General features: G+C 51.8%; 2 protein-coding genes across 6 annotated transcripts; both read right to left on the minus strand.

Moving 5' to 3' along the window:
* Positions 1-12,983: 12,983 nt before the first annotated feature.
* On the minus strand, positions 12,984-23,368 carry FBXO22 (F-box protein 22). Of its 4 annotated transcripts, XM_036415585.2 has the most exons (9): positions 23,128-23,367; positions 22,900-23,038; positions 18,695-18,782; positions 17,977-18,072; positions 16,694-16,858; positions 15,461-15,626; positions 13,313-13,658; positions 13,203-13,282; positions 12,984-13,052 (listed from the first exon to the last, which is right to left on the minus strand). In XM_036415585.2, exons 1-8 carry the CDS (start codon positions 23,262-23,264, stop codon positions 13,208-13,210), a joined length of 1,212 nt encoding a protein of 403 aa, XP_036271478.1. In that variant the 5' UTR covers positions 23,265-23,367; the 3' UTR covers positions 12,984-13,052; positions 13,203-13,207. The 4 variants fall into 4 exon arrangements, with proteins under 4 accessions (XP_036271478.1, XP_045429387.1, XP_036271477.1 ...); XM_045573431.1 differs by having other exon boundaries at positions 12,984-13,282; XM_036415584.2 differs by having other exon boundaries at positions 12,984-13,658.
* A 2,220-nt stretch (positions 23,369-25,588) lies between these two features.
* Positions 25,589-57,893, minus strand: UBE2Q2 (ubiquitin conjugating enzyme E2 Q2). Of its 2 annotated transcripts, XM_036415589.2 has the most exons (13): positions 57,546-57,891; positions 50,017-50,118; positions 46,667-46,771; positions 42,737-42,793; positions 41,862-42,002; positions 38,644-38,728; positions 36,813-36,873; positions 34,981-35,071; positions 34,465-34,523; positions 31,966-32,014; positions 30,020-30,115; positions 28,412-28,478; positions 25,589-26,476 (listed from the first exon to the last, which is right to left on the minus strand). In XM_036415589.2, exons 1-13 carry the CDS (start codon positions 57,714-57,716, stop codon positions 26,445-26,447), a joined length of 1,116 nt encoding a protein of 371 aa, XP_036271482.1. In that variant the 5' UTR covers positions 57,717-57,891; the 3' UTR covers positions 25,589-26,444. The 2 variants fall into 2 exon arrangements, 1 of the variants encoding a protein (XP_036271482.1); XR_004984001.2 differs by lacking the exon at positions 34,465-34,523 and having other exon boundaries at positions 26,407-26,476; positions 57,546-57,893.
* Positions 57,894-70,150: the final 12,257 nt, after the last annotated feature.

Raw genomic sequence — 70,150 nt, forward strand, 5'->3', positions numbered from 1 at the left:
ACAGGAAGGACCAGCACCCCTCGTGGCGTCTGCTTCTTCCCAGCGACATCAGGACTCCGCTCGAGCTATCCGATCGCAGACTGGAAATCCCTGGGGCAGAAGGACTCCACACTCACTCCCATAAGCACTGGGGACTGTGCTCTTCCAAAGCCCCGTGTTTGCCAGGAGCTACGCCAGCCGCACGATCGCTCTCCTGCCAACAGAACAGCGTGAGGAAAAGGAGCGCCCGGATGGCCCAAACCCAGTCACAGCGCCCACGGCGGAAAACAGAGCTTACGGATTTACGAGTCTTACGTTCCCTGCCTCACAGCGTTCACCAGCTTATCCCCGGGAGCGGTAACTGCCATGGGGAGTAATTTTCAAATACACGAGCCGTACACCTTTCTCACGACCATCTCAAATACGGGGGCTGAGCATGACAGGATGCAGCCCCATTGGTTCAATGTGCCACTGCCATAACCAGAGCAACCTCTACGTCTATGAGAACTGCTAGGAGAGTGTAGCAAAATCCAGCATCTGGCCTTGACTGGCGAGGCTCAGTGGTTAAGCGTTAATCTATGAACCAGGAGGTCCCAGTTCAACTCCCAGGCAGGGCGCTTGCCCAAGCTGTGGCTTAATCCCCAGGGGCGGGGGGGCATACAGGAGGCAGGTGATAAATGAATTTTTTCATCATTGATATGTCTATCTCCCTCTCCCTCTAAAATCAATACAAATATATATATATATTTATTATTAAATATATTTTATTGATTTTTTACAAAGAGGAAGGGAGAGGGATAGCTAGAAACATTGATGAGAGAGAAACATCGATCAGCTGCCTCCTGTACACCCCCCACTGGGGATGTGCCCGCAACCAAGGTACATGCCCTTGACCGGAATTAAACCTGGGACCCTCCACTCCGCAGACCGACGCTCTGTCACTGAGCCAAACCGGTTCCAGCGGCAGCTGCCCATTTTTCAGTGGCTTGTGGCACCCAGTGCCCTCACAGTCAATAGTGGCACTCCGGACAAACCTGGATCTCACTTCCTCATTGCAAACCAGGATGGCTCCAGCAGGGGACTGAACGGGCGGCTGCTTCATGAGGGCGCTTGGGACCAACATGCTCATGCCAGCAGCAAATACTGAACACTTATGAGCTTCTCTACAAACACTTGCCAAAACTTCGCTGATTCCAAACAGTAAACAGCTTTCAACGCCCCAAAACAGAAAAAACATCTCCAACTATAGGCCCTGGACTTGCAACACGACTCCAAATATATTTTTAAAAGCCAATACCTGCATTATAATATTGCATTTGTAAAAACACATGGACTATACATCCATAGTTGAATGTACACATTCCAAGACTGTCGCATGAATAACTGTATGTATGTCAGAGAGGCAGAGGAGTGCCCACGGGAAGGATGAATTCCTACAATAGCAACCTTGGTCCTTTGATGGCCAGTGAGACCAGAAGATGGCATGCAGGGTAAGACCCATAGGCCGGAGTAGGGTTCGCTAATGAAAAACTAGTGAATGGCTCTACCTGGTGTGTATTCCATTTATAGATTTAAACCTGAAGGGAAACTACTTTCTTACTCTTTGTTTTTAATACTCACCCAAGGATATTTTCCCATTCATTTTCTTTTCTTTTCTTTTTTTTTTTCTTTTTTTTTTAGATTTTCAGTTTTTTTTTTAAATATATTTTATTGATTTTTTACAGAGAGGAAGAGAGAGAGATAGAGAGCTAGAAACGTCAACGAGAGAGAAACATCGACCAGCTGCCTCTTGCACATCCCCTACCGGGGATGTGCCCGCAACCAATATACATGCCCTTGACCGGAATCAAACCTGGGACCTTTCAGTTTGCAGACCGACGCTCTATCACTGAGCCAAACCGGTTTCAGCCCATTCATTTTCTTAAAACTTGTTTTTATTGATCTCAGAGAGGAAAAGAGAAACATCCATGATGAGAGAGAATCATGGATCGACTGCCTCCTGCATGCCCCCCACTGGGGATCAAGCCCACAACCCAGGCATGTGCCCTGACCGGGAATCGAACCGTGACCTCCTGGTTCCTAGGTCAATGCTCAGCCCCTGAGCCATGCCGGCCGGGCTTCCCATTCATTTTTAGAGAGTGGGAGGGAAGGGGAGAGACTCGGAGAGAAACAGCAATGTGGGAGAGACACATGGATTGGTTGCCTGCCACACACACCCCGACCAGGACCCAGGATGGAGCCTGCAACGGACGTCCACGCCCCAATCGCACCCGGGACCTCTCTGTCGCCGGCCAACGCTCTATCAGCCGAGCCAAACCTGCTAAGGCTGCTTTTTCAACATAAACTGCTTGTTTGGGAGAGTCAAACGGAAGCATTCTGGACCCCATTTTTAAAACATATATATTTTTTATTGCTGTCAGAGAGGAAGGGAGAGGGAGAGAGAGTTAGAAACATCGATGAGAGAGAATCATCCATCAGCTGCCTCCTGCACACCCCCCACTGGGGATGTGCCCGCAACCAAGGTCCATGCCCTGGACCGAACCTGGGACCTTTTAGTCCGCAGGCCGATGCTCTATCCACTGAGCCACACCAGTTTCGGCCACATTTTTTTTTTTTTTACAGGCTCAGTGCCGCCTCAAAAATTCCACACGGACCCACTGTACAACAGTTTCTCTTCGCGGGAAGCCACACGAGATGGAAAATCCCAGACGGTGTGCTCATGCATAAGCTCCATCTCAGTGAGGGTGTGGATGGAGCAGCGGCACCAGGGTTAAGGGGCTGACGGTGTCGCCCGAGGCCCCCGCCCCAGCACCCCAGCCGCTCGATACACCGATGCACCAGGAGTCTGCATCCTCCTCCTGGCCCTGACCGTGACCTTGGGCAGGTTCCCTAACCTTTCTCCATCTCAGCTCCCTCCTAGATCACAGGGGGGTCGCAGGGATGACACGAGAGCGTGCAGCATGGCACGCGCACACACGTTCATACACACACACACACACACACACGCACACACGCACGCATCTAAGAAAACGTGGCATAGGGGGACCCGAGAGCACCGCGCTGAGTGATGTAAGTCGGTCAGAGAAAGACACGTATCCCACGATCGCACTCCTACGTGGAGTCCAAGTAACAAAACAGAGGGATGAACGGAATGGATCGAGAGACACGGAACCTCAGAGGGAAGGCGGGGGACCCTGTGTGCATATATGCATGTCCTGGGACACAAACCATAGGGGGTGACAGAGGGAGACCTTGGTGCATATATGCATGCACATGGCACAGACCATAGAGGGGTGATGGCCTGGGGAGGGGGGGTGGTGAGGATTAATTGGGGAGAAAGGAACGGGATTTAGGTAATAATTCTTTTCTTTTAAAAAAAATACACTTTATTGAGTTTTTACAAAGAGGGAGAGAGAGGAAGAGAGAGTTAGAAACATGGAACAGCTGCCTCCTGCACGCCCCCCACTGGGGATGTGCCCGCAACCAAGGTACGTGCCCTTGACCGGAATCGAACCCGGGACCCTTCAGTCCGCAGGCTGATGCTCTATCCACTGAGCCACACCGGTTTCAGCACTTAGATAATATTTCCACAAGAAAAAAAAGGGGGGGAAACTAAATGTGTCCTTGACCCAGTGGTTGAGCGTGACCTACGACCCGGGGGTCAGGGTCCGAGCCTGGGTTGCGGGCTTGCTGCCCAGTAGGGGGCGTGCAGGAGGCAGCCGGTCCTTAATCCTCTCTCACCATAAATGCTTGCTTCTCTCCCCCCCTTCTCTGAAATAAACTGGTTTAAAAAAAAGAAAAAAAGAAATGTATCCTTTGGGGGGGAAATAAAATAGAACGGTGTCCCCTCCGGATGGTAGGTGTTTGCGGGGGTCCCGGCCGCACCCCGCACCCGGGGGGCCACGTCCCGGCGGCGCTCCCGCTCCTCCGCCCGGAGTGTTTGGGGGGAACGTGGACAACCCGCGACTCGGGGGGCGGAGGAGCGGGGGACACGGCACCGCGGGCTCAGGGGGGAGCACAGCGGCGGCGGCGGCTCCGGGCTCCGGGCTCCGGCTGCCAACAGGTGGCGACCCCGCACCGGGCGCAGCGGCCGCGCCGGGGCCGCCGCTCCAGGCCCCGCAGCCGGCGCCCCGGGCCTCGGGCTGCGGCGACACGCGAGGTGCCCGGGAGGCGGGGACGCGCCGGGCGCCGCGGCCGGACCGACCCGGCGGCTGCAGAGACGGACGGGGACGCGGGGCGGCCGGCGGGGCCCCGCTCCGCTGCCTCCAGGCCGGCGGCACGCGCACCGGCCCCGGGGGAAGGTCAGCGGTCAGCCCGGCCCCCGGGTCCCCGGTCTCCCGGCCCCGACCCCCGGCCCCGCGTGAGGAGGCGGCCCGGCCCCGGCCCCGGCCCCGCGTGAGGAGGCGTCCCGGCCCCCCTGCCCCCGGCCCCGCGTGAGGAGGCGGCCCGGCCCCCCTACCCCCGGCCCCGCGTGAGGAGGCGTCCCGGCCCCCCTGCCCCCGGCCCCGCGTGAGGAGGCGTCCCGGCCCCCCTGCCCCCGGCCCCGCGTGAGGAGGCGTCCCGGCCCCCCTGCCCCCGGCCCCGCGTGAGGAGGCGGCCCGGCCCCCCTGCCCCCGGCCCCGCGTGAGGAGGCGGCCCGGCCCCCCGGCCCCGGCCCCGCGTGGGGGGGGCAGCCGCCCCGCCAGCCGCGGGGACACGTACCTGCCGGGCTCCGCGTCGCGCGCCTCTGCAGCGGCGGCCGCCACCGCTCGCGCGCCGGGCTCTCCTCACGCCTCGCGCCGCCCGCCCGCTCTCCGGGGCCCGCGCCTGCGCCGTGGCGCCTGCGCGCTGGCCGCGCGGCCTCCGCACTCCCCCCACCGTGCGGCCCCCCACGCACGCGCCCGCCCCCGGCCTTAGCGCCCCCCCCCCCGCGCACGCGCACGCCCCCTCCCATCGCGCGGCCCTGGCCTCGGCGCCCACCCCCCGCGCACGCGCAAGCCCCCCTCCCGTCGCGCCCCCTCCCCCGCGCACGCGCAAGGCCCCTCTCGTCGCGCGGCCGAGGCGCCGTCCAGAGCCTCGCGGACGCCCGCAGCGCCGGCTGCGGGGACCTGTCAGTTCCTGCGGGGAGTGGAAGAGGGGGGACCACACTGTCTCCGCGTCCTCTCCGGGCCGCCCACCCGCAAGGAGCCTGTGGAGACCTTGTGTCTGCTGATCGCCCCGCGCCCCCACCTCCACGCAGGAGGTGCCGCTGCGTGATACGCAGGAGGGGGTCCCGGCGGCGCGGGGCGGGGACCGCGCACCTGTGCCCAGATGCCCGGGTCCGCGGGTGGCAGGTGCCCCCGAGGCAGCCTCGGGTTCGTGGCAGCTTTTTTCTTTTTTCTTTTATTGATGTCAGAGAGGTAGGGAGAGGGAGAGAGAGAGAAACACCAATGATGAGATAGATTGATGGATCAGCTGCCTCCTGCACGCCCCCTACTGGGGATGGAGCCCACAACCCAGGCATGTGCCCTGACTGCGAATCGAACCGGGGACCCTTCAGTCCGCAGGTCGAAGCTCTATCCGCTGAGCCAACGCAGGCCGGGGCTCCTGGCAGCTTTTGGTGATGTGCAGTCTCCGTGAAGTCACCCTAAAATCATGGCCACTGTCCCCTGGGCTCCTGGCGATTTTTCGTTGAAAAGATTGGAACCCCGTCCCGTTCTCACGCCTCCTCTGAAGCAGGGTTTTCGTTGTTGGGGTTGGGGGATGGCTGTTGTTTTATTCAGGAGGTCTATTGGTTTGGCCCTTTTGGCCTCCCAGGAATATCTGCCTTCCCGGCCTCCTTCAGCTTTTCCAGATTAAAAAAAAACCAAAAAACTGTGGAGGCCCTAACCAGTTTGGTTCAATGGATAGAGCATCGGCTTGGGGACTGAAGGGTCCGGGGTTCGATTCCGGTCAAGGGCATGTACCTTGATTGCGGGCATATCCCCAGTAGGGGGCGTGCAGGAGGCAGCTGGTTGATGTTTCTCTCTCATGGATGTTTCTAATTCTCTATCCCTTTCCCTTCCTCTCTGTAAAAAAAAAAAAAAAAAAAAAAAAAAAAAAAAATCAATAAAATACATTGTTTTAAAAACTGTGGAGTAGGAAGCTTTCAAAACTGAGGCTTGGGTCATACTTCCTTAGACCCAAGAATATCTGTCTGCACCTTGTTGGGCATCTCATTGTATGGAGCTGAGAAATAAGCGCCCCTTCCTCCCATGTTTATTTTTGTTTGTTCTTAATATATTTTATTGATTTTTTTTATAGAGAGGAAGGGAGAGGGACAGAGAGCTAGAAACATCGATGAGAGAGAAACATCGCTCAGCTGCCTCCTGCACATCTCCCACCGGGGATGTGCCCACAACCAAGGTACATGCCCCTGACTGGAATCGAACCCGGAACTCTTCAGTCCGCCGATGCTCTATCCACTGAGCCACACCGGTTTCGGCCCTCCTATGTTTCAATGTTTCATGCCCAAATCCAATGGTAGCATTTCAAAGGGGGATAAAGAGCTCTTGGTGGTGATATTTGTAGAAGCTACCTGAATTGCCAAGGGGATTTTCTTCCAGATTTCTGCAAGAAACGTATACCGGCTCCGCTGGTGTGGCTCCGTGGATAAGCGTCGACCTAGGAACCAGGAGGTCAGGGTTCAAGTCCCCGTCAGGGCACATGGAGGCTCGATTCCCAGTGAGGGGTGTGCAGGAGGCAGCCGATCTATGGTTCTCTCTCATCATGGCGGTTTCTATCTTTCTCTCTCCCTCTTTGAAATCAGTAGAGTATCTATTTTTTAAATAGATACATATTTAAAAAAAAGAAAGAAAGAAATGTGGCCTGGAAAAAGTGGCAGTGGGCCAAGTCAACTGGGGAAGACAGATGGTGCTGGGGAAGGAGGTACAGGTTTCTGACAGGTGGTGGCAACATTTCAACCACACTTGAAAAATTGTAAATAAATAAATAAATAAATAAAGCAAGCGTTGGCATCCCTTGCCCAAATTGTCCACCTACTAGAACGCTGACGATGTGACCAAAACCACTGAAAAGCACCCAGCTACAATGCTGGCTAAAAGAGTGGGACAAGCCCTGGCCAGTGTGGCTCAGTGGATAGAGCGTCAGCCTGTGGATGGAAGGGTCCCAGGTTCGATTCCCGTCAAGTGCACATGCCTGGTTGCAGGCTCGGTCCAATGTGCAGGAGGCAGCCAATGCATGATTTCCTCTCGTTGTTGATGCTTCTGCCTCTCTCTTCCTCTCTGAAATCAATAATAATAAAAAAATATTCTTTAAAAAAAAAAGGGTGGGGCTGAAACCGGTGTGGCTCAGTGGATAGAGCGTCAGCCTGTGGACTGAAAGGTCCCAGGTTCGATACTGGTCAAGGGCAAGTACTTTGGTTACCGGCACATCCCCAGTAGGAGGTGTGCAGGAGGCAGCTGATGGATGTTTCTCTCTCATTGATGTTTCTAACTCTTTGTCCCTCTCTCTTCCTCTCTGTGAAAAATCAATAAAATGTATATTAAAAAAAATAAGAGTGGGACATGTATTTTGAAAGTTGCGGACAGAGAATTTGGAACGCTACTTCTGTTTCCTTAGAATCAATTTTTTGATTCAGGTGCAATGCTACCTATTGTAAGGGGACTTTTGTTCTTTATTGATTAAGGTATTACTTTGTGTCCTTATCCCCTCATTGCCCCCCCATCCCCCCCCACTCATGGCCTCGCACCTCCCCTGGTGTCTGTGTCTATTGGTTAGGCTCATAGGCATGCCTACAAGTCCTTTGGTTGATCTCTCTCCCTGACCCCCACCCTCCCCTGCCTTCCCTCTGAGGTCTGAGCACCTGATCCATGCTTCTCTGTCTCTGGATCTGTTTTTGTTCATCAGGGAACTTTTTCCTGTGATGGCTGTCTATAAGAACCCTAAGACTGGTAAGTAGATGCTAACAGGTGCCTATCAAGTGTGTAAAAAAAATGTAGGTGCAACCATTTTATGTGGTCATGAGAAATCAAAAATATCCCCAACCATGTATAATTTGTCAGCTCTGTGCTGCCCCCTGGTGGCGTCCCTCTTCACAGCACATATCCAAACTAAAAATTTCCCTTCTCTTGGGTGGAAAACAACTTTATAGATATTTTACAGAGAGGAAGGGAGAGGGATAGAGAGCTAGAAACGTCGATGAGAGAGAAACATCGACCAGCTGCCTCTTGCACATCCCCTACTGGGGATGTGCCTGCAACCAACGTACATGCCCTTGACCGGAATCGAACCCGGGACCTTTCAGTCCGCAGATCGCCGCTCTACCACTGAGCCAAACCGGTTTCGGCTGGGTGGGAAACCTAAATCAGACAAGATGCCATTCTTCTTTTCCCCAAACTTGTCCTGCTCTACTTTTCAAACACCCGGGGGAGGATTAGCCCTCGAGGCCGATCAGTTGCAGGGGTGAGAATCTCTCTGCCCAGGGCCATTTAGGTATTTATAACATTACTAGAGGCCCAGTGCACGGATTTGTGCACTGGTGGGGGCATGGCCTGCAGGGATCGACCCACGGTGGGAATGCCACACATCTCGGTCAGCTGAGCAGCTGCTCCCTCTGTGGGAGCGCACTGATCACCAGGGGATAGCTCCTGCATGGACTGGTGGTCAGTGCGCGTCATAGCGACCGGTCAGCTGGTCTTTCTGGTTGTTCTGCCATTTGGTCTCCTGTCCTCTCGCCATCTGTTAGTGTCATCTGTTAGTCTAAAATATATATTTTATTGAGTTTTTACAGAGAGGAAGAGAGAGGGATAGAGAGTTAGAAACATTGATGAGAGAGAAACATCGATCAGCTGCCTCTTGCACGCCCCCACCTGGGGATGTGCCCACAACTGAGGTCCATGCCCTTGACCAGAATCGAACCCTAAGCCCTTCTGTCCACAGGCTGACGCTCTATCCACCAAACCACACCGGTCAGCGCTATTTTAGGGTTTTTATGTAGCAGACCCATGCCCAGACTCTATACTGGAAAATCAAGCCAGTCGTCCGAAAACCCCACTGTTTCCAACCAAGAGGAGCTTATCTGTTTCCAGGAAAATTTGATGGTAACAACACAAACGTCCTGCCCTGCCCCGGCTGCTCCATGCCCGTGTATGCAAATGAACCCACCATTTTTGTTGGGTTCATTTGCATACCCATTCCTGATTGGCTGGTGGGCATCATGAAAGTATGGTCAATTAGCATGTTACTCTTTGAGTGTAGATGACAAGGCTTTTGCGCTCTGGCCTCTGGCTTGCTGAGAAGGCGGGGTGTCTGCCAGGCATCCGGGCTCAGGCACGCTAGGGGGGGGGGGGGCTCTCCTCCTGGGAAGAGGTCAAAGATGATCTCCCACATCGACGAGCAGGTGTCTGTTTCCCAATCTGGGTGGAAAGGCCTGCCTTCCCTTTACTTCCCAGGGTTGCTACGTGCCCAGGAGGACTTCACTCCCACTTGGAAAGGGGCTGAAATACACTGAGCAGCCAGATGGTGATCTCTGAACGCACAATCATCTGTCCACTCAGTGTAGATCCTATAGAATAAAAGGCTAATATGCAAATTGTCCCCTCGACCAGGAGTGAGACGAGACTAGCAGGCAGGCTGGCCAATCACCCATGTCCCCTCCCCCTGACCAGGCTGGCTGGACCCCACCCATGCACAAACTCATGCACCGGGCCTCTAATACATATTATATATGGAGGTGAACATGTCTTTTTTTTAAATTTTATTTTATTGACTTTTACAGAGAGGGAGTTAGAAACATTGATGAGAGAGAAACATCGACCAGCTGCCTCTTGCACACCCCCTACCGGGGATGTGCCCGCAACCAATGTACATGCCCTTGACCAATCGAACCTGGGACCTTCCAGCCCGCAGGCCGACGCTCTTATCCACTGAGCCAAACGTGTTTCGGCTGTAATGACTGCTTTTACTTAAAACCAGCCTTTCACAATCTCGGCACATCCTTTCATTGTAACTTTGGTCAGAGCGACTCCCCTCCCTCTCCACGCGACCTCCGGTGATGACTTTTGTCCTCGGATCCAGGAGTAACCTTGTAGCGTTTAGAGCAACATTGTAGCATTGAAAGCAGCATTGTAGCGCTCAGTGTCGTTTCGTTGCCACGGTGATGAGTTGCCATGGGAACAAGTAGCCTATGGCAACGCTGCTTTCATTATATGTCACATGACCACAGTCCCAGCACCTATCCACAGACCCCGTTCAGCGTGGACTTGCTGGTCATCTAGGGCTTCTGTGGGCTCTGCTTTTTGTTCCATTCCCCACCGAGGCGTATGTCCTACAGAATAAAAGGCTACTATGCAAATCCTTAGCATATTAAGCACCCCGTGGCCACAGGAATCTTCCCTCAGAACCAGCCCCAGCCAAAACCGGTTTGGCTCAGTGGATAGAGCGTCAGTCTGCGGACTGAAAGGTCCGGGGTTCGATTCCGGTCAAGGGCATGTACCTTGGTTGCGGGCACATCCCCAGTAAGGTGTATGCATGAGGCAGCTGGTCGATGTTTCTCTCCCATCGATGTTTCTAGCTCTCTATCCCTCTCCCTTACTCTCTGTAAAAAAATCAATAAAACAGCCGGGACCGGTTTGACTCAATGGATAGAGCGTCAGCTTGGGGACTGAAGGGCCACCGATTCGATTCCAGTCAAGGGCATGTACCTTGGTTTCGGGCACATCCCCAGTAGGGGGTGTGCAAGAGGCAGCAGATTGATGACTCTCTCTCATTGATGTTTCGAACTCTCTCTCTCTCTCCCTTCCACTCTGTACAAAAATCAATAAAATATATTTTTAAAAAAACCAATAAAACATATTTTAAAAAAACACACAAAAAACTTTATAGCCGAATCTGGTGTGGCTCAGTGGATAGAGCGTCAGCCTGCAGACTGAAGGGTCCTGGGTTTGATTCCGGTCAAGGGCATGTACCTTGGTTGTGGGCACATCCCCAGTAGGGGGCGTGCAAGAGGCAACTGATCGAGGACTCTCTCTCATCGACATTTCTAACTCTCTATCCCTCACTCTTCCTCTCTGTAAAAAATCAATAAAATATATTAAAAAAATTTTTTTTCTCTAATTTTCAACTTCCTTTTCCTGTAGTTTATCCCAGAACACAGATTCACACGGTATTTTCTGTATGTGCTATGGAATCACACTCAAGGGCTCAAACTCCGAGGTCCTGTCTCCTTGGTAAAGGGCACCGAAGCTACAGAACTATAAACGTTCACTACTATTCAGAGACTGACAGTTCTGACCAACTTTTCTTTGGAAAAGTTCATCCTCAGGAGGTGAGATGAGCTACCCACCAACCAAAGGAAACTCAGTATTTTTATCGCAAACGTAAGCAGGAAGAGGAAAACCTTTCGAGGTGAAAACGGGGCGGGGGGTGAGAAGAGTGATTGAAAGCACACAGTGGGGCCCTGGCCGGTGTGGCTCAGTGGGTAGAGCGTCGGCCTGCGGACTGAAGGGTCCCTGGTTCGATTCCAGTCAGGGGCATGGACCTTGGTTGCGGGCACATCCCCAATCGGGGGAGTGCAGGAGGCAGCTGATCGATGTTTCTAACTCTCTCCCCCTCTCTGTAAACAATCAATAAAATTTACTAAAAACACACACAAACCAGACTAGCGGGAAAGGCAACAAAGTGTCCATTATTAGTTACATTAATTAGGTGGGATACCCTGCAAATGTACATCATTCTGCAGTGAAGACCTGGAGGGGGAGGTTGGAGGTGGTTGGGGGGGGGGGACCTTCTCCTCTTCGGAGAGTAGCACACTGCCGATTCCCCGTGGCCGTTCATCGCGATGAGCAACTGGAACAGGAAGACAAAGATAGCTCTTTCGTACTGATCATCAGAGGCGTAGACAGTCAGTCCCGTGGTCGCTCCTGAACCATGTGGTCAGACGGGAACGCGGAGAAAAGATTTCTCAGGCCGCCCGCCCGGCTTCCTCCTTCATCCGGGGGAAAAGTGTCTTCGTGTTTCTGCTCAACAACCCGGCGGGCCCAGCACAGGGAGCCACGGACGCCCCTCCATCTGGTCCCGGACCCTTCCTGTGTCCAGGCGGCTATGCATGTGGCTCAATGACATGCATGGCAGCCACGGGGCCTGGGCCAGCGCCACGATCGATGGATCGATCAATGGATCGATGGGCGGGTTTGTGCCCGACGCAGGAGCCCTCCTTCCTCACAGGTTAGAACAGCGGTCGGCAAACCCGCGGCTCACGAGCCACATGCATGCGGCTCTTTGGGCCCCTCGAGTGTGGCTCTTCCACAGAATAGCATGGCCTGGGTGAGTCTATTTTGAAGAAGTGGCATTAGAAGAAGTTTAAGTTTAAAAAACTTGGCTCTCCAAAGAAATTTCAATCTATGTCCTGTTGGTATTTGGCGCTGTGGACGAACGAGTCTGCCGACCACTGGGTTAGAAAATGACCCTGATGCCGAAACCGGTGTGGCTCAGTGGATAGAGCGTCAGCCTGCAGACTGAAGGGTCCCAGGTTCGATTCCGGTCAAGGGCATGTACCTTGGTTGCAGGGTGTGCAGGAGGCAGCTGGTCGATGTTTCTCATCGATGTTTTTAACTCTCTCCCTCTCCCTTTCTCTCTGTGAAAAATCAATTAAAAAAAAAAATATATATATATATATTTAAAAAAAAAAGAAGAAAAGAAAACGACCCCAAGAAACCTGTTAGAGCATCCGGGCTACAGAACAGATACATGTAGAGTCATTTTGTTTCAAAGACATATATTCCCAAGTTCTCGGAAAGGCGGGGGCCTGCGGGGGTGTGCGGGGCGGGCCCAAGTGTGAGCTGGGCGAGCCCAGCAGGTGTGGGCGGGGGGAAGGCCCAGCCAATGTGGGCGGGACAAGCCCAGCAGGTGGGCGGGGCAGGCCCAGGCCCGGCCAAGGTAGGCGGGGCGGGCCCAGCCAATGTGGGCGGGGCAAGCCCAGGTGTGGACGCAGCAGGCCCAGCCAATGTGGGCAGGGCAGGCCCACCCCAGCCAATGCGGGCGGTGTGGGCCCAGGTGTGGGCGGGGCCAGCCCAGCCAATGTGGGCGGTGCTGCCGGCAGGTGGGCGGGGCAGGCCCAGGTGTGGGCGGAGCCAGCCCAGCCAATGTGGGCGGGGCGGGCCCAGGTGTGGATGCTGCAGGCCCAGCAGGTGTGGGGGCCGGCCGGCAGGCTGGTGTGGATGCTGCAGGCCCAGCAGGTGCGGGTGCCGGCCTGCGGGTGCGGGTGGGGCCCTCACTTGGCGGCGCCCAGGTGCACCAGCGCCAGCACGGTGGTGTAGCTGTGGAACAGGTCCTCCTCGGCCCGCGCCTCGCCGCCGCCGCCGCCACCGGCCGGGGCCTCGCCGCAGCGCCGCAGCGCGAAGTGGCCGGTGACGATGCGGTCGCAGCCGATCTCGCCGTTGCCGAAGAAGCCGAAGAGCGGCACGCCGGGGAAGGCCTTGCGGAACGCGTCGGCCTCCACGTGGGCGCGGCCGCGGTAGAACTGGGCGCCGCGGCCCACGCAGGCGAACATGAAGCCCACGGTGTGGCGCTCGGGGATGCCCGCCGCCTTGAGGCGCTGCACGGCCGCCTCGGCCGCGCGCTCGTCGCCCACGTCCTCGCCCAGCAGCACCGTGGCGCCCTGCACGCGCTGGCCGCTCAGCGCCAGCCCCGCCACGCCCGCGCCGTCCACGTCCACCGGGCACCTGCGGGGACGCAGACGGAGGGACCGGTCACCGCCAAACACAGAACGTGCACGTGCCAACAGGCAAGACCAGCCCGGCCCGCGTGGCTCCGGGGTTGAGTGCCGACCTAGGAACCAGGAGGTCAGGGGTTCGATTCCCGCTCAGGGCACAGGCCCGGGTTTCAGGCTCGATCCCCAGTGGGGGGCGTGCGGGAGGCAGCCGATCAGTGCGTTTCTCATCTTGGATGTTTCTCTCTCCCTCTCCCTTCCTCTCTGAAATCAATAAAAAATGTATATAAAAAACAAACAAACAAACAAACAAAAAACAAAACACAGCCCTAGCCTGGGTGGCTCAGCGGATGGAGCATCGGCCTGCAGACTGAAAGGTCCGAGTTTGATTCCCAGTCAAGGGCACATGCCTGGGTTGTGGGTTCCATCCCCAGTGTGGGGCGGGCAGGAGGCAGCCGATCCGTGCTTTTCTCATCATGGATGTTTCTCTCTCCCTCTCCCTCTCTCTTCCTCTCTGAAGTCAATAAAAAAAAAATATATATATATATATATATATATTTATTTATTTATTTATTTTATTTATTTTTTTTTTTTAAGTGCAACCCAGGCATGTGCCCTTGGCCAGAATCAAACTCAGGACCCTTTAGTCCTCAGGCTGGCGCTCTATCCACTGAGCCACACCAGCCAGGGGCTTTTTTTTTCTTCTTTTTCTTTTTTTCTCATTTCCAAGAGGACCCCTGCTGCCTGCTGTTTTGTGTTCGTACAGCGTGTCTAACAATAAAGCAGGAGGGGGGAAAGCACGAAGCCGATGCTCCATCACGGGCCAGGGCTCTTTCTCCTTCCCTCCTTCCCTCCTCCCTCCCTCCCTCCCTCCCTCCTCCCTCCCTCCCTCCCTCCCTCCCTCCCTTCCTCCCTTCCTTCCTTCCTTCCTTCCTTCCTTCCTCCCTCCTTCCCTCCCTCCCTTCCTTCCTTCCTTCCTTCCTTCCTTCCTTCCTCCCTCCCTCCCTCCTTCCTCCCTCCTTCCTTCCCTTCTTCTTTGCTTCCTTCCTCCCTCCCTCCCTCCCTTCCTTCCTCCCTCCCTCCCTCCTCCTTCCCTTTCCTTCCTTCCTTCCTCCCTCCCTCCTTCCTTCCTTCCTCCCTCCCTCCTTCCCTTCCTTCCTTCCTTCCTCCCTCCCTCCCTCCTTCCTTCCTTCCTCCCTCCTTCCTTCCTTCCTTCCTTCCTCCCTCCCTCCCTCCTTCCCTTCCTTCCTTCCCTCCCTCCCTCCTTCCTTCCCTTCTTTTCCTTCCTTCCTCCCTCCCTCCCCCCTCCCTTCCTTCCTTCCTCCCTCCTTCCTTCCCTTCTTTTCTTTCTTTCCTTCCTCCCTCCCTCCTTTTCTTTTCCTTCCTTCCTTCCTTCCTTCCTTCTGTCCTTCCTTCCTCCCTCCTTTTCTTTTCCTTCCTTCCTTCCTTCCTTCCTCCCTCCCTTTTCTTTTCCTTCCCCCCTTCCTTCCTTCCTTTCTTCCTTCTGTCCTTCCTTCCTCCCTCCTTTTCTCTTCCTTCCTTCCTTCCTCCCTCCCTCCCTCCCTCCCTCCTTTTCTTTTCCTTTCCTTCCTCCTCCCTCCCTTCCTCTCTCCTTTTCTTTTCCTTCCTTCCTTCCTTCCTTCCTTCCTTCCTTCCTTCCTTCCTTCCTTCCTTCCTTCCTTCCTTTCTTCCTTCCTTCATATTTGACATATATTACATTATATATCAACTTGGGTTTCCCAGAACCCCAAGCGCGCGCCCCGCCCCGCGGGGAGCCCGAGGGGACCCGGGCGGCGGCCGGCCGGAGGGACGTACGTGTCATTGGTCAGCGACACCAGGTTGTCCACCTGGCCCCCGGCCACCACCACGTTGGTGTCGCTGAAGGTGCGGACCACGCGCTGAAGGTAGCTGCTGGCGCCCACCTTGCAGCAGTTGTAGCCGAACACGAGGACCACGCGCAGCTCGGGGTTGTCCAGGAGGCCTGTGGGGAGGGCGGCGGCCGTGAGTGACTCCTGCGGGCGCCGAGGAACCTCGTGGTCCCCGCCCTGAGCCGCCTGCCCCCCCACCCCACCCCGGGACGGTGACGGTATGCAGGAGTGGGTGCGGCTGGGGAAGCCGCCAAGGGTCCCCACGGCTACAACCTGTGACACGACTCAACGTCTGGGCAACAATGTTTCCCTCTTAATAAAAACCTGAGGCCCCGGCCGGTGTGGCTCAGTGGATAGAGCGTCGGCCTGCGGACTGAAGGGTCCCAGGTTCGATTCTGGTCAAGGGTGTGTACCTTGGTTGCAGGCACATCCCCAGTGGGGAGTGTGCAGGAGGCAGCTGATGGATGTTTCTCTCTCATCGACGTTTCTAACTCTCTATCCCTCTCAATTCCTCTCTGTAAAAAAATCAATAAAATATATATTAAAAAAAATAATAATAATCTGTAGCCCTGACCGGTGTGGCTCAGGGGGGAGAGCACCGGCCTGTGGAATGAAGGGTCCTGGGTTCGATTCCCAGTCAGGGCTCCATCCCCAATAAGGAGCGTGCAGGAGGCAGCCGATCCATGATTATTCTCTCTTGTCATGGATGTTTGTCTTTCTCCCTCTCCCTTCCTCTCTGTAAAAAAAAAAAAAATCAATAAAATATATATATTTTTTAAAAAGTTAAACACGCATTTAAAAATGAATAAATAGCCGAGACCGGTTTGGCTCAGTGGATAGAGCGTCGGCTTGGGAACTGAAGGGTCCTGGGTTCGATTCCGGTCAAGGGCATGTACCTTGGTTGCGGGCATATCCCCAGTAGGGGGTGTGCAGGAGGCAGCTGATCGATGACTCTCATCGACGTTTCTAGCTCTCTATCTCTCTCCCTTCCTCTCTGTACAAAAACAATAAAATATATTAAAAAAAATAAAAATAAATAAATAAAATAAATAAAATAAAAATGAATAAATAGAGCTCAGAACGCCCCGCCCCAGCCCCGCCCACCCCGGGACCGCCCCGCCCACCTCTCTCCGGGACCCTCCGCCCAGGGGGGGCCGGGCCGGTGAGGGCCGCGACTCACCTGCTTCGGTGAAGCGCCGTCTCTCCAGCGTCAGGTTCTTCGGGTTCTTGGTGAATCGGAAGGGCTGTATTTTAATTCCTTCCACCTGGGGGAACAGCAGCGCAAAGCCGGACTCCCCGATCTCTACCTCCTGCGGCCGGTGGCTCCCCGAGCCCATGGGGGTCACTGGGGGGGAAGGGGAGCAGTGTGGTCCGCGGTCCATAAACACGGGGGACTGTGTTCCTAAGGGCGCGCGGCCAGCCCTCCCCCCCCCCCACCCCGCCCCCCATCCCCCGTCCCCACCCCCGGCCGCCAGGTGCCCAGGGCGCCCCCCGCCCCTCAGAGTGCTCAGCCTGCTGCCCGGGACACACACACACACATACACACAGTGCTGAGGGCTGCGATGCCCTGGCAGGTGCCCGGGGCGCCCCCCGCCCCTCAGCATGCTCAGCCTGCTGCCCGGGAGAGAGAGAGAGAGAGAGAGAGAGAGAGAGAGAGAGAGAGAGAGAGAGACACACACACACACACAGACACACACACACACACACACACTGCTGAGGGCTGCGATGCCCTGGCAAATGGTTTGCAAAGAAGCAGGCTGGTGCTGCCACGTGTCCTTAAAGGGTGACCCAGCCAAAATCGGTGTGGCTCAGTGGGTAGAGGGTCAGCCTGCGGACTGGAAAGGTCCCGGGTTCGATTCCGGTCAAGGGCATGGACCTTGGTTGCGGGCACATCCCCAGTAGGGGGTGTGCAGGAGGCAGCTGATGGATGTTTCTCTCTCATCGATGTTTCTAGCTCTCCATCTCTCTCCCTTCCTCTCTGTAAAAAATCAATAAAATAGGAAGGAAGGAAGGAAGGAAAGAAGAAAGGAAAAAAGGAAGAAAGGAAGAAGATAAAGGAGCCCTGGCCGGTACGGCTCAGTGGATAGAGCATCGGCCTGAGGACTGAAGGGTCCCGGGTTCCATTCTGGTCAAGGGCACAGGCCCGGGTGGCGGGCTCGATCCCCAGTGGGGGACGTGCAGGAGGCAGCCGACCTATGATTCCAGCTCCTCACTGATGTCTCTCTCTCTCTCCTCCCTTCCTCTCTGAAATCAATAAAAACATACTTAAAAGAAGAAGAAAGGCATGCGGGACAGCCGTTTTATACCGACAGCCCTGAGGTGGGCCGTAGGAGCCCCAGCGAGAGAAGCCGGATAGAACCCGCCCGTGGGTGGGGCCACTTTCTTCGTGTTTCAGTCCCCGCCGCGCCCAGGGCGGACCCGCAGGGGTCCGGGGCGGGGGCCGCCGGGGGGCGCTGCTCTCACCGACAATCCCGGGGGCCACGACCCCCAGCACCTGGCACTGCCTCGGGAACAGCTTCTCCAGGGCCATGGCCGACTCCATCGTCGCTCGCTTCCGGGCTGCGGGAACGCGGGGCACAGGCGTCGAGGTCACCGCCCGAGGTCAGGCGAGGTCGCGTCCGAGGCGCGGAGGGAGAGAAAGGTAAATGCTGATGAACAAAGCTGAAGCCGGAAAGCGGTGCAAGTGAGTCTCAAAACGCTGGTGAAGCCCGGCCAGCGCGGCTCCACGGCTGAGCATCAACCTAGGATCCAGGAGGTCAGGGTTCGATTCCCGGTCAGGGCACATGGGGCGTGCAGGAGGCAGCTGACCCATGATTCTCTCTCCTCATGGATGTTTCTCTCTCTCTCCTCACTTCCTCTCTGGAAAAAAAAAAATTATTAAAAAAAAAAAAAAAAAAAGCCAAAAACGGTGTGGCTCAGTGGATAGAGCGTCGGCCTGCGGACTGAAAGCTCCCGGGTTCGATTCCGGTCAAGGGCATGTACCTTGGTTGTGGGCACATCCCCAGTGGGGGTTGTGCAAGAGGCAGCTGATCAATGACTCTCTCTCATCGATGTTTCTAACACTCTATCCCTCTCCCTTCCTCTCTGTAAAAAATCAATAGAATATATTAAAAAGAAGAAAAAAAAAGAAAGAACACACATAAGGAGACAAGCACCCGCAGCGCTGAGTTTGGACAGTCACCTCGCTTGTGGCCCCGACACTCCTCCAGGCTGATGAAGGTGTCCGAGTCGGCCATGTAGAGCACGGTCTGCGGCAGGATGTGCACGTTCTGCGGGGAGAGCGGGAACCGGGGTTAGAGCGCAGGAAGCGAGGAGCAAGCGCTTCTGTGGTTAAATGGTTCAAGTCTCACCCCCATCGCCCTCACCCCACCCTCTGATCGGACAGTGCGGGCATTCTGAGTCCCTCCACTTCTCATTCGTGTTTCACTCATGCTCTTGCATGTTTCAGTTCAGTCATTGGTGAAACATCGATTATTTCTTCCAAGCAGACTCGTCCCTGACTCACTCAAGAGGTTCGTGGTGACTGAAACAAAACCATGAAGTACCAGCAAAAAACAAACAAACAAACAAAAAACAGAGAAAGACACCAAAGGCCACTTGCTCTATCAGAACATGCCGGAAACCAATCATTGTCTCACTAAGAGAAAGAGGCTGGTCAACCTTGAAGCTCCGAAAGGTCAGAGCCAACCACTCCCTATCTAATGGAGACAAAGGTAACTGAGGCAACTTCCCCATCTTGTAATCATGTAAATCCTTACTGATAGGATAATCCAGCTTATTACCTGCCTGAGGGCTTTGGGGTGTTTCCCCAAAGCTGCTTCAGGGTACTGGGTGTATCCCATAGCAGCCCCAATAAAAGGGATAGCAAGGCCAGAGCGTAGAGTCTTCCCACTAGAGGTTGTCTCCCGCCTGGCCCCCCATTTGTCCCAAATTACCGTATTTTTCGGACCATAAGACGCTCGGGACCATAAGACGCACCAGTTTTTAGAGAAGGGAAATGAAGAAAAAAAGATTCTGAAACAAATAGTGTCCTAAAATATTTTATGTGCATTAAAACCCAACATCACAGTCATAAACACATGTAATCAACCCTGTAAAGTAAACAGCAGCATTTAGAACCATTTTAGAGCCGGGCAAGCACACAGAGACCACACAGAGCCGGGCAAGTAAAAAAACTTTTTTTTTAAAGTATATGTGTAGGCTATATTTGGACCATAAGACGCAGGGACTTTCCCCCCCCACTTCTGGGGGGGAAAAAGTGCGTCTTATGGTCCGAAAACTACGGTAACTCTTTTCTAGTCTCTCTTCATTTTAGTGTGCGGCCTCCTCCAGAAACCGGACCCTGAGTGGGCCCTAATCACGCAGGTCGTATTCAGGGATCCCACAAGAACAGGCACTGCAGTCCAGAAGCTGCTCGGCAAGTGTCACACTCGGTGTTTTTTTTTTTGTTTTTTTTTTTAATATATTTTTATTGATTTTGTACAGAGAGGAAGGGAGAGAGATAGAGAGCTAGAAACATCGATGAGAGAGAGTCATCGATCAGCTGCCTCCTGCACACCCCCCACCGGGGATATGCCCGCAACCAAGGTACATGCCCTTGACCAGAATCGATCCCGGGACCTCTCAGTCCCCAAGCCGAAGCTCTATCCATTGAGCCAAACCGGTTTCGGCCACACTCGGTGTTTTGTTAAATATCCCAGGCCCTCACTTCCCCACAGCAACTCCAGTGTGCTTACGATCGACGACCAGACACACACACACTTCCTGGTATATTCTCTGCAGCTGGTTCCTTTCCCACTTGGTTTAAGATGGTTTCCCCCAAGAGATAGTTTATTGTTCATGTAAAATACATTAAAAAAAATATATATTTTATTGATTTTTCACAGAGAGGAAGAGAGAGGGATAGAGAGTTAGAAACATCGATGAGAGAGAATCAGCTGCCTCTTGCACACCCCCCACTGGGGATGTGCGCGCAACCAAGGTACATGCCCTTGCTCGGAATCGAACCCGGAACCTTTCAGTCCACAGGCCGACGCTCTAGCCACTGAGCCAAACCGGTCCTGGCTAAAATATATTTTTAAAAAAATATATATTTTATTGATTTTTTACAGAGAGAGAGAGGGATAGTTAGAAACATCGATGAGAGAGAAACATTGACCAGCTGCCTCCTGCCCACCCCCCACCAGGGATGCGCCTGCAACCAGGGCACATGCCCTTGACCGGATTCGAACTGGGACCTTCCAGTCCGCAGGCCGACGCTCTATCCACTGAGCCAAACCGGTTTCGGCTAAAATACGTTTTTATTGATTTCAGAGAAGGGAGAGATACAAACATCAATGAGCCCTGACTGGTGTTGCTCAGTGGATAGAGCATCAGCCTGCGGACTGAAGGGTCCCGGGTTCGATTCAGGTCAAGAGCATGTACCTTGGTTGGGGGCACATCCTCAGTAGGAGGCGGGCAGGAGGCAGCTGATGGATGTTTCTCTCTCATCAGTGTTTCTGACTCTCTATCCCTTCCTCTCTGTAAAAAAAAATCAATAAAATATATTTTAAAAAAAAGAAACATCAATGAGGAGAGAGAATCATTGATCGGCTGCCTCCTGCACGGCCCCCACTTGGGATGGCGCCTGCAACCCAGGGGTGTACCCTTGTCCGGAATGGAACCCGGGACCTTTCAGTCCACAGGCTGATGGTTCTATCCACTGAGCCACACAGGCTAGGGCTCCCCCAACTGCCACTGAATGAAAGGGACTAAGTCTATATAGACATAAATAAATGAGTACTTTGAAACAAGACATAAACATATGGGTTCAAAGTATCTCCCCTCCAAACACTTAGGTAGAAAGGAATTAAGTTTAACAGTAGCAACATCTGATCTGATTGACACCATGTTACTAAAAAATAAATAAATAAATAAATATAATGTCAGTAATGATGGCAGGCCAACATCAGCCAACGATACATAATGTGAACCTAACCAACAGGGGAAGCTTTACAACATGACCGGCCTGCCTTGTACACGTGTCCGAGCTGTGAAAGTCCAGAGAAGCTTGGAGAAAAGGTTCCAGGACAAAGAATCACGAATCAGGACAGGCCCTGCCAGTGTGGCTCAGTGGTTGCGCATCGGCCTAGGAACCAGGCACATCCCCAGTGGGTGGGGGGTGGGCAGGAGGCAGCCGATCCATGATTCTGTCTCCTCACTGATGTTTCTCTCTCTCCCTCTCCCTTCCTCCTGAAATTATTTTTAAAAATATATTTATATTTTTTAAAGAATTAGGACGCCGAAACCGGTTTGCTCAGTAGATAGAGCGTTGGCCTGCAGACTAAAGGGTCCCGGGTTTGATTCCGGTCAAGGGCATGTGCCTTGGTTACGGGCACATCCCCAGTAGGGGTTGTGCAAGAGGCAGCTGATGGATGATTCTCTCTCATCGGTGTTTCTGACTCTCTATCTCTCTACCTTCCTCTCTGTAAAAAATCAATAAAAAAAATATATATTTTAAAAAGAACCAGGACAAATAAATGCAATATAAAACTCTAAACGGAGTCCTTTGGCGTTGAAGGGCGGCCCTGGGAAAAGTGGGGAAACGGAAGACAAGGGTGAGAGGTTGAGACGGTGTGAGTGTGTCAGCCGCACACGCTGACCCTGACCCTGACCCTGAGCCTGACCCTGACGGTGGTCGTGCAAGGTCTGGTTTGCGGAGAGCACGCAGGAAGTACAAGGGGGGCGGAGCCATCCCCCTCCGACAGCTCCTCCCCTCCCCTCCCGCCCGCAGCCTCCTGTCACCTGCCCAGGTGCCGCCCATCATTGGAAATCGGGGCGCAAATGGGACGCGGGGCCGGGGCTTCAGGAAATGTGTGGGTTTCAGACAAGCTCTGGGCTTTGTCTCCGCTGCCTTTTTTGCACCAACAGGGAGGGGGATGCGGGGGGAGCCCGGGAAGGAGAGGGTCTCGACGCCTGAGACCCGCAGCAAAGCTCTGGGTGCGGATGGCGCCCCAACGCGAGAGGAAGGAGGGCCCAGAGAAACCCCGGCCCCTCCTCCGGAGATGCGATCATCAAACCCGAGGCTTCAAAGTGTTCCTACGTCACCAGCAAATGGTCCCCAAACTCTAAAACACAGCCCCGTGGGAGAGGAACTGGGGTACAACCAGAGTTCGTGCTCACAGACCAGCCCAGCACCCGCACCCGCACCGCCAGTGCAACCCCCGCCCCCACCCCCCAATGCACCGGGCGTGCAACCCCCCGCCACTCCCCCTTGCACCGGGGAGCAACCCCCAGACCCCCCTGCACCGGCCTTTGCAACCCCCGTCCCCCTCCCTGCACCGGGCGTGCAACCCCGCCCCCCCTGCACCGGCCCGTGCAACCCCGCCCCCGTGTCCCCCCACTTGCCTGCAGCTCCGCGGCCGCCGCGCGGACCAGGCAGTGCTCCTGCGGGGGACCCGCGTCCGCCGGGCCCGCCGAGATCCAGGCCACCCCGCGCTGGGCTCGCAGCACCCGGCGCACGCTCTCCCTCCACAGGCGGCTGACGCTGCGGGCGACCAGGAAGGCGGTGAGCGGAGCCACCGGGCGTCCTTCCCGCCCCCGCCCGCCCCGCCCCGCCCCGCCGGCCGCGCTCACCCGGCCACCCGCAGCAGCGCCCGGGCGGGCAGGAAGGAGAGCACCCGCTCCACCACCTCCGCCAGGTTGCTCAGCACGAAGGCGCCCGGGGGGTCCGCGGGGAAACCCCCGCCGCCGCCGCCGCCCGCCGGCTCCATCCCACCCTCAGGCTCCCGCGGCGGGGCCGCTGCGCCGAGGGGTCAGGAAGCCGCAAAAGCTCCGGCTCCGGCTCCGGCTCCGGCCGGCGCGCACTGCGCAGGCGCGCGCCACTTCCGGATGGGGCGGGACTTCCGGCGGCGGGCTTCCGCTGGATCGGGGAACTGGTCCTCCAGCTGTCAGTCCCGCAGGTACAGCGAAGCCTCCACCGGCCCCCACGCCCCCCACACCCCGCAAAGTCTGTTGGCACCACAAGCCCCGCTTCCCACGGGCGGTGTCTGCTTAGAAGCCGCCCTCCCGCGTGGGGACGGCGCTGATCCGATCCGCGCGTGGCCTGGCTGGACCGCCGCCTGCCCCACGGTCCCCCCCGCCTGCACCTCGGTCCCCCGCCTGCACCTCGGTCCCCCGCCCGCACCTCTGTCTCCTGGCTGCACCTCGGTCCCCCCGCCCGCACCTCATCCCTGCACTTCGGTCCCCCGCCTGCACCTCGGTCCCTCACCTGAACCTCATCCCCCGCCCGCACCTCATCCCCCGTCTGCACCTCGAGGCCCCCCGCCCGTACCTCATCCCCCCTCCACCTCGGTCCCCCCAGCCCGCACCTCATCCCCAGCCTGCACCTCGGTCCCACGCCCCCACCTCACTACCCCCAGGACGCACCTCAGTCCCCCCAGACCGCACCTCATCCCCCGCCTGCACCTCGGTCCCCCAGCCCGCACCCCATCCCCCGCCCGCACGCAGGGTAATTGGGGGGGCCCCCACTGGCACCCGCCTTGGCCAGCCTAGCAACAACCCACTTGCTAGTCCCGCCCCCTCACCGCTGCTGATTGGCGGGCACCCACCTTGGCTGTCCTGGGGCCCGCGGGCTGGGGGCAGCTCCTGCATTGAGCATCTGCCCCCTGGTGGTCAGTGTGCATCATAGCGACCAGTTGTTATTAGGCTTTTCTTCTATAGGATAACCTTTGACCTTCAAAACGTCCTAAAAGGGCCTCACAGGGTTCCCCAAATGACATGCTGAGAACCATGGGTCCAAGAAGAAGAGCCAGGAAGGGGAAGGCACCGAGTGGGGGCAGGGGTCACCGGAAGATGCCCCAGGAGACAGGACTCTGCCTCGGGTGCAGTAGCACGAAGGCACGTCCACCCGTAACTTTCAGTCCACAGGTGACATCAACACAGAGAAAACTTCCGTGCGAGGAGGCCACGGGGACCACACAGGGGGAGCAGGTGACTGACACGGGAGCCATGGGACGTTTCCATTGACAAACGGGTATGGGAGAGAGAAGATATGGAGGGAGCCGAAATCGGCTTGGTTCAGTGGCCAGAGCGTCAGCCTGCGGACTGAAGGGTCCCGGGTTCAATTCCGGGCCAGGGCATGTGCCTTGGTGGCGGGCACATCCCCAGTGGGGGGTGTGCAGGAGGCAGCCGATAGATGTTTCTCTCTCATGGATGTTTCTAACTCTCTGTCCCTCTCTCTTCCTCTCTGTAAAAAATCAATAAAAAAAAAAAGAGATGGAGGGAGACCCGAGCACACCACATCGGCACACAACGTTCCTGATTTGTCGCTCAAACCCACCTGCTCTCCCACGCGAGTCTCTCCTCACCCCCCAGATCCTACTCCAGACTCCACAGAGCTGCGGACACCGGGCAAAGGGCCCCTCCAAGGAGGGCAGAGGACAGTTCTTTTTTAAATGAGTCTTTATTCATAAACTTGATGCAAGTTTACAAAATTTACTGTACATTGCCAAATAAATCTGCAATGAAAAATAAAACTCCAAATAAAAACAAAGCATGCCAAAGGTGCAGCTGTCAATCTGCTTAGCCATCAGGATATTTCAAGAATTCAATAATGTATTCAAGATTCAGCCTTAGGTTTAAGGAACTGTAATGCTTTCAAGAATTCCGCCTTGTCGCCTGTCGGAGCCACTGTTATCAGAACGGAGCACAATGGAACGTAACCGCGTGAGCAGGAACCAGGACCCCGCCCCCGGCCCCCCGCGCGATGATGCAGCGGCCGAGTGAGTGGGCCTCTCCCGGGCGGCTTACAAAGTTAAAAACTGCCTCTCGGAGCAAGTGCCGGAGACACTTCGGAACTTTGTAAGCGATTTGTGCAGAAAATGTGCTTCTGGATTTTGTTTGAAAAGTGCTTAATAGCTAGACCTTACTTTGAAACCAAACGTGGGGATATAAAAAACCTATTTCCGATCTAACGGGACTGGTTCGGGTAAGGCAAAGAGAATGGAGAGTGTATATACTGATTCGAGTCAGGTTTTAGAAAAGAACTAATATGTGTGGAGTTCCTATTAGTCTTTAAGGAAAAGCCACTGTTAGGACTGTAGCAAAAAATTTTAGGTCTCCAAATGAGGGTAGTTTTGTCCTTAGCTGTGCAGCTTTTGCTCAGGGATTCTGTCTGTGTGCCAATCACTTTAGAAGTTTATTAGTTTACAAACGATTGCAACATCCCGTTAATAAAATGGAAATGTAAAACAACTTAGTATTTTAAATAACTTTAAGATCTCTACCGCGGAGCTCCATCAGACATACTGAACCGACAGCAGGCTGGGCCAGCAAGACGGAGGCCCGGGCGGTCGGGACGCCAGCCGAGGGGCTGACGGCCCGCTGAGCCGTCGGTTACGAGCAGGTCTGTGGGGAGCGGCCCCGTCGTCACGCAGCCATAAGTGTCACATTCCCGGAGCGGGCATTCTGTCGTCATTTTGGCAACATCATAGAGCGGTTTGTGCTAACCGGAGAAGGCTGCTGCGAGGCAGAAGACCTGACATTTTCTAAACCAATAGGAACACCAAACGACCTTTATTGGCTCTAAGGGAACGATACACTCAAGTCCTCACAGCGCACGTGCTCATACGGAGTCGTCGCCCTAAAGCTGCACCTCGGGAACCCGGTGCTGACTTGCCTGCTTAACAGATTCCGTTTTCCAAGAAAAGAGATGATGAGGAGTGGCCAGTGTGTGCATTTGTCGGGGAGCGTACAGTCCAGGCCCCGCTGCGAGCCCGAGGTTCCTAAGGAGCGATGAGGAGCTGGAACGGATGCGGTGCCGGTGACAGGTTATCCACTAAGTGTCTATCAGCTAACGTCGTCGGGCTGCTGTTATGGGCACTCGAAGCTGGTCTGCACGTGGGAAGGTTCTTTAAAGCAACGTTGGTCCGAGCCGGGGACGGTCCGTCCGCTTAGCCGTCTTCCTTCGGAGGGGTGTACCAGCCTGAAACATAGACGGGGGCACTTCAGTTCTTGGACTGCCAGGGGACTAAGCCAGCCCTTTCTCGGTCGTCATGTTCAAGTTTAAACCTCCTGCGGAAACGGGGCTCACTCTGGGCTGGGTCACGGCATCTCCCACGTTTACAACTGACGCCCCCGGTGGCAGGAGGGTCACGGCGCCTGATGGGCCCGAGGCCGTCACGGGCAGAGCCGCGCTCCCAGGAGCACCGAGCAGCAGGGGACCTCGAGCATCACGCACGTACAGCGCTGCCCGGGAGGATCCGGATGCAAACCAAACTGGTTCCTCCAAATCGCGTCACTTCACACCACCGTGAAGTCAACGCTTCTGGTCCAACCAGTGTGAGCGGGGATGTCCGCACAGTCATTTTCTCTTTTTTTTCCCCAGATATATTTTATTGATTTTTTACAGAGAGGAAGAGAGGGATAGAGAGTTAGAAACATCGATGAGAGAGAACCATTGATCAGCGACCACCTGCACACCCCCTATTGGGGATGTGCCCGCAACCAAGGTACGTGCCCTTGACCGGAATCGAACCCAGGACCCTTCAGTCCGCAGGCCGACGCTCCATCCACCGAGCCACACCGGCTTCGGCTGCACAGTCATTTTCTGAGCAAACTGCACATGAGTGTCAACATGCGAGCTCCATGCACTGGTGCTTCTGTGATGGTGAGTGTGGGACACTGGACCACAAGCTCGGTTCAGATCCCACTGAGATTCTTAGGAACCCCCCGAGAACAACTCACCCCAACAAAGTCCTGGGCCAGACCAGAACCAGAACCAGAACCAGAGGCACAGGCTGGGCCAGGGGAGGAGATTCTGTGACCAGCAGCGAAGGAGCCAGCGGCAGGGACCCAGCGACGGAAGCCAAACGAGGGCGCTGCCTGTTCTGACCCACCCCCCACGCAGACCCCACCGGGGCTGCAGAGGTCAGAGGTCAGCCAGGAAACCCAGGCTTGCCCAAATCTGAACTTGTCTCGCTCCCGAACCCAAAGAGGTTTGGTTACGATCACACCTCCCTTCCCTGCCTCCAGGGCTGCCTCTGCCGCACACCGAGGGCGACATCCACCAGCAGGAGCGCCAGGCCCGGCCTGTGGGCTCGCCTTGGCGTGGTCTGTGCCAGACTCAGCCTCCCAGAAGCAAGCCCTCACGAAGTGATAAGTTCCCGCTGTCCTTAAAGTGACAGCACACACGGCGCTCAGGCCACGAGCCGGCCCAGGCCCGGCAGGCAGAGGTTTGCTGTCACTCCCCATGGAGAAAAGGACCTGCGTGTCTCTCAGCAGCTCCCTCGCACCCAGAACCACAGCCTCACCACTGCACTGTGAAGGCTGCGCACACTGCTCGGACACTGCTTGGCAGACAGACGGCGTGCCAGCGGGCGGGAGCCTGCGGAGCGGCAGGGACACAGGTCTGATCCCGTCAGTGAGCTGCCTCCGTCAGACAGGACCCACCCCAAGCAGAGAATGCAGCGAAGTGAGGGGAGGCCAGAGGTTGTGAGGGAGACGAACGCTGGGTTAGCGTGAATGGAAACGGGCATGATCGGCGAGGGGCACCGCCATCGAGAGGCAGCCCCGGCCTGGTGACCTGTCACCGTTAGCAGGACCTGCACTTGCACAGGCCCCGCCCCATGAACACTCAGCTCCTGTGCGACACCACCCACCGCGGAGGAGTCAGAGGACCGTCCTCCTAGCACTCAGGAAGGGACTGATCGGGCTCTCAGGCCACGTCTCCAGGAACCAGGACTGGAAGGAGCCCGGGGGTGTGTGTGTGTGTGTGTGTGTGTGTGTCCCCAGGTTACATGTTCTCGGGGGTTACATGTACTTTACAAGATACTAAAGCAAAACCAGCACTGAACAGGACACACAGCCACTGCACAGGATGGGGCGCATACGGCAGTCCGTGCGTGTGGAATGAACGTACCGTTCTTCTCGTGTATCTGTACGATGGAATTATAAGACTGTTGGGCTCTTGCTAGGTTATATTGATTCTGAAAGAGAATTATACATTTTCAATCAAGACTGTACGCAGATGAAAATCATGGCACATAATTTATGCATGTGTCACCCTGTGCTTAAAAGAACACAAGAACCAATTATATTTCCATTTCAAAACGATTTTTAACTGAACGCCCTCCCGGCTGAAGTTCATTGTTCCTTATCATTTTATTCTATTATTATTTTTTAAAACATATTTTATTGATTTTTTTACAGAGAGGAAGAGAGAGGGATAGAGAGTTAGAAACATCTATGAAAGAGACCAGCTGCCTCCTGCACACCCCATCTCAACCAATGTACATGCCGACCTTGACCGGAATCGAACCTGGGAACCTTTTAGTCCGCAGACCGACGCTCTATCCACTTAGCCACACCGGTTTCGGCTGTTCCAAGTATTTTCAAATCTTCATATGACTTTTTACAAACCACGACTTAAAGTGTTTAACTTCCAGATTTATGTAGGTTGGGATTTGTCTTTTCATTATTGTCTTCTAACCTTAGTTGGAGCATATTTAACATGTATGATCTATATGGTACCAGTTATTCCTTGGTTATGAATTAATTTATAGTAAATATAATCTCCCTCCCATCTCTAACCTCCCCATTTCAATACCTCCTTATCACAAAGAGCAGCTGTCAGCACTTCCCTGAACACTCTCTATACTCTCATTATACTCTATTCTCTATATACTGTAGCCCCCCGGCCCCCCCCCTCTCGCGCGCACACACACACACACACACACACACACACACACACACACGGCAGCATATCTTTAAATACCACTCAGCACCTAGCCTTTTTAAAGCTAACAGACTGTCCCTGCTGACTTAGAACCCTGGAAGGTAACACTTGTATCGTGAAAAGTTCCCACATTCTTAGCTGACAAGCATTTCTCAAGGAAAAAAAAATGGAAGCTTAAGGTCTCATCGTAACAATTCATTTAAAAAATGTACCCGCCAAGACAGACTTTAACAGGCAAACATTTCTTAGCCTCTTGATGGCATTCTATGCAAATGGTTTTATTTATTTGCTAACAAACCTATAAAGCATGCCCTGGCTGATGTGGCTCAGTGGACAGTGCATTGGACGGCAGACTGAAGGGTCCCAGGTTCAATTCAGGTCAAGGGCACAGGCCCAGGTTGCGGGCTTAATCCCCATTGTGGGGCGTGCAGAAGGCTCATCATTGAAGTGTGAGATTTTTTAAAAATATTTTTTAATTGATTTTTTTTACAGAGAGGATGTTTCTCTCTCTCTCTCTCTTCCTCTCCCTTCCTCTCTGAAATCAATAAAAAATAAAAAAGTCTAGATCAGAGCTTAGCACGGAAAGGCTCTCTGGGAATTAACTATTATACACTTCAAAGTACACATACTTATGAGTGTATACATTCTTTTACTTACGAGTGTATACATTCCAGTAACACATTAAAGCCAGGCATGTGTACCTACAGTAAAAACGACAAAGACGAGAGGAACAGGGACGCCTCGGACGCCGGGAGAGCGGGGGACACAGGGATGTGACGTCAGGGAAAGTACCTTATTGGCTCCGAACTGCACCCTGGCTTTGCCTTTGACGAGGGTGGCGTTGATCTGCATGATGACGGACTCGATGGAGTAGGCACTGCTCCAGCCCTGCGGGAGGAAAGCGTCACTGAAGGCGTGGGAGAGCCGGCTGCACGCAGGCCGCACTCAGCACCAGAGGAGCACCGAGTGTCTGTGCTTGTGAGGGAAAGAGAAGCTGAGCCTCTGCTAAAAGCTCTTCCATGGCCAGTGTAGCTCAGTGGTTAGAGCATCAGCCTGCGGACTGAGGGGTCCCAGGTTAGATCCTGGCCAAGGGCATGAACCTTGGTTGCGGGCACATCCCTGGTAGGAGGTGGGAAGGAGGCAGCTGATCGATGTTTCTCTCTCACCGATGTTTCTAACTCTCTATCCCTCTCCCTTCCTCTCTGTAAAAAAATCAATTAAAAAAATATTTAAAATCTCACACACATGCGAGAAAAAGCCCAGTTAAATGCCCAACATGAGCAAATGATACCCTTAAATTAACTCACTTCCTGTCTTAGCAGAGATGAGACAGCCAAGTACAATGTTATGTTATGACTTATGTTGCATAGCTTTTTCACCATTAAAAGTGGCTGCTTTGCCAAAGCCGGTGTGGTTCAGTGGATAGAGCGTCGGCCTGCGGACTGAAAGGTCCCGAGTTCGATTCCGGTCAAGGGCATGTACCTTGGTTGAGGGCACATCCCGGTGGGGTATGTGCAAGAGGCAGCTGGTCGATGTTTCTCTCTCATCGACGTTTCTAGCTCTCTATCTCTCCCCCTTCCTCCTCTCCGTGAAATATCAATAATATATATATATAAATTATAAAAGTGGCTGCTTAATATGGTATTAAAATAAAACACTTAAGCCGAAACCAGTCTGGCTCAGTGGATAAAGCGTCTGCCTGAGGACTGAAGGGTCCCAGGTTCAATTCTGGTCAAGGGCATGTACCTTGGTTCCGGGCACATCCTCAGTAGGGGGTGTGCAGGAGACAGCTGATGGATGTTTCTCTCTCTCTCTCTTTTTTTTTTTTTTTTAATATATTTTATTGATTTTACACAGAGAGGAATTGAGAGGGATAGGGAGTTAGAAATGTCGATGAGAGAGAAACAACGACCAGCTGCCTCCTGCACACCCCCCACTAGGGATGTGCCAGCAACCAACGTACATACCCTTGACCGGAATCGAACCCGGGACCTTTCAGTCCGCAGGCCAACGCTCTATCCACTGAGCCAAACCGGTCCCGGCAGATGTTTCTCTCTTATCGACGTTTCTAGCTCTCTATCCCTCTTCCTTCCTCTCTGTGGAAAATCAATAAAATATATATATTTAAAAATAAATAATATAAAATAAAACACTTAAAAATCTTAGCGTCAAGCGGAAACCGGTTTGGCTCAGTGGTAGAGCGTCGGTCTGCGGACTGAAGGGTCCCTGGTTCGATTCCGGTCAAGGGCATGTACGTTAGTTGCGGGCACATCCCCGGTAGCGGGTGTGCAAGAGGCAGCTGGTCGATGTTTCTCTCTTATCGACGTTTCTAGCTCTCTCTCTCTCTCTCTCCCTTCCTCTCTGTAAAATATCAATAAAAAATATATTTTAAAAAATCTTAGCGTTGAGTCTTTCCACTCAGTCTGTCTGACATAATGGCAGCCCGTGGAGGGGAAGCCCAGCACCCTGGGCTAAGGGCCGCGTGGCCAGGGGCTCAGGCCACAGCTCGGCCTCACAGGAAGGGCTGCAGGTCCAATTCCCGGGCAAGGACACACCGGGGGGCAGGCTCAGTCCCCGCCCAGGTCAGGCATGGGCAGCGGGCAACCGATCAATGCGTCTCTCACATCGATGTCTCTCTCTCTCTCAAACCCCCTCCCTTTCCCTCACTCCCTTCCACTCTCTAAAAATCAATGCAAAAAATATCCTCCGGTGAGGATTAACAAAAAAAGAAAAGTCACCTGTTTTGTGAGGAGTTCCATACATAACGCACCACCACCCAGCACGTACCTGAAAGAAAAGAGGAATCACACACAGTTCTTGGGTTCAGCATGCCTCCCTAGTCTGGGTGTACATGGCTAAGGAGACACGCACAGGTGTGAAGACTAGGTCAGCGGGAACACACAGCGGGCAGGGTCACTCGGATCTAATGCCAGCGCCTCTGCAGCCTGGGGACAGGTACTGACAGACCCTCAGCTCTCAGGGAGCAAGAACTCAGCCTCTGTACCCCGAGGAGGGGACGGGAGGGGACGGAGACCCCACTTCCTAGAAGGTATGATGAGCAATGTCGCTGCCACCATCCAGACAGCGAGGCTTTCCCTCCCACACACTCCCCTCTATCCGTGACCGTGAGCAGTTGCGGTCACGGTCAGACGTCTCCACCCTGGTGCCGAGGCCAAGGGGAGCCTGCCCTGTGCCTCCTGCTCTCCTCCGGGCCAGAGCTGCTCTCCTTGATCAAGACCCGTCGCCGAGTCTCGCCTTGCGGCCAAGATCAAGTGCAGATCGAGATCCTTCTGCCTTTTGACACTTTTCCAAACAAAATAACATTGTTCCACCTTTAATGTTATCTTAAACTCGAAAATACGTGAACTACCACGCCTACAAATAAAATCAAGGGGTGATATTAGACAAGTAAAACCGCAGGAATCCCGAAAACCAGAAAACCAGTCGGACCCGAGCAGGTCTGTGTGAGGGCCCAGTCTGAGTGCCTGCTTCGTCCTCGGGGCTGGCCTTCCCGTCCCCTCGGCTCCTCCCGCTCCTCGGCCCAACGACAGGCCGCCCTCCCCGCAAACTGCCAGGACCCTCCGCCTGGGACTGTGGTTCCAGCTAACGGAAGACCTCCCGTGTTTAATGTGACCAGATGTCCCGATTTTTAACAAGTTGTCCCGAGTCCTGCAGCGTTTTAAAAAAGTCCCGATTTTTGGAAAGATTCCTGCGGGACAAATTGTTAAAAATCGGGACTGTCCTGCCCAAAGTGGGACGTCTGGTCACCTTACCCATGTTGCATAAACCAAATCACTTAACCAAGTAAGAAGCCTGACAATTATTCACTTGCAGAGCGGGGCAATAACCCCACTGTGGGAAGAAGAATCCGTAGAGGGAAACTAAGATTTTAAGCTGAAAACGGTCCGTCAGCTCTTGGTGCAGCCAGGCGGGCGGGCATACGTTTAAGCAGCTCCATTATTGCTGACGGGTGGTCAGGCCTGTGGAGGAGGGGGTGTCTGCCGAGACCTGAGGGACAGGAGTCCCTACTTGTGTGTCTGTCTCCACGCCAGGTGGTGAACTAGGTAAGGCCATACATTCCTGGCATTCTTGGCATTTCTCACAACAAAATGTGAAAAATCCATGCGGGTCAAGTTCCTATCAAGTTTCAAAACAGCCAAAACCGGTGTGGCTCAGTGGATAGAGCATCGGCCTGCGAACTGAAGGGTCCCGGGTTCGATTCCGGTCAAGGGCAGGTACCTTGGTTGCGGGCACATCCCCAGTAGGAGGTGTGCAGGAGGCAGCTGATCGATGTTTCTAACTCTCTCTCCCTCTCCCTTCCTCTCTGTAAAAAATCAATAAAATATATTAAAAAAAATTTTTCAAAACGATATGACAAAATATTTTCATAGGTTTATCCTAAACTTGCAGAAGTTTTCCAAATCTTTTCCTCAGCATGTATAGCTGCCCTTATTTTTAATCTCGATGAAACAAGACTGACTTCAGAGGCGATTGAGGTTAAGAGTATATTTACAGCCGGGACTGGTTTGGCTCAGTGGATAGAGTGTCCGCCTGCGGATTGAAAGGTCCCAGGTTCGATTTCGGTCAAGGGCATGTACTTTGGTTGAAGGTACATCCCCAGTAGGGGGTGTGCAAGAGGCAGCTGATCGATGATTCTCTCTCATCGATGTTTCTAGCTCTCTATCCCTCTCTTCCTCTCTGTGAAAAATCAATAAAATATATTAAAAAAAGAAAAAAAAAGAGTATGTTTACACTTGAATCACCATGACCCTCTGACACGGTGATGGTCAGCTGAGCATCTCGGAATTCGCTAAGCTCAGCCGCTCCTCCTTGGAGGGTCCATGGGACACCTCACACCCATCCCAGCTCGCTCTCAGACCCCTCCCACCCCGAAGACATCCGACGGCCAGCCCCCGGGCCGGGAGAGGCCTTGATGGGTCCTGCGAACACAGGCAGGAGGGACTCACTCTGTAATCTGACTTCTCTGGATACTCCATCACAATTCCCATCTTAAAAACATTGGCTTTTCATGGTAAAATGTGTGCAAATAGGGCCATTAAAACTCCCCTGTGCACACACATGGTTGGTTCCGGTGGTTCCCAAACTGTGGTACCCAGACAAGCACCATGAGCTGTGCCTGCGGCCGCTGAGAAACATCACTTCCCGGGCCTCAGCCCCCAACCAGCCCTCGAGAGCTCCCGGCGCACACGATCACAGAAAAGGTCACTTACACTTACCCTCCGGAGAGAACCGGCAACACCACGCGGACGAATGGAGGATCAAACGGGAAGTTATCCTAAAGGGCAAATCAGCCGGTTAGGTCCATTTTCAGAACACCCTCAATACCGTATTTTTTAGTCCATTTGCTATCTGAGGCTGAGTGAGGGTCACGAAGTTAAAATAGTACCAAAAAGAAAATGGAATAAAAGCCAGAGCTCTAGCTGGTGTGGCTCAGTGGATAGAGAGTCAGTCTGCGGATTGAAGGGTCCCTGGTTCAATTCCAGTCGGGGGCACATGCCTGGGTTGTGGGCTCAATCCTCAGTAGGGGGCGTGCCAGGGGCAGCCGATCCATGACTCTCTGTCATCATGGATGTTTCTGAACAGGCCACCATGCAGCAAGCACACGTCTGGGCAGGGCACACTCCCAGGGGATCCCTGAACACGGAGCCCAAGAACCCCCCAACCGTTTTCCCAAGCAACCGGACAAACGCGCATTCCCGCGAGATGCACAGGAGTTTGGTCAGTGTTCTTACCTTAAAAGAGAAGTTAAGCAAAATATATTCTATGCCTTCTTTTTCTTTTAAGATCTGAAGGTCACTGTGCAAAGGACTATCAGGATCCACCCTAAGAATTAGAAAAAAAAGTCAGATTCTTTTCTCACCGACCTCAAAAAGGACCCGGCCCAAGCGCTGACAGAGCCCCAGGGTGAGGTCTGAGCAGACAAGCTCTACAGCTGTTCTGTGGAAAAGCAAATTCTAGAAACCCCAACTCCGAGGGATGAAATGTTCAAAGAGATCACAGCCTGGCCGGTGTGCTCAGGGGTGAAGGATCCACCTATGAACCAGGTCACGGTTGCATTCCGGGTCAGGGCACATGCCCAGGTTGCCGGCTCAATCCCCAATAGGGGGCGTGCAGGAGGCAGCCAATCAGTGATTCTCTCTCATCACTGATGTTTCTAACTCTCTCTCCCTCTCCCTTCCTCTCTGAGATCAATGAAGATATATTTAAAAAGAGAGAGAGCCGAAGCCGGTTTGGCTCAGTGGTAAAGCGTCAGTCTGCGGACTGAAAGGTCCCAGGTTCGATTCCGGTCGAGGGCATGTACCTTGGTTGTGAGCACATCCCCGGTAGAGGGTGTGCAGGAGGCAGCTGGTCGATGTTTCTCTCTCATCGACGTTTCTAGCTCTCTATCTCTCCCCCTTTCTCTCTGTTAAAAATCAATAAAATATATTAAAAAAAACAAAACAAAACAAAAAAAACACCTTTCTAAAAAGAGAGAGACAGACAGACAGACACCCGGTATTCCAGCTCTGGGCGGTGTTGCTCCGTGTTAGAGGGTCGGCCGAGCACTGAAGGCTCCTGGTTCCTTCCCAGTCAAAGGCACATAGCTGGTTGCAGGTCTGATTCCTGGTTGAGGCTCTTAGGGGAGGCAACTAATCCATGTGTTTCTTTCATGTCAATGTCTCTCTTACCCTCTCCCTCCCTCCCTTCCACTCTGTAAAAATTGGTGGAAACGATATCCTCAGGTGAGGACTAAAAACTACAAAAAAAAATGCATAATATTCTCAAGCGATTCAAAGTCAGCAGTCATTCTAGAGAAGATGGTCATGTCATCTACCTAATAAAAAGAGTAAATGCTAATTGACTGTATCTTCACAACACTCACCAGCCAATCAGGCACGAGTATGCAAATTAACCCAATAAAGATGGCAGGTTCTTTTGCACACACAGGTGCTGAGCAGCTGGGGGCAGGATGCCTGTGTTGCTACAGGCATTCTGCACCACCCCGGCTGCTCCGGGCCTCTGGGCAGCGTGGGAAGGCGGAAAGGCGGCTCTGGCTGAAGCGAAGGTGCTGCCGGCAGCCAGGGAAAAGGGCGGGCCATTCTTGCACGAATCTTCGTGCATGGGGCCTCCAGGATGCACAAAATTTTCCCAAGGACTCAAAAAAAACGTCATCTCCTTTCGTAAAACTGCATTATTAGACGAGGGTTCACGAAGATATATTTACCGTGGATGAGACCAGAGAACACAAAGCCCTGACAAAATCTAACTGCCTGTTCGGGTCTCACCACATCCCTCCCTTCACAAACAAGCTGCCACCACGGTCCCCCTCGCCCGGTTATTCAATCCACTCGTGTCCATAGTCCCTGCCTCCCCTCCTCCAGGAGCCACTTCCCCACAGCCGCCCCTTCCCTCCCCGCTTCTCGCCTCACGGTCACTAAGCCCCAAAGCCGCTCATCCTGACACCGCAGAGCGACTCGGGAGCTGCAGTGCCAGGAGAACTCCGTGCTCACGGCACCAGAGGGCGCTCTCCGTGCGGGTGTGCTGCCCGCCGTCACCGCGAGAGGGCGAGCAGGAAGCCACTTACTTCTGAAGCTTCACGTGCCAGTCGTACAAGCTGTCATTGATGAGCTCCACGGAGTAGAACCCTGCGGAGATCAGCGTGTCAGTGGCTCTTCACTGGTGGGTGACTGTCACTCCAGTGAAGTATGGACACTAACAGCCCCAAAGCTAGGAATGTTGCCACTGAAAGTGCGACAGAGCTATGTGGTAATGCTTTTGTTATGAGAGCCGAGTACCGCATGCCCATCCCAGGCCCTTGGAGCCATCAACAACAAGAAGCTTCTGTAACGAGGTGAGAAATTATGTTTCATGAACTGTGAGTGGTAGAAAGAAATCACGTGAAATCCTACGCACCTTTCTTCACACACACGCACACATTTCTATAAAAATGGGTGACCCCGCCAAAACCGGTGTGGCTCAGTGGTAGAGCGTCTGCCTGCGGCCTGAAAGGTCCCAGGTTTGATTCCGGTCAAGGGCATGTACCTTGGTTGCGGGCACATCCCTGGTAGGGGGTGTGCAAAAGGCAGCTGGTCGATGTTTCTCTCTCATCGACGTTTCTAGCTCTCTATCCCTCTCCCTTCCTCTCTGTAAAATATCAATAAAATATTTTTAAAAATGGGTGACCCCGCCAAAACCGGTGTGGCTCAGTGGACAGAACATCAGTCGGTGGACTGAAAGGTCCCAGGTTCAATTCCGGTCAAGGGCATGTACCTTGGTTGCAGGCACATCCCCAATGGGATGTGTACAAGAGGCAGCTAATGGATGTTTCTCTCTCATTGATGTTTCTATCTATCCCTCTCTGTAAAAAAAAATCAATAATATATACATACATACATACATATATATATATATATATATATATATATATATATATATATATTTTTTTTTTTTTAATGGGCACCCCCTATATATATATATATATAGTTTCATCTCCTTTCCTGGAGCATCTGTCCTACTTAGTATACAGAAACCTATTGTCAATTTCTTACTATTTCTTAGCGTAATTTACCCAATTCCACCCTACATCTGATTAGTTTTTTTATGTTCTGTTACTCCAAACAGTGCTGGAGAAACAAGTTATTTAACATTTAAAGACAAGCCATTACTCAAACATTTAACTGCATGCTTAAGAGGTTTCTACAGATAAACTTCTAGACACGCTGCTCAGAACAGAACGGAGTGCAGTTTAAAACTATGGACCGGCCCTGGCCGGTAGCTCAGTTGGTTAGGGGAACCCAATAAGCTAAGGTTGTGGGTTCGAGCCCCAGTCGGGGCCCATACAAGAATCAATGAATAAATGCATCAGTAAGTATCACAGCGAACTGATGTTTGTTTCTCTCTCTCCATAAATAAAACTTAGGAATTGTTTGCTTCTGGAATGTTCCATTTGATATTTTCGGACTCCCACTGACCGTGGGTAACTGAAACCATGGATAAGGGTGGGGGTGCTGTACACTCACCCTATTTCACCCACATCTTTTTTTTTTTTTTAAATATGATATATTTTATTGATTTTTCACAGAGAGGAAGAGAGAGGGATAGAGAGTCAGAAACATCGATGAGAGAGAACCATCGATCAGCTGCCTCTTGCACACCCCCTACTGGGGATGTGCCCGCAACCAAGGTCCATGCCCTTGACCGGAATCGAACCCGGGACCTTTCAGTCCGCAGGTCGACACTCTATCCACTGAGCCAAACCGGTCCCAGCTCACCCACATCTTTTGATAACTCGGTCACATTTATGTTGCACATCCCTCCCATGAAGTCAGTAAATAGTTCCGGTTCTGTCCAACCACGAGAAGCAGCTGGACTGACACTGGAAAGGCGCAGACGACCGACCCGGGCCGCGGGCTCACCTGCTTTGTAGCTCTGCGAGCGGTAGATGTCCCTGAGCTCCTTCATCAGCCGGTCTGAAGCCTGCACCGACCCGGACACGGCGCCCTGCAACACAGCCGGGACCGCGGTCAGACAGCCGGGCCCCGGGTGTCTGAGCCGGAATGCCCGTGTCCCGTGACACTTCAAACGTGGACCACCACTTTCATGTTAAGAAGCCAAAAAAGTTAACACGTTAAGTCAAAGCTTATGAGGGACAAGCCTGGTTCAGGTACTGCTTCTTCCCGTCTGCAAACAAGTCCAGCCAGGGTGTCTGGTCGCCACAGCCCTGCCACATCTGGGACTCACTTTTGTCTCTTCCAGATCCCACCCTTTTCCCCCACCTGTGTGTAAGGGTTTATTTTGTAGCTTTCCATTCGCAGCAAAATCAAGAGGAAGACACAGCCGAAACCGGTTTGGCTCAGTGGATAGAGCATTGGTCTGCAAACTGAAAGGTCCCAGGTTCGATTCCGGTCAAGGGCACGTACATTGGTTGCGGGCACATCCCCGGTAGGGGGTGTGCAAGAGGCAGCTGGTCAATGTCTCTCTGTCATCGATGTTTCTATCGGGTCTAGTAATAATTTATGTCGTTTTTAAACATTCGTTTAAAATCTTGCTTGGCGTTGACTTGTATTGACATAACCTTCAAACACGTGGTATCTACAGAACGTGTGAAGTGCAATTAACGAGTTTTGCTTGAAAAAGTTTGAGTTTGGTTTGGTTTTTGTTCCAAAACTAGGGCTAAGAAGATGGCGGATGAAGAGCATATTCGGCACTGCATGCTTTACGAGTTCCAATTAGGAAGAAAAGCAAGTGAGGCTGCAAAAAACATCTGTAGTGCTCTTGGTCAAGATGCAGTTAGCGCCAGAAAATGCCAGCGTTGGTTTGAGAAATTTCGCGAGGGAAATTTTTCGTTAGATGACAAGAGTGGTCGAGGCCGTGTGTCCAATTTTGATCAAGAAGCTCTTCAAGCTCTTTTGGTGCAAAATCCTCAAATTACCCAACAAGAGCTTGCGACAACTTTAAATTGTTCACAAAAACAATTTCCAATCAATTGCGTGCACTTGGCAAAGTCCAAAAGTTTGGAAAATGGGTTCCTCATGAGTTGACCGACAACAACCGTAATCTAAGAGTCACAATTTGCAGTTCGCTCCTCTCTCGTCAAAACCGTTTGCCGTTTTTAGAGCAAATTGTTGCTGGAGATGAAAAATGTGTGCTGTATGTTAATTTGAAAAGGCGGTCTCAATGGTTGGACAAAAATGAGGCTCCGCAGCCCACGCCAAAACCTGACTTGCATGCAAAAAAAGTGATGTTGTGTGTTTGGTGGAATTTTAAAGGAATTCTTCATTATGAACTTTTACCATCTAACCAAACCATTACAAGTGCAGTGTATAGTGCCCAATTGGAAAGGTTAGCCCAAGCTTTAAGAGAAAAAGAACCCGCGCTGATTAATCGGAAGGGTGTAATTCTTCACCACGATAACGCACGACCGCATACTGCAAGAATCACTGCTGAAAAACTGCGCCAGTTGGAATGGGAAGTTCTCCCTCAACCTGCATATTCTCCTGATATTGCCCCTTCCGATTACCATTTGTTTCGTTCTTTGCAAAACTTTCTTCTTGGAAAAAAATTTAATAATGAAGAATGCCTCAAAAATGCATTGACCGAATTTTTTGCATCAAAATCACAAGAATTTTACAACAGAGGGATTAAAATGCTTCCTGAGCGTTGGGCACAAGTAGTAGAAAACAACGGCAACTATATTGTTGATTAAATTTTGTTGTATTGTTTAAATAAATTCGATTTAAAAAAGTATTAGAAAACGACATTAATTATTACTAGACCTAATAGCTCTCTATCCCCCTCCCTTCCTCTCTGTAAAAAAATCAATAAATTAAGAAAAAAAAAAGAGGAAGACACAGCTTTCCCACAGGGTGTCTCACAAGCACAGTCTCCCTCACCCGAGGGCACGTGTCCTATGACTGATGAGCCTGCAGCAAGGGACTACCCAGAGCCCCCTCGACCTCCCACGGCCCACGTGACCCCCAGGCTCATCGGTGTGGCACTCTATGCCTTACCACATGTGTCAAACACAAGGCCCGCGGGCCAAATCCGTCCTGCCAGGCCTTGCAATGTGGCCCGCACCGCGCTGTCATCACTGCACTCCGCTGCGTTTCCATCACAATGACAGTTTATGACTGTTCAGTAAACCATTCGGCCCGCGATTTAGGCTGGATTTTAGATTTTGGCCCCTTCTCTGATTGAGTTCGACACCCCTACCTTAGACACATGTATGAGGACACGCATCCCTCGTTAGGGCATAGAATGCTGCATCTCGATGCTCTAAAAAAGATGGGCCCATTGAACTGACACAGTAGGTAAGGCCGCGAGGAGATGGGCCACCCGTTCCCACAGCTGTGTCTCCTGGCATGAGAACTCATCATGTCCGAGACACAGCCGAAAGCACAGCGGCCTCAGGCCTCACGGGGCTGGGAAGTAGCTCTCATGAGGGCAGTAGGTGGTGTTCAGACAGAAACCCTCCTCTCACGTGATGTTGTCCTACTCTGTCTGGCATTTATGGGCGGGACTCGTTCCTCTTCTGAGAATCACCCAGAAGGCTCCCCAGGGCCCCCTTGCATGTGGAGTCAAGGGAACTGAAGCCATAAGGCTAAGGTGACCAGACGTCCCGCTTTTGGAATCTTTCCAAAAATCAGGACTTTTTAAAAATGCCACAGGACGTGGGACAAATTGTTAAAAGTCAGAACTGTCTCGCCAAAAGCGGGATGTCTGGTCACCTTACATAAGGTGCTCCTGTCATCAGAGCACACCTTTCACACACCCGCTGCTGCACCCAAAGGCGTGACAGCAAAGACCAAATGGCGTTTGGTCCCACCAGGGCAGCGCCTCCTGGAGGAGGAGGACTGAGCTGCACGTGAGGAGACAGAATTAACACGCAGCCGTGAGAAAACGGCAGAGGCGGACTGGGATGCTGGGGGGAAAAGGCAGAGGAACAGGGCGAGATGGCGATCAGCAGACGAGAAAGTGAACCGCCGATAAAAAACCCGCGGCACCAAGGCCCAGCCTGAGCCCCACGGCGGCTGGAGGGCCGCTGAGCTGGCGCTGGGTGAAGGGCCCGTGTCCACGTGATCGCCTACAACGAGCTACGTAGCCCTAAGCCCCCGTCCCAGAATGTTACACATACATTGAGATGGTCTTGCCTTTGAGTCTTCCTAATCTTCTCCAGTATCGCCAAGTTCTCCTTCTCGATTCCTTCGTCTTCCGACTTCTTCCCGCTGACAGGCTCCTCCTCCTTCATCTCGTAGTGGTCCAGGTCCTCGATGTCCTGCAAACAGCAGACGCGTGAGTGCTCCCGCTCTGGCCCGAGGCCGAGGACTCCTGACTGGAGGGAGGAGAGAGCCCCGTGTGTCCTACAGGACGGGGTAAGGGGCCTTCATTCACACCCATGCAAAGGCTGTCTGCTCACAGCTCCCACTCTGCTATAAAACTAGAATCTGAGAAAGGCATCTTTAATACCTGTTACCAAAGAAGCCATCTTTTCAGTCTCCTACGAAGAGATTTGAAATAGTTTAACATCGAGACATCAAGAATCTTGTGTTTGCCCTGGCCGGTGTGGCTCAGTGGATAGAGCATTGGCCTGTGGATTGAAAGATCTCGGGTTCGATTCCGGCCAAGGGCACATGCCTGGGTTACGGGCTCGATTCCCAGTGTAAGAGGCAGCCAATCAGTGATTCCCTCTTATCATTGATCATTGATGTTACTCTCTCCCCCCCTTCCTCTCTAAAAAATCAATAAAATATAATTTTAGTGCTAAATATTAAGAGCTCTTTTTCCCAGAAAACCAAATCTGCGACATCAGGAAGCAATTTATTCAAAAGCACACATTAGAGGTAAAAGCCAGATTTTATATACAATTAAAGCCATCAATTATATTCAATTCCAGGAACAGTGTGCTCTTCATTATTCCCCACTAACACTGGTGTGTAAGGAGATTAGAGGAATCACTAAGATTTTCCGTCACGAAGATATCCACACCATGTTCTCCTGTAAGACACCCACCTCCGCCATCTCCTCCTCGTCTTCCTCTTCCGACGTCACTTCCTCTGTGGTTCCATTCTGCAAAGGAAGGAGAAGGTGCCAGGCCAGCGGGCAGCACACCCTGGGCACTGGGAGATGCCAGGGGCCTGACTGTCCCTCTCCTGCCCCGACTCCAGAGGACCGGTGACAGGTGACAGGGACACAGCTACTGAACTCCAGCTCTGATTGGACAAACGCCTACCAGCTTTTTAAAAGAAACGCCACAGGATGCGGGACAAATTGTTAAAAATCGGGACTGTCCCGCCAAAAGCGGGACGTCTGATCACCTTAGCTTCAATCTCTCCTACAAGCTGTCACCAGCAAGAACTCCCTATCAACCCTCAGTATCTCCCCAAAAGATGAATGAGGAGAGGAAGGACAAAGCTATACATGAACGAGCAACACAGACTGGATAGATACTTGAGAAAAGTCTTTAAAAAGAACAAGACCAGGCACATCCCCAGTATGGGGTGTGCAGGAGGCACCTGATCGATGATTCTCTCTCATCGATGTTTCTAACTCTCTATCCCTCTCTCTTCCTCTCTGTAGAAAATCAATAAAATACATTAAAAAAAAAAGAAAAAGAAAAAAAGAACAAGACCAAATAAACTGTTATTTAAAAATATATTTTTATTGGTTTCAGAGAGGAAAAAAGAGGCAGAGAGAGAAACTTCCATGATGAGAAAGAATCATGGATCTGCTGCCTCCTGCCCGCCCTCCACTGGGGATCAAGCCTACAACCCAGGCGTGTGCCCTGACCGGAATCAAACCTGGGACCCTTCAGTTCAAAGGCTGACGCTCTATCCACTGAGCAACACCAGCCAGGGCAATAAATTGTTTTTAAACATAGGTATTAAAGGGACAATTGAGGTGCTAGAGGGAGGACAAGACGCTTGCACATAAACTACGGGTAACACCCAGAAGCAGAATGAACGCTGTGAGTAGGAACAGTCATCTCAGAATGTGTGGGTCTCCTGTGGAGAAGACCCCATGAGCCACAAGTCCCAGCCCTCACCCCTTCCTCAGGCTTCCCACAATCCACTGGTCTTTGAGTGAACCACTGACGTGGTGAGAGTGACACTGGCCAGTTCCCAGCTTAATCCTCAAAGGGCCTGGCAGCTTCCAGATCGGAAGACAAAACTAAGGATCCTATCAGCTTCCTGAAGAAAGAGGAGGGCAGGGCGATGGGGAGGGGAGGGCAGGGTGATAGGGAGGGTGGGGTGATGGGGAGGGCAGGGCGATGGGGAGGGGAGGGCAGGGTGATGGGGAGGGCGGGGTGATGGGGAGGGCAGGGCGATGGGGAGGGGAGGGCAGGGCGATGGGGAGGGCAGGGCGATGGGGAGGGCAGGGCCTCGTGGAGAAAAGGCAGGCAGCAGGCGGCAGGCATAGGGAGAAGCCCTGTGGGCACGCAGGGCAGTGTGCCCAGAGGGCCCCGGCCCCGGCCCCGGCCCCAGCCCGGGGCTGACTGCACAAGAGGCAGCAGCCTGTCAGGTAAGGCAAGCCCGCCCACCCCGTCAAGAGGCGGAGAGTACATTATTTAAGCCATCCAGTCCTGGGGTAACTGGATCAGCAGCACATACCCAAAACAAAACTTAAAGTTACGCTGTCCTAATAAAGTCCTAAATGCTGGGAGATGAGAACATTTCCTAGCATTTGAAATTAAGACGGAGAGAGAGAACAGAGGCACAGTATCCGAGACAGAGATTCAAGCAGAGTCTCCGATCCCCGGAGCAGGCGTTTCCACAGGAAGAGAGAACGGGAGGAGAGAGGAGCCGAAGGGAGCGCACACCCACCACGGAGACGACGTGAGCCCATCGGAAAAGGCCCCTCCGGGAGCAGGGAGGAAGATCTGCTAAGCCCACGCTGAGCTCCCGCGGAGATGGGAAGGTTCAGAGGGCACAGGCTTGCCTGCACGCTGGCTGAGTTAACACCCAGGACAGCATTTCCAGCCAGAGCCCCACATCCAGCCCAACCCCCAACCCATGTGAGACCGACTAAGCCGTTCACACTGACGGGCACTTACACGTCCCGCACATGCCCTACAGCACTAACCTTGTAGCCTTCAGAGCCCCCAACACTAAGGTGACCAGGCAGTACAGTCCCGATTTTTAACAATTTGTCCCACATCCTGCGGCCTTTTAAAAAAGTCCTGATTTTTAGTGCTCTCCGTGCAAATCATCGCGGGCTCCACCAGATCTCCTATGAAGCCAAATGCTCCAGGCTAGCTTGGCCAGGCCCACTCAGTGGCTGCGGTGGGCCCATTTGGCGACCTAGGCCGTCTCGGTGCCCCGCCTCTCCCCTCATTGGCCAATTTGGTGTTCCGGGCGGCTTCTAGCCGGGGTGCCAGGCTCGAAAAAAGTCCTGATTTTTTTTTATTTTTTTATTTTTGCCAAAACCAGTGTGGCTCAGTGGATAGAGCATCGGCCTGCGGACTGAATGGTCCCAGGTTCAATTCTGGTCAAGGGCATGTACCTTGGCTGCGGGCACATCCCCACTGGGGGGTGTGCAAGAGGCAGCTGATCGATGTTTCTCTCTCATCAATGTTTCTAACTATATCCCTCTCTCTTTCTCTCTGTAAAAAATCAATAAAATATATATATTTTAAAATAAATAAAAATAAAAAAGTCCAGATTTTTTGAAAAATCTTTTAAATATTCTGGACTTTTTTAAAATGCGGCTGGACACGGAACAAATTGTTAAAAAGCGGGACTGTCTGGCCAAAAGCGGGACGTCTGGTCACGTTATCCAACACTGCCCCCTGGAGGAAGGGAAGTGGCTGCACACAGGGCTGGGGGAAGAAATACAGTTCCTGAGCAGCAGAACCGAGCGTGAAACGAAGGTGCCTCCCACCCTTCCCAGGTTTCCGAGGTGCACTCAGGCAAAGGGGAACGGCGAGCCCAGAAAGGTGGCCCCAGGTCAGGGACAGACCCACGCGAGCAGAGGAGACAAGAGCAGGTCAGACGCAGCTGTCCCGCCAGCTCAGAGAGCCACCCCCAAGAAGGGCAGAACCAAAGGCTCCGAAGCGAGGGCGCTCACAAAGGTGGAGAGAACAGCCAAAGCCAGTTTGGCTCAGTGGATAGAGCGTCGGCCTGCGAACTGAAGGGTCCCGGGTTCGATTCCGGTCAAGGGCATGTACCTTGGTTGTGGGCACATACCCAGTGGGGAGTGTGCAAGAGGCAGCTGATCGATGATTCTCTCTCATTGATGTTTCTAACTCTATCCCTCTCTCTTCCTCTCTGTAAAAAATCAATGAAAATATATTAAAAAAAAAAAAAAAAAGTGCAGAGGACACGGAGAATTATCATCCTCGGGAGGCATCCTGTCATCCCAGACTCCCTAGGGCACGGCGCGGAGGAGACACAGCTGGGGATGCGTGAGGGAACCGGGCTTGCAGGCGAGGAAGTGAGTCAGCACAAGCCACAACCGAGGAAGCGAGAGCAGGTATGGAACCGGAACAACAAGGGTGAGCGTGGGAGGGGCCGGGTCTCTGTCTGTCACAGCGAATTCACTCCAAAAAGTGAAAAGCATGGTGCGGACAGCAAAGCAAACAAAGCCCTGACCGGTGTGGCTCAGTGGATAGAGCGTCGGCCTGCAGACTGAAGGGTCCTGGGTTCGATTCCGGTCAAGGGCATGTACCTTGGTTGCGGGCACATCCCCAATAGAGGGCGCGCAGGAGGCAGCTAATGGATGATTCTCTCTCATCGATGTTTCTAACTCTATCCCTTTCCCTTCCTCTCTGTAAAAAAATAATAAAAAATATATTTTTTTAAAAAGTGAAAAGAGTGGTGGCTCCAGTGAAGCATCCAACAGCAGCACCAACCCTGACACGCTGCACGCTAAGCGAGGAAAGCACCCTAGCTTCGCTTGGCCTGAGCCCACTCCTCGGCGCGGGGCCCAGGAAGGCTTCCGTACCTGGCCCGTGGGCAGCGGCTGGTCGAGCAGCTCCACATCCAGGTGCTTGGGAAGGTCGTGCAACCTGCAGAGCTCACAGATCAGCCACTTCAGCTGCTGGCGGAGCTGCAAAACAGTCAGAGAAACGGCGTCAGAGGCCTCAGCCGACACAGTCACGCTAACTGTAACCAGCCTGGCAGGAAGGGAAAGGTGCTGCTGCCCAGGCAGCCCGGATGGAATGACCTGGTGAGTCCCGAGGGCCGAGTGCAGCCCTACAGAGGGCCCAGCAACATGCCGGCAACAAGAGGAGAGGAAGAGCCCTGACCAGTGTGGCTCAGTGGATGGAGCGTCGGCCTGCGAACTTACGGGTCCGGGTTCAATTCCGGTCAAGGGCATGTACCTTGGTTGGGGGCAAATCTCCAGGTGGAGGTGTGCAAGAGGCAGCTGATGGATGTTTCTCTCTCATCGATGTTTCTGACTCTCTCTCCCTCTCCCTTCCTCTCTGTAAATAATCAATAAAATATATATATATATATTTTAAAATATATATTTAAAAATATATATTTTATTGATTTTTTACAGAGAGGAAGGGAGAGGGATAGAGAGCTAGAAACATCAATGAGAGAGAAACATTGACCAGCTAACTCCCGCACACCCCCCACCAAGGATGTGCTCGCAACCAAGGTACATGCCCTTGACCGGAATCGAACCTGGGACCTTCCAGTCCGCAGGCCAGCGCTCTATCCACTGAGCCACACCGGTTCCGGCAAAATATATTTTTAAAAAGCATAAGCTTTTCTACATTCTGCGACTAAGGAAAGCGTGTAAACTGGCAGACAGGCTTCTCACGGTGCTGCACACAACAGCGGCCGGCTGGACACTGTCACCACATGAGGTCTGCTGAAACCACACTCAGCACGTTGCTCTAATGGGCCTGCGCGGTCTCGCCGTCACCGGTGCACAGCGGAGGGAGGTGTTTCCGCAGGAACACTGACAGCTCCGCTGCAGCGGGTCAGTCTTAGCACCGGAAAGGGAGGCGGCCCCGGTTGGGCAACTAAAGGTAAGAACATGGATGCCAGGAGAGGCAGGCTGGCCGTGATGAGGAGGGGATGGAGCCAGGAAAGACGCTGACTCTGTCACCGACTGGGCTCTGTGTGAGCATTTCTGAGGGGGTGCAACACGTACACCCTCCGGTCTAGAAAAGGCGGCTGCAGGGAGCTGCCTCTACTGGTCCTGCCGCTCCTGACCATCCTGCGGCCCCACCCCATCCTCCTGCCCGTCCTGCAGCCCCCACCCCATCCTCAGCCCCTGCCCATCCTCCTGCCCGTCCTGCGGCCCCTGCCAACCCTCCTTCCCCTTCCTGCGGCCCCCGCGGCAGGTGCAATGCGCCCCCTTCGCTAGCCTCTCACCTCCACCTCCGGCTCTGCAGACCAGCCTTCACTTTCCAAATCCCTTAAAACTGACCTTATGCTCTTTTTTTTAATTTTTAATTTTTATTTTATTTTATTGATATTTTACAGAGAGGGAGAGAGAGAAATAGAGAGCTAGAAACGTCGATGAGAGAGAAACATCGACCAGCTGCCTCTTGCACACCCCCTACCGAGGATGTGCCCGCAACTAATGTACATGCCCTTGACCGGAATCGAACCCGGGACCTTTCAGACCGCAGACCGATGCTCTACCACTGAGCCAAACCGGTTTCGGCTGACGTTATCCTCTTAATTTTAGGAATAAACGTGTTTAAAGCAAAAGTAACTTATTTTGACAATAATCTGAGGTAAGACTCTAATTTCCAAAATGGTCATATCTCCCAATACTATTAATAGAATAATTGATCCTCTCCTTTTTGAGTGCTTTAACTCAATTTCACTTGCTCTAAATTCTCAATTACATGACTCGTTCTAAATTCCCAGCCTTTACCCACCCAAGCCAGTGTCAGGACATGGTATCCTATGTAAAACCTACTTGAACAAGTCTCATTTCATTACTTTTTCTACAACTTCATTATTATTTTCACTCTTCAAAACAGACTTTAGATTCATTTTGTCAAGTTCCAAAAAGAAGTCTGATTTTTTTTTTTTTTTTACTGGAATTGTATTCAATTTATAAGTTAACATAAAGCTATGAAGATAATTAACATGTTTAATTACCCGGGAACACACTGTCTTCCATCTACTCAGCAAATTATTATAGTTTTCTTGATATAGCTAAGTTTATTCATAGGTAGTTTTTCTTTTTTAATTTAATTGTAATTGCTAACAAAATACTTTTCTCCTATATTTTCTCTCTGATTATGGCTGATATTTGGGAGAACCACTGATTTTTATATAACAGTACTTTTTAAAAAATATGTATATATATATTTTATTGATTTTTTACAGAGAGGAAGGGAGAGGGATAGAGAGCTAGAAACATCGATGAGAAACATTGATCAGCTGCCTCCTGCACGCCCCCCCCTGGGGATGTGCCCGCAACCAAGGTACATGCCCTTGACTGGAATCGAACCTGGGACCCTTGAGTCCACAGGCCGATGCTCTATCCACTTAGCCAAACTGGTCAGGGAAATAACAGCACTTTTAACCAGTAATCTTAAAACTGTTTTCTCAGTGGATTCCTTTGGATTTTTTTTAGATATATAATCTCATGTGTCCTGTAAAGAATGACTGATATTTCCTATAAGGACTTTATGACATCATGGAAAAATACAATAATAATATTATTAACTTTAAAAAATGGTATAAAACTAGGTAGACTATGACCTCAACTATTTAAACATGTATATGTATTTTATTACAAGGGAGAAAAACGGAAAGGAAAAAAATAAAACACATCATGTCAACAATGGTTACAGCAGGCAGATAAATTACAAAGATTTTTATGTTCCCTTTAAATTGTACTAGTTCTCTCACAAAAGTTATTCATCAGTTTTATTAAAAAAGGACAATAGGCTGAAACCGGTTTGGCTCAGTGGATAGAGCGTCAGCCTGCGGACTGAAAGGTCCAGGGTTTGATTCCGGTCAAGGGCACATCCCCAGGTGGAGGTGTGCAGGAGGCAGCTGATCGATGTTTCTCTCTCACTGATGTTTCTAACTCTCTAGCCCTCTCTCTTCCTCTTTGTAAAAAATCAATATATATCTATATATCTATATATATATCTATATATATAGATATATATATATTTTTTTGTTTTTGTTTTTAAGGACAACGGGTTTTTAATTTTTGTGTGAAATGGGAAGTTGCATTTCTCTCTACACAAAAACTTTTCATTTATGTCCCTCTGGCTTTTACCGCAGTTACAGACTCTTGACAGAAAAAGCAGTTCCCTAAGGTTCATAAAGAAAGCGAGAAAGGAGCAGGATGGATTTTCTTACCGAACCGTTGCTCTTAGAATCTTCTAGACGTTCCAGAACTGATGTCAGGTTGGGGTCATCAGAGTCCACGAACCATATTGGTGAGGAAGCTGGGTATGATTCCTGTTAGAGACACGCCAGGTTACACGCTTGTCACAGCCTGACCTGGACCTGAACTTAAACTAAGGTGACCAGACGTCCCGATTTAATAAAAATCGGGACTGTCCCGCCAAAAGCGGGACATCTGGTCATCTTAACTTAAACAGGCCGCTCAGTGGTCAGGCCAACAGACGTCAGTGAATACAGCTGGGAAGCCGGTCAGGCACAGCCAGGGTTTCAGGCTCAGTTCCCGGGGGCGGAAGAGAGGGGGGTATAGGGGACAGGAGGCAGCCAATCAATGATTCTCTCATCATTGTTTTTAACCCTCCCTCCCTTTTCCTTCCTCTCTGAAATCAATAAAAATATATTTTAAAAAATTATATATTTTTGACATCATGGAAAAATACAATAATAATATTATTAACTTATTATTAATAATAATATTAATAATATTATTAACTATATTATTATATAATAATATTATTAATAATATTAATAATAATATTATTAACTTTTAAGAAAAGCAATACATTAAAATCCATGTGTGGAAAACCAATTTCTCTTAATGGATTTTAATTAATTTTTTTATTCTTCCGGAGAGCAGCTATGGGGCCATGACTGTCACACTCTGCTGCTCCCTGAACGTGGAGTGGAGAATGGTGTGAACTCACAGAACCGTAATGAAATTCCAAAGGCTCTGCCAACACGGAGAAGGAAGCTGCGAGAAGACGGGGAGGAACCCTCCTGCTCACCGCCCGACAGGTGAACAGCTCAGTGTCCAGCGGCAGACCCACGGCGCAGTGACCACACTAAGGAGCGTGAAGAACCCTGCGCAGCACGTGGCGTCCCATCAGAGCATCCACGCGGGGCATCCATGCGGGGCCCCGACGGAGGCTGGGAGGCCCCCGGATGCTCAGGACCCAGGCAGCTCCCCGCGCTCAGCCTTCCCTCCCCCAGGACTCGGAGGAGACAGCACAGACCCCGCGCCACAGCCTTGGGAGGGGCTCTCGGGTGATGCTTTACTTCCGGTGGTGTGGTCCCCATTTGCCTCCCACCCCTCGACCAGCTGACCCTTATCTCACTCCGTCCGTCCGTCCCCAGGTCTCAGTTCAACAACAAAGTCACGTTGTTAAGGGACACACCATTCATAACATGGACACCTACGTCTCCTCCTCACAACCTGTTCCTTCCAAGGAGGGCACGGGGGTGAGGGAGGCGAGAACTAGGATCCGACTTGGCATCACTAGCTGGTTGGATGAACGAACACACGGACTCCTCCGCCTGAAGGCACTGAGGTGCTGTCTTTCCCAGCGGTTCCCGGAAGCTGCTTCAGAGGCGCCCGCCAGGACCGGCCAGAGAGAGGGTCCTGGCTCTGTGGTCAGGCTTCGTTCACTATGTCCTTTGTACAACCCACCCGGGCTACTTCTTATCCGTGTCAAGACTAGGAACACATAAAACTGACAGCCCTAACTTAGTGCCCATGAAAAATCAGTCAAGCAGTCCATGGATAAACACAGAATATGCAAATTGACCGTAACTCCGTGACAAAGGTGGAAGTGCCTACATCCAATCAGGAGGTAATATGCAAATTGACACAACAAGGCGAGGCAGAAGGCGGCTGGAAAGCCTATTCTTGCACGAATATTCATGCCTCGGGCCTTTAGTTTTCAAAACACAGTGCTCTTCAGCCACAAATGGCGCCTTCACTTTTGTGTTTGTAGAGAACACTGTCATCGCCACAGGGCTTGTGTGGGGCAAGAAAAATGGTCTGTTTCATCGAAAAACGCAGACGTGATTTGCTTCAGGTCCCAGCTACTGAGCATAAACCTTTTCTCTACCATACACTCCAAGCTCTAACCGTTTAAAGTTTAGTATCTGACTCCTGGGGGAAGGGAGGCTTTTGGTGGCAATGAACAGAAATTTAATTGAGGAGAAAAAGTTCCACCACAGCGGTCTGGCGAACGGCCACTCATGCAGAAAAGCGATGATGTTCGCTACACCTTTACGAAGCTCGAGGGTTTGTTTACTAGCTAGTTCACGTCCGGGGAAGGAGGGTCTCTCTAAACAATTCCCTGCCAACAGTTCCCAGATGCGAGAATCCGTAAAGGAGTATCATCGGAAAACCCTGCATCGGCTCCAACAAGGCTGCCCAGGTCCGTCAACACCTGCTGGGCCTCGAGGTGTGAGCGTAACAGCTGGCCCTCAGCACGGCCTGGAAATGGATGTTTACTGAAAACGGGAAACTGTGCTTAGACCTGCATGACAAGCTTGCGTATCTCGACTTCCTTTTTGATTAGGAAAAAGACTCCCTGAGGTTGAAGATAGCATTCTTTGCCCTTCATATTTGATTTATAAAACAGAAAAATGTTTTAGCTCAATTCCCTTTGCCTAGCGAATAAAACATCTATGTTTTCTCACTTCATAAAAGTATCTTTCAGCCCTAAATGGCTTGGCTCAGCAGATAGAGCATCGGCCTGTGGACTGAATGGTCCCGCAAAGGGCATGTACATTGGTTGCGGGCATATCACCAGTAAGGGGTGTGCAAGAGGCAGCTGATCGATGTTTTTCTCTCATGGATGTTTCTAACTCTCTATTCCTCTCTCTTACTCTCTGTAACAAATCAATAAAATATATTTTTTAAAGTATCTTTCATATGAACTTAAAGTCAAATAACAGATTTCCTATGTGCACTGTCCACGACACTGACTCTTGACAGTTAACTTACAGGAAGTTTGTTGTTTTTTTAAATACATACTTTATTGAGTTTTTACAGAGAGAGAGGGATGGAGAGCTAGAAACATCAATGAGAGAGAATCATTGATCAGCTGCCTCTGCACACCCCCCACTGGGGATGTGCCCACAACCAAGGTACATGCCCTTTACCAGATTCGAACCTGGGACCCTTCAGTCCACAGGCCGACGCTCTATCCACTGAGCCAAACTGGTTTCGTCCTTACAGGTAAGTTTTTTCTTCCAACTGAATATAGCTGAAACTCGACCATGTGGTCAACAGAATAGAGGAAGTCCCTGAAAAAAGTGTACACACACCGGGACAGCTGACAACTCACTTACCTTTCACTCTTGCTCTCGTTTAACTGATTTGAAATAATGGGTGAAGCCAAGCTAAGCTTTAAAGAAAGATTTATCCTGCCGAAACCAGTTTGGCTCAGTGGATAGATCATCGGCCTGCAGACTGAAAGGTCCCAAGTTCGATTCCGGTCAAGGACATGTACCTTGGTTGAGGGCACATCCCCAGTGGGGGGGGGGGGGGGGGGTGTGAGTGCAGGAGGCAGCTGATCGATGACTCTCATTGATGTTTCTAACTCTCTATCCCTCTCTCTTCCTCTCTGTAAAAAATCAATAAAAAAAAGAAAAGAAAAGATACTCAAAGTGGTCGGTAGCCAGGACTGTAATAAAACCAGCATGAACTGAACCTGACCAGGAGACCCTTGACAGATGGTCAGACATGGGAAGAGATGGGAGGGAGGGGTGTGTGTGTGAATGGAGCACATGCTATACGGGACAAACTGCCATGCAGAAGTCTCAGAGAAAGAGGGTAGAGGTGCGGGATCTCTGGAGGGTTTTTCAGAAACTGGCACGTGTGTGTGTGTGTGTGTGTGTGTGTGTGTGTGTGCCCAAGAAGCAACTCGTGAGGTGCCACCCACGCACACGTCACAGGAACTGCACCTTCTCGGTCAGCGTGAAGACAGGGCCCGCATGGCGACTTGAATGGCGGCTCCTAGTGGTGCCGTTACACTAGTCCCCACCAAACCCTCCTCCTCGCTGTGTCCTTCTTTTTAAATATATTTTTAAAATTTCAGAAAGGAAGGGGAGAGAGAGAAACATCAACGATGAGAATCACGGATCAGCTACCTCCTGCACGGGCCACAACCCAGGCACCTGCCCTGACCGGGAATCGAACCGTGACCTCTTGGTTCATAGGTCGACGCTCACCCCTGAGCCACATGGCCAAGCGCTCATTCACTTCTTAGCAGCTCCATTCCCTAACCCGGCCATCAGTCCTCATCTCTGTGCGTAGCAGGCCCCCAGCAGCCTCCGCGGGCACTGCTGGCACTGAGGTGACATACTGCCTCGTGGTGGCAGCCTGCCTGACAATTACAAGTCATTTGGAATCCCTGTGCCCTGGCACTAAATGCCAGCCCAGCCGGCCCCACACACTCCTCTCCTAAAGCACCTGCTGTCGCCCGGCTGGTGTGGCTCAGTGGTTGAGCGTCAGGCTAGGAACCAGGAGGCCAGGGTTTGATTCCCGGTCAGGGCACAGGCCCGGGTGGCGGGCTCCATCCCCAGAGTGGGGCGTGCGGGAGGCAGCCGATCCATGATTCTCTCATACTGATGTTCCTATCGGTCCCTCCCTCTCTCTCTGAAATCAATAAAAATATATTTAACAGTAAACAAATAAAGCACCTCCCGTGGAGGCCCACTCCTACGCCTTTTCCCACGTGCCCTGGGCAGCTCAGTGGCTCCCCACGGCCTGCGTATCCTTCTCCGTCTGCTGTCCTTCCCCGTCTGCTGTCCTTCCAACCAGCCCTCCTGACCTGGTCACCCCGGGGGCCGCCCCCTGCACATCCCGCCTCTCGCTCACTACTACTTCCTGTTTCCGCTCTCGGAAAATTGTCCTCCTTGCTGGGCTTCCCAACCACACTTTTCTCAAGCTCTGGGGTGTTTTTAAAAAATGTATATTTTATTGATTTTTTTTACAGAGAGGAAGAGAGAGGGATAGAGTTAGAAACACGGATGAGAGAAAAATATCGGTCAGCTGCCTCCCGCACACCCCCCACTGGGGATGTGCCCGCAACCAAGGTCCATGCCCTTGACCAGAATCGAACCTGGGACCCTTCAGTCCGCAGACCGATGCTCTATCCACTGAGCCACACCGGTTTTGGCTGTTTTTGTTTTTCTAATCAATATGTTTCTATCCATTTCAGAGAGGGAGGGAGAGGGGAGAGAGAGAAACATCAATGATGAGAATCATGCCTTCACATATGGAATCTAAGTAATAAAATAAGCGGACGGCGTGGATCCAGAGACATGGACGTGGGGAACAGAGTCCAGGGTCTCGGAGGGAAGGTGGGGAGGGTGGGAGGTGACCAACCAGACCTCGTGTCACAGCCATGGACCATGGTGGGGTGGTGAGGGCCTGGGACAGGGTGGGGACAGGCTGGAGGGGTAGGTGGGGGAAAAGAGAGGACACGTAGGCCCTGACCAGGCAGCTCAGTTGGTTAGAGTCGTGGTCAGCAAATGGCGGCTCATGAGCCACATGCGGCACTTTGGCGCCTTGAGTGTGGCTCTTCCACAAAATACCACGGCCTGGGCGAGTCCGTTTTGAAGAAGTTTAAAAAATATGGCTCTCAAAAGAAATTTCAATTGTTGTGCTGTTGATATGTGGCTCTGTTGACTAATGAGTTTGCCGACCACTGGGTTAGCGTGTCCTCCCTATATCTCAAGGTTGTGGGTTCGACTCCTAGCCAGGGCACACACAAGAAATCCACGGCCCAGCCGCAGGGGCTCAAAGGTCGAACGTCAACCTAGGAACCAGGAGGCCAATGACTGAAGGTCCCAGGTTTGATTTGGGTCAGGGCACATGCCCGGCTTATGGGTGCATCCCCAGTAGGGGACGTGCAGGAGGAGCTGGTCCATGATTCTCTCTCATCTCTCTCTCTCTCTCCTCTCTTCCTCTCTAAAATCAGTAGATACATTTAAAATTAAACAAAAATAAAAATCAATCAATAAATAAAATAATTCTTTAAAAAAAGGAGGGGGGCCAAAACCGGTTTGGCTCAGTGGTAGAGCATCGGTCTGCGGACTGAAAGGTCCCGGGTTCGATTCCGGTCAGGGGTATGTATCTTGGTTGCGGGCACATCCCCGGTAGGCAGTGTGCAAGAGGCAGCTGATCGATGATTCTCTCTCATCGATATTTCTAGCTCTCTATCTCTCTCCCTTCCTCTCTGTAAAAAATCAATAAAATATATTAAAAAAAAAAAAAAAAAAAAGGAGGGGGGATGTATAACACTTTCAACAATAAAGCCAAAACTGGTTTGGCTCAGTGGATAGAGTGTCAGCCTGAGGACTGAAAGTTCCCAGGTTCGATTCTGGTCAAGGGTATGTACCTTGGTTGCGGGCACATCCCCGGTAGGTAGGCAGTGTGCAAGAGGCAGCTGATCGATGATTGTCATCGATGTTTCTAACTCTCTCTTCCTCTCTGTAAAAAAAAAAAATCAATAAAATATATTAACAAATATATGAGCATCACAGATGAGCCGCCTCCTACATGGAGGCCCCTCCTGGGGATGGAACCTGCAATCCAGGCACGTGCGCTGATGGGAAGCCAACCATTGAGCCACACCGGCCTGGCTGTTTTGTTTGGGGGGGGGGCGTGTTTGTTTATGTTTTTTAATAGATTTTCTCTGTGGGGATGAGGGGGGGTTCGGGCTCATCTGTGTGAAAGCCCAACCACCACCGCCAGACTCCCCTCTCCTCGGGGGCGCCCCTAATCCCCCCCCCCCCACCTCCTTCCCCAAAGCCAGAATGAGTGCTGCCTGGGGCTTTCATGGTGATAGCATGGCACTGAGTCACACCTTTGGCTGTGGAAAACCTCTTCCCTCCCCGCATCCCCCACCCCCACCCCCACCCCCCAAAAACTAACAACACGGGGGCGGGGGGGCTCGGAAAGCAGGGGGGCAGCTCGGCCCCCCATTCTGCAAAGCCGGGCCCCCACGCTTGATGCTCCATAAGCCACCCTCTCCCCGAACTGGTTTTTCCGGAAACACACACCTGCCCCCCCCCCCCCCGAGAAAAAACCATTTTAAGGTGAACCGGGTGTCTCCCGGCGGCCCGGGGTCCAGGGCAGGGAGCCGGGTGGCGGCGGCTCGGAGGAGGAGACCGAGAAAGTCGCCCCCCCCCACCGGGTCCCCCCGGCCCCGGGACCCCGGCTCCCCGCGGCCCCGCAAGTGCGCGTGAGGGGCCCCCGCCCCCCGCCTGCGGCCGGAAGCGGACGTCCTCCCGCCGCCCTCCCCGGCCAGCGGGCTCCGGGCCCGCTCCTCCCGGGGCGCGGACGTGCCGGGCGGCGGGGCGGCGCGGCCTGAGGCCCCGAGGCGGCCATCGGCCTCGGGCCGTCCGCGCCCCCTCAGCGCCCGGTCCCCCCGGCGGCCCCTCAGCGCCCGGCCCCCGGCGGCCCCTCAGCGCCCGACCCCCGGCCCCGCGGCGGCCCCTCAGCGCCCGGCCCCGCGGCGGCCCCTCAGCGCCCGGTCCGGTCACGAAGCGGCCGCGAACCGGCCGCGGCCCAGCCCGGGCGCCTCCACCCCCAGCCTCGCGGGGCGGCGGCGGCCGGGCCCCCGGGCGGGCGTCTTTGTCCGGCCGCCCCGGCCCGGGCCCCGGCCGCGGCCCCGGCCCCGGCCCCGGCCCCGGCCCCCGCCCGACCCCGGCCCCCGCACCGTGATGTTGCAGTGCAGCGTGAGCGCCGAGGCCGCGCTGCCCGGCGGCCGCACCAGGAACTGGCAGTGCAGCTCGTCCAGCTTCCAGCTGACGATGCGGAACCGCTCGTGGTTCTTGTCGAAGATGGACGCCAGGAACTTGAGCTCAGCCTTCAGCCCCGACACCGACATCCTCCCTCATCTCCGGCGGGGAGCCCGGCCCGCGCCGCCGCCGTCACGGCCGGAAGAGGGTTGAGGGCGGCCGGCCCGGCAGCGGCCTTTGTAACCGACGCGGCCGGCAGGAGGCGGCAGCCCGCGGCTGAGGAGGGCGACGCGACACCGCCCCGCCGCCGGCAGAGGCCGCCCGCCCCGCCCTCGCCCCGCCCACGCCTCAAGCCCCGCCCACGCAATCGGCAGTGGCCTCTGGTCGCGCGCCCCGCTCCTCCAGTCCCCGCCCACGTATGAAGCCCCGCCCATACCATCAGTGTTCATCGCGCGCCCCGCCTCATTCTGGCCCCGCCCACGCAGCAAGCCCCCGCCCACGTCTCAAGTCCCGCCCAGCCACCAACGGAGGCCGCTCATCCCCCCCGAACCGCCCCCCGCCACAAGCCCAGCCCCGCCCACATCTCAAGTCATGCCCCCGCCACCTGCAGAGGCCGCTCATCGCGCGCCCCACCCCCCGCCGCATCCTGGCCCCGCCCACGTCTCAAGCCACGGCGCCGGCAGAGGACGCTAGCCCCGCCCACCGCCGCTAGCCCCGCCCTCCCATGTCTCAAGCAGAGGCCGGAAGAGGGTGAGGCCGGCGCAGCAGCGACCTTTGTAACGGACGCGCTGGCAGGAGGCGGCAGCCCGCGGCTGAGGAGGGCAACGCGACACCTCCCCGCCGCCGGCAGAGGCCGCCCGCCCCGCCCCCTGCCACAAGCCCAGCCCTCCGATGTCTCAAGCCCCGCCCACGCCACCGGCAGAGGCCGCTCACCGCGCGCCCCGCCCCCGCCGCAAGCTCCGGCCACGCCCACGTCTCACGCCCCGCCACCAGCAGAGGCCGTGCGCCCCGCCCCCACAAGCCCCGCCCCCGCCGCGGGCAGAGGCCCACCCTCGCCCCGCCACCGACGCAAGGCCTCGCCCCATCTTTCTACGCAGCCTTGCCCCGCCCCACGCCAAACCCCTCCCCCACGCGTGCTCGCGGCCCTGGACGCTCCGCCCCCTCTCCCCCGGGTTCTGTCGCGCCCTCTAGTGACGGCGACCGCTCGGTGCGGTCGGGTCACGCTCCCCGCAGCCCGGCAATCAAGGTACAAGCCCCCGCCCGGAATCGAACCGGGGACCCTTCAGTCCGCAGACCAACCCTCTATCCACTGAGCCAAACCGGTCCCCGCAGATCATTTTAAAAATGTTTTTCTTTTTTTTAAAGCTTCTATTTGTATTTATTTCTGAGATACCCTGCTCTTTGAGCATCTAACAAAAGCTATGATCTTTCTTCCCAGGAAAGTGCTTTTGCACATGAAGTTGTAAATTTTTTTTGACGGGAGTGGGGGGTGTGGGGGGGAAGGTCACGGCCCTGGCACTAAAGAAACCACTATGAACTGGGAGTGGGAAGGGAGGGAGTTCCAGAAACTTGATTGTGGAATGATTCCCAGGGATAACACCCTCCATTCTAGGCCGTCTCTTTCTTTTTTAAAAAATATATCTATTGATTTTTTATTTATTTTTTTACAGAGAGGAAGAGGGAGGGATAGAGAGTTAGAAGCATCGATGAGAGAGAATCATCAATCAGCTGCCTCTTGCACACCCCCTACTGGGGATGTGCCCACAACCAAGGTACATGCCCTTGACCGGAATCGAACCCGGGAATCGAGTCCGTGGGCTGACGCTCTATCCACTGAGCAACACCAGCCGTCTCTTTCTTCAGCCTTTCCTGTACCCTAAGTTGAAACTTAAAATAAATAAATATATATATATATATATATATATATATATATATATATATATATATATATATATATATATATATGCCGAAACCGGTGTGGCTTAGTGGTAGAGCGTCGGTCTGCGGACTGAAAGGTCCCGGGTTCGATTCCGGTCAAGGGCATGTACATTGGTTGCGGGCACATTCCCGGTAGGGGGTGTGCAGGAGGCAGCTGGTCGATGTTTCTCATCAACGTTTCTGGCTCTCTACCTCTCTCCCTTCCTCTCTGTAAAAAAATCAATAAAATCTATTTTAAAAAATAAAAAATAAATATATATATTTCTTTATTGATTTTAGAGAGGAAGGGAGAGGGAGAGGGAGAGAAACACCCATGAGAGAGAATCATGGACTGGCTGCCGCCTGTACTGCGGATGGAGCCCACAGCCCGGGCATGAGTCCTGACCAAGAATTGAACCCTGACTGACTTCCTGGTTCCTGGGTTCACGCTCCGCCCCTGAGCCACGCCCGCCCCGTGAGGGCGATCTGTTCTCTTCCGACTCTTGCTGCCCCCTCCTGTGGGCAGCCTGGCGGCCGTCGCTGGTCCGGGCGGGGCAGTTCCGTTTGCGGGTACAGACACTCCCAGACCCACTTCCCGGCCCCCTGCCCGCCCGCCCGCCCCCAAGGCTCTGGCCCAGGGCAGAGGGAGAGGAAGGGAGATGCGTTTCCCCGGATGGCCTGTAGGTGGCACCAGAGACCCGTGGAGCTGGGCCTGCGGGCTCCCTGGTCCCAGGGCAGCGGCCCATCCACCCCCAAGGGGGGAAGCGGGGGCGGGGGCGGGTGCCCCTGGGTAATTTCCTCTCTGGGAGGATGGTCATGGGATTTATCCCTCACATCCAGGCCTTCCAGACCTTCCAGAGCGTGAGGGACACTGGAAACACCCGTGCCGGGCCGCACTGGCGTGGCTCCGTGGTCCAGCATCAACTTAGGAACCAGGGGTCAGGGTTCGATTCCCGGTGTGGGCACATGCCCTGGTTGTGGGCTTGATAGAATATATATATATATATTATATATTATATATTAAACATTAATATTTAGCTGAAACCGGTTTGGCTCAACGGATAGAGCATCGGCCTGCGGACTGAAAGGTCCTGGGTTCGATTCCCGTCAAGGGCCTAGACCTTGGTTGTGGGCACATCCCCAGTGGAGGGCGTGCAGGAGGCAGCTGATCGATGATTCTCTCTCATCGATGTTTCTAACTCTCTATCCCTCTTTGTAAAAAATCAATGAAATATACATTTTTAAAAATTAATATTTATATATAATATAAAATGTTATATTAAAAATATATCATATATTATATCAATATATAAAATCTTATATTTTTTATATATACGAAATTTCTGTTTATATATATAAAATATATTTTTAATGTATTTTTAAAAATATATCAAATGTTGGGAGCCCAAAAAGAATTGGCATTAGTGACTCCATCTTAAAAGACACCTCCATCTTAGACACTGAGTTTCTGACCTACCAGGACTCATGCCCTGAGGGAAACTGTACTCCCAGGCATGCTCCTGGATGGCCTAAGACACATTGTTTCCACAACCCATGACGGCTATTTTTTTAAAATATATTTTATTGGTTTTGTACAGAGAGGAAGGGAGAGAGATAGTTAGAAACATCGATGAGAGAGAGAGTCATCGATCAGCTGCCTCTTGCACACCCCCTACTGGGGTTGTGCCCGCAACCAAGGTACATGCCCTTGACTGGAATCGAACCTGGGACCTTTCAGTCCGCAGGCCGACGCTCTATCCACTGAGCCAAACCAGTTTTGGCCCATGACAGCTATTACTCAAGCTCTGTTTATGGAACATCCTGCGGTTGGGACACAGCTGCACAACAGAATGTTCTCTGTTGAAGATAAACTATTCTTTTTTCTTTTTCTTTTTTTTTTTTACAAGATTGAAAAATTATTTATTTGCTAGAATTTTTTTGAATTTAATAAAAAATGGCAATAACTGATACGTACATTAATTCGAAGTCTTTTCACTAAGCACCAAGGACAGTTCCTGAACTTTTCACCAAGTACCCGGTTATTATTGAAAGGTGCCTAAATCAGTTTGAGTTTTTAATGGAGAAATCCAAAGCCGCCAATCAGAGCTTCTAATCAGCATGAGATGGCCAGGTTAACAACCCTGAAATCATGTTATCTGAGAAAAAAAAAATTTTTTTTTAAAGCTTTAACTCACACATGTTCAGTGAGGCGACTAAGTGGCCTCAAGCTGTATACCATACATGCACAAGACCCATAATACATGATCTCTGTATGTTCAGAGGAAAATAGCCTAATTCTCATGAGTAGCACAGAGACACATACAAATGATTACTAACCCTCAAATGAGCACCAAGCAAGGCTGCTAGACAGGAAGTGCTGAGTCCCGGGGGGAGGGAAGGCAGCAGGGAGGGCACTTGGAGTCTTGAGGGAGCATTCAGGCACCACGAGCACTGACAGTGCCTATGGGGAGGGGCCTTCAAGGCTGAAGAAGCAAACAAGTCAAGAAATCGAGCCCCAGAGGCACTGCCTCTTCAGGAGACAGTGGCGCTTGCCTGGGGTAAAGGGATGTAAGCTAGCCAGAGACTAAACATCCCAGAAAGAAAAGCTCGTTCAGGGACAGGCAGACACAGCGCCCGTCTGTATTTCCCAGCAGCAGCAGCAGCAGATCCATCAAGAACCGTGTTGGGCCGAAACCGGTTTGGCTCAGTGGATAGAGCGTCAGCCTGCGGACTGAAAGGTCCCGGGTTCGATTTCGATCAAGGGCATGTACCTTGGTTGCGAGCACATCCCCAGTAGGGGGTGCGCAAGAGGCAGCTGATTGATGCTTCTCTCTCATTGATGTTTCTAACTCTCTTATCCCTCTTTCTTCCTCTCTGTAAAAAAATCAATTATATATATATATATATATGAATCGTGTTGGCCTGTGTGACCACGGAGAGGGTGAACCATCTTCCCAAATGCTGAGGCTCTTTGTGGAAAGTAAGTCACCTAGGGTCAGTCACCCCGAGGCCCCGCCCCCTGGAATCCACACCACCCATTCCCAAGAACCTTCCTTAATGGGAAATCTCTGCTCCACAAAAGCAAAACATAAACAACACAAACAAAACAAAGAGAGACTCGCCCTCACACCTCACCTCTGCCCGTCCTGCTAGTGGCAACAGGGCACGCTATTGAGACTGATTCTTCACTGCAGAATGGAACAAAATTTACGTCCGTGCTCCGCCTGCAGCCTCCCAAACAGTAAACGAGCATCGCACAAAATATAAACTTACCACAAACAAAAGCCAACATCAACTTAAGGATCCTACTGTATTACCCATGCGCTAAGCTGGGCTATGACAATCCTCTTCCGAGTATTTGCAAAAGACGCATTACAAACATTGCTGCATTAGATTCCAGTTCCTGAGGTAGTTCAAAGTCTAGAAACGTGGCAAACTTACATATTTTTACCTACTGCCACTGAGGGTGAATTATGATAAAAGTCTATAACGGTTTTCCCCTCATGATTCAACCTAGTCTAAAACTGGAAACACAAACAGATTGAAAGTTACACAAACATAGCCAGGACCGGTTTGGCTCAGTGGATAGAGCGTCGGCTTGGGGACTGAAGGGTCCCGGGTTCGATTCCGGTCAAGGGCATGGACCTTGGTTGCGGGCACATCCCCAGGAGGGGGTGTGCAAGAGTCAGCTGATGGATGTTTCTAACTGTCTATCTCTCTCCCTTCCTCTCTGTACAAAATCAATTAAAAAAAAAAAAAGTTACACAAACATAAAAAATAAGCAAAGAAAACCCCAAACACAAAAGGCAGAGTTAGGGGCATCCCACTAACGGTCTAAATTTTGCTAGAGACAAGAATATTTACTTGGTTTACCGAAGCGATGCACACTGTATAAAGTAATAAGGTAAGAGCTTATAAAAAAAAAAAAAAGGGGGAACATTTTAGGTGGGAGCATGCAGCTGAGACCGCCTCGTGCTCTGGCAGAGTTCCCCACATGGCACGCCACCGAGGAGCAAGAGGAAGTCTTTCCTGCGGCCTTCCTCGGTCCTGCTTCACGGGCGCGGGGATGTGGGCGGACGGCTGCTCGAGGCAGGCAGTGGAGCAGGGGTCCTCAAACTTTTTAAAGTGGGGGCCAGATCACGGTCCCTCAGAGAGCTGGAGGGCCGGACTATATGAACTACTAATTCCTACTGTAACACCTCGGCTGCGCTCACTGCCCAAAAAACCTGGCGGGCCGATCAGACCCCTCTGCGGGCCGCATGTGGCCCGCGGGCCGCAGTTTGAAGACGCCTGCCATGGAGCCTCATGGATAGCCTCCCGCACCTGCTGCCAGTGCCGCAGCTTGGCCAGGTGCATTTGCACCAGCGCGTCTTTCCGCTGCAGCTGGTTCCGCGGCTCCGACACGTCCTCTTTGGTAACCTGCTCGGGCTTCTGGACAGATAACTGCAATCTTTTTTTTTTTTTTTTTTAAAGAACCACTTTTATTTTATTTTATTTTTAAAAAAATATGTATTTTATTGATTTTGTGCAGAGAGGAAAGGAGAGAGATAGAGAGTTAGAAACATCGATGAGAGAGAGTCATCGATCAGTTGCCTCTTGCACACCCGCTACTGGGGATGTGCCCGCAACCAAGGTACATGCCCTTGACCAGAATCGAACCCGGGACCCTTCAGTCCCCAAGCCGACGCTCTATCCATTGAGCCAAACTGGCTCAATCTTTTTTTGTACAAAAAAAGCATTCCGTTTGTCTTGCAATATCCAGAAATTTCTGGATACACCGGTCAACACCAGTCCGAATTGCCTCCTGATCCGTGCCATTGACGTAGTCCTGACTCACCAGAGAAGCAAAGCAAGCCTCGAAAGACGACTCCAGCTCATCCACCAGGGTACTCGGAGAAGACCTCGGAGCCCCCGGTGCGGCCTGAAGGAGCGAGGCCTGGCCCGGCAGGCCTGGTGGCGGGGGCGGGGTGTTGGGGGGCTGCCCAGAGAACATGCCTCCCAGCGGCGCCGCCATCGCTGAAAATCAAGATAAACTATTCTTGACATTTACGGTTTAGTTGCTTAGCTACCCGCTGATGTCCTTGGAGGAAACTCCCTGACTATATATCTACACCCTTATACCCTGCAAGACACGAGGCTTGATCAGAACCCTGTCTTGCCTCCATTTCTCTGCGTCTCCTGTCGTCGTCCCCCCCCCCCCCCCATTCCCTTCCAGGTGTCTCCTCGCTCCCACGTTGCTGTCCCGCTGGCCGGGGCAATTGGCGCCCAACGTGGGGCTAGGGGTACGACTAGGGCCCGGGAACACTTGCTCAGAAGTCCGGCCGGACACCCCCTGACTCACGAGTCAGACTTGTTCCCCTGATCGCCACGGTGACCACCCGCCCGTGAGACGAATCGACGAGAAAGGTGAGCAAGTGCATCTTTTTTGGACAGGCATTTTTAGTTTTAGGGTTTTTTTTGTTTTTGTTTTAAATATATTTTATTGATTTTATACAGAGAGGAAGGGAGAGAGATAGAGAGTTAGAAACATCGATGAGAGAGTCATCGATCAGCTGCCTCTTGCACACCCCCTACTGGGGATGTGCCCGCAACCAAGGTCCATGCCCTTGACCAGAATCGAACCCGGGACCCTTCAGTCCCCATGCCGACGCTCTATCCATTGAGCCAAACCAGTCCCGGCTTTTAGTTTTAGTTTTTAAGGCCTCATGTTCTATACTCTCTAGTCCACTCAGAGCATCCTGTCCACCACTCCGGGAAGCGTGAAGGGTACCCGAGTTTGGAAGAGAGGAAACTCCGAGTCACTCGGGAGAGTAACCGGAATTATCAGCCGAACCGAAAGGCAACCTCTTGAAAACCCTGAGTTCACTCTATCTTAGTGGCCGTCCTCCTGGCACGGGGCTTATCCATCCCGGCCTATGATACGTGAACAGGGGCCTTTTTTAAGGTGGACAGAGGCTAGCCAAGTAGGAGAAGTCTGATAAAGAGGTAAAATCCTGGGCTGACCTGGTACGGGGTTTATACGTCCCGGAGGCTCACGTGGAACAGAGGAAGATCATGGGTCAGGCATTAAGCTCCCATGAGATTTTTTTTTTTTAAATATATATATTTTATTGATTTTTTAAAATATATTTTATTGATTTTTTACAGAGAGGAGGAGAGAGGGATAGAGAGCTAGAAATGTCAATGAGAGAGAAACATCGACCAGCTGCCTCTTGCACACCCCCTACTGGGGATGTGCCCACAACCAATGTACATGCCCTTGACCGGAATCGAACCTGGGACCCTTCAGTCCGCAGACCGACGCTCTACCACTGAGCCACACCGGCTTCGTCCCATGAGATATTTTTAAAGAGTCTTAAAGAATTCCTCAAGATGCGAGGAGTAAGGGTTAAGAAAAAAGATCTTTGCTGGGACCGGTTTGGCTCAGTGGATAGAGAATCGGCCTGAGGACTGAGGGGTCCCGGGTTCAATTCTGGTCAAGGGCATGTACCTTGGTTGCGGGCACATCCCCGGGGGGGGGGGGGGGGGGTGCAAGAGGCAGCTGGTCGGTGTTTCTCTCTCATCAACGTTTCTAACTCTCTGTCCCTCTCAATTCCTCTCGTGTAAAATCAATAAAATATATATTTAAAAAGAAGAAAAAAGAGAAAAGATCTTAGAGATTTCTTTATTTTCCTCACTGAGCTCTGTTCCTGGTTTCCCCAAGAGGGGACAATTGACATTAAATGTTGGAGCTGCGTAGGCAGCGCCTTACAAGATTATTATAAGTTGTTTGGTCCGGGAAAAGTTCCGGTCTCCGCCTTTTCGCTTTGGAATCTTATCAATGATGTCCTAAAAGTCCATTCCCATGACCCGGACATTCAAAAAGTCGTTGAAACGGGAGAGACAGCCCCTAAGGAGGATTCCCGCGCCCCCCTCGGGGTGCCCTTCAGTTTCCATTGACATTCCCGAGGAGCCTAAACAAAAGATTTCTCCCTCGGATTCCGATCCCCCTAAAACCCCTCCCCCCGGGAGCCTGCCGCTTCTTCTGAACCTCAGTGAGTGAACAGCGACTATGGGACAAGAAATAAGTCAGCATGGCCGAAACCGGTGTGGCTCAATGGATAGAGCGTCGGCTTGGGGACTGAAGGGTCCCGGGTTCAATTCCGGTCAAGGGCATGGACCTTGGCTGCGGGCACATCCCCAGTGGGGGGTGTGCAAGAGGCAGCTGATCGATGACTCTCTCTCATCAATGTTTCTAACTCTCTATCTCTCTCCCTTCCTCTCTGTACAAAATCAATTAAATATATATATATATATATATATATATATATATATGGGCAAAGGTTTCTGTAAAACAATTGTTAAAGTATTTTGTTTATATTAAGGATGTTTGCCAGGACTGGTTGGGCTCAATGGGTAGAGCGTTGGCTTGGGGACTGAGGGGTCCCAGGTTCGATTCCGGTCAAGGGCATGTACCTTGATTGCGGGCACATCCCCAGTGGGGCGGGTGCAAGAGGCAGCTGATGGATGTCTATCTCTCATCGATGTTTCTAACTCTATCTCTCTTCCTTCCTCTCTGTACAAAATCAATAATATATATATATTTTTTAAATAAAGGATGTTTGTCCGTGGTTTCCACAGGAGCGTGCTATTGATGATAAGAGGTGGAAACCAGTAGGGGACGCCCTTAAAGACTATTATCAGACTTTTGGGCCGGAGAAGGTCCCCATTACTGCCTTCTCTTATTAGAACCTCATAGATGAAATTTTATCTCAAAAACAAAAAGATCCAGTTGTAGCAGGAGCGATGGAGGCAGGGGAAGAAGTGGTAAGGCAGGAAGGGAGAAAGAGAAAAGTTTCCCCCAAGTTTAAAAATCCAAACCCCAAAGAGGAGGAAGATTCAATGTCATTGGACAGCGAGGATAACAGTCCTCTCCCTAAAAAGGAGAAAGAATCACAAACTAAACCTCAGGAACAAGGCGCCTCCCTCGAGGGGCGGCCAGAAAAATCCCCTAATTATATTCTCAGGGCCCCGTCTCCCTCCAGTGATAAATGGTCTCCGGGGCCTCAACCTAAGGAAAGGAAACTTTATCCCCCCCTTAAACAAGTCCTCCCAGTTTCTGATGATTTTAAGAGATCATGACTAGGCTGACCTTGAGGAGGAGGCAGCCAAATACCATAATCCTGACTGGCCAACCCTAGCCCAGTGTCCTTCTCCCTATACCCCCCATGCCTAGTGCGTCTGCCTTGGCGTGTCCTGCCATTGACCCTCAAAAACAGCTCTGGGACAAAATACATTTTTAAAAGAACAAATAAAATTAGAAAAAGAGCCGAAACCGGTTTGGCTCAGTGGATAGAGCGTCGGCCTGCGGACTGAAGGGTCCTGGGTTCGATTCCGGTCAAGGGCATGTGCCTTGGTTGCGGGCACATCCCCAGTAGGGGGTATGCAAGAGGCAGCTGATCGATGGTTCTCTCTCATCGATGTTTCTAACTCTCTATCCCTCTCTCTTCCTCTCTGTAAAAAATCAATAAAATATATTTTTAAAAAATTAGAAAAAGAACATCAAGAACTAATCCACCACCTCGAAGAATTAAAGACAGGCAAAGCTGAGGAAATTAACAATATACCGTGGAAGCCCGGCTAGCTCAGTCAGTAAAGCATGGGACAAAGTGAAAGTGCTCTTTAGAGTGAATGCTGAAGTCTATGTGATCACAAAATAATGTTGTTTTTTGTTGAAATTAGAATCTTAGTATATGTATGGAATTTAAAATCTGTAGTAAGTGGAACTCCACTGCTGAAACTGCCTCTGATGCAGATAAATTCAAAGGCAGCTGGAGAGGGCAGGGCTATCTGCTCTTCCACATTAAAATTACTTGCAATAAGACTACTTAATGCTTTGTTTAAAAATTATAAGAGAACTCGCAGGGAAATGCAAATCTTGGCCAAATTGGGTATTAGTTATTATTTCAGAAAGCCAAAAAGGAAGAAAAAAATTGAGATCTATCTTTTAAGCATGAAAAGAAATTCAGCCAGATCTGTTGCTGATGCTTCCCCTGAAGTAAGCAGGATGTGGGGGAAGGGAGAGACATGAGGCGATCCAATATAGAAGCCTACTCTCCTAGTATATTAAATTAAAAGTTTTCCTTTCTCGCCATAAAAAAGTTTTAAAAATTTAGAAATGCGTCTGGGATATCTGGACACATGTAAAGAGAAAGCTAGTATAAGACAAAATCTGCACACGTCCGATTTCGGATATTAGATAGGTCTTGAACTAGACTTAACTCTTTACAAGGGCTACAGAAATGAAAAACCCAGAGCTGATTCTTTTTCCTGAGAAAAAATGGTGGGGAAAAAAAAATCTTCTTGAAAGAAATTCAAGCTAATTCCAGCAACAAGATTTGCATTTCCATAATAAAGAGTAGTTTTCAAAATGCTAGCGAACCTTATTGAAAAGTTAACTTTTAAGGTCTTCAAGAAAATAAGTAAATTTGTCTCTGTCATAGAATTTATCCAAAGTAAATACTTTAAAATAATTATAATTGATTCTAGAATCCCATAGATTATTGAAATATAAATAAATAATATATTAATTATAAAGATCTAAGTAGTCCAGGTAACTGGCTACATCCTTTGTTGAGGGAGGAAAGGGTAAAAGCCCTTCCCCCAGCAGACAGTTCATATAGTGTCCTGCCAGAAGCCATCTTAAAGAATGTGATAATTTACAGTCGAATAAACAAAACCTAGTTTCCCAGAGCCACTGGCAAATAAAAATTAAAGTTTAAATTTGCCTTATAAAAAACCTAGAGGACAGAATTAAATCTATTCATTGATTATGTCTTGTATTTTTCTTAAAAATATAAAGTGTTATTAATCTAAGAACTACTAAATATATTTGACTTGCCAGCTTTAAAAATTCAAAGTACAAATTAAACTAGGAGAAATTATAGAGTTGTAGTGATTAAATACTTAAAGCATAAAAACTTATTTTTAAGAAAATAAAATAAAATATTTCCTCTAATAATTAGGAATTCAAAATAAGTTTCTTATTATTGATCTAATTAAAAAGAGGATTAATTCTGTGATCTCCACCAAAAATTTTTCTATACAAAAATTAGTCTAAATCTAATTGATATCTTAAGATAGTAATAGATAATAATAACAGGTATTAAAATATTTAAATCATATGTAGATATTTATTTGATGGTTTTTTCCATGTTAAAATTTCAAGGCCTTAACAGAGATAATTCTTGGAAAGCTCCAAGGGCCCGGAGTAATACAAGAAATTTATTCTCTCTTCTTATAGGAAAACTTTTTAAAACAGATCTAATATACTTGAAATTGCATGGAAAGCCTTATCAAATAAAAATTAATAGGTATATATTAAATATTATAAAAGTTTTCGCCTGTAAGAAAGGCAAAAACAATATATTTCTTAAATATAGCCAAATTTTTCAACAGCAATAGAATTTCAAGAAAGATAAAAGCCATGCTTTTGGATCAAACCAATAAAGTATCAAACCTATAAGTTTTACTGAATAAGTTTCTTTGCCATTATTTTTTTAAATGAAAAGTACCTACTTAAGTTACTTTATAAATTAGCTTTTACAATATAATTAATGTCATATAAATTAAGTTACATGAAAAGCCAATGTTTTATAAATAATTGAATCCTAACTGTATGTGGCTG

This window comes from Pipistrellus kuhlii, unplaced genomic scaffold (genome assembly GCF_014108245.1).
Source record: "Pipistrellus kuhlii isolate mPipKuh1 unplaced genomic scaffold, mPipKuh1.p scaffold_m20_p_50, whole genome shotgun sequence".
Taxonomy (NCBI): domain Eukaryota; kingdom Metazoa; phylum Chordata; class Mammalia; order Chiroptera; family Vespertilionidae; genus Pipistrellus; species Pipistrellus kuhlii.

Bases quoted from the DNA above. Each gene is read 5' to 3' on its own strand.
- FBXO22 (XM_036415584.2), bottom strand. From the start codon at position 23,264: ATGGAGCCGGCGGGCGGCGGCGGCGGCGGGGGTTTCCCCGCGGACCCC. The intron at 18,783-22,899 runs GCAAGTGGGGGG...CTCTCCCCGCAG, and splicing joins CGGCGGCCGCGGAGCTGCAG to AACGTGCACATCCTGCCGCA. The intron at 18,073-18,694 runs GTGACTGTCCAA...GCGTTCCCGCAG, and splicing joins GTGTCGGGGCCACAAGCGAG to CCCGGAAGCGAGCGACGATG.
- UBE2Q2 (XM_036415589.2), bottom strand. From the start codon at position 57,716: ATGTCGGTGTCGGGGCTGAAGGCTGAGCTCAAGTTCCTGGCGTCCATC. The intron at 46,772-50,016 runs GTAAGAAAATCC...ACTGTTTTGCAG, and splicing joins ATTCTAAGAGCAACGGTTCG to CTCCGCCAGCAGCTGAAGTG. The intron at 42,794-46,666 runs GTACGGAAGCCT...CTTCCTTTGCAG, and splicing joins AGCCGCTGCCCACGGGCCAG to AATGGAACCACAGAGGAAGT.